The sequence below is a fragment of the Salmo salar genome, chromosome 29 (genome assembly GCF_965601325.2).
Source record: "Salmo salar chromosome 29, fSalSal1, whole genome shotgun sequence".
Taxonomy (NCBI): Eukaryota; Metazoa; Chordata; class Actinopteri; order Salmoniformes; family Salmonidae; genus Salmo; species Salmo salar.
The window spans coordinates 34,753,393-34,814,340 of NC_138319.1; the positions used below are offsets into that span (position 1 = coordinate 34,753,393).

The 60,948-nt window shown below is 43.6% G+C and overlaps 2 protein-coding genes across 5 annotated transcripts; one reads left to right on the plus strand and one right to left on the minus strand.

Moving 5' to 3' along the window:
• Positions 1–4,746: 4,746 nt before the first annotated feature.
• On the minus strand, positions 4,747–23,925 carry LOC106590626 (procollagen C-endopeptidase enhancer 2). The gene is made up of 9 exons (XM_014181755.3): positions 23,635–23,925; positions 23,123–23,231; positions 22,263–22,518; positions 20,547–20,671; positions 19,773–19,909; positions 18,243–18,406; positions 10,168–10,251; positions 8,705–8,872; positions 4,747–5,917 (listed from the first exon to the last, which is right to left on the minus strand). The coding sequence occupies exons 1-9, from the start codon at positions 23,772–23,774 to the stop codon at positions 5,787–5,789; spliced, it is 1,314 nt and encodes a 437-aa protein (XP_014037230.2). The 5' UTR covers positions 23,775–23,925; the 3' UTR covers positions 4,747–5,786.
• A 5,927-nt stretch (positions 23,926–29,852) lies between these two features.
• LOC106590627 (U2 snRNP-associated SURP motif-containing protein) lies at positions 29,853–60,735 on the plus strand. 4 transcript variants are annotated; one of them, XM_014181756.3, is made up of 25 exons: positions 29,853–29,949; positions 30,726–30,824; positions 31,143–31,254; positions 34,512–34,645; positions 34,764–34,834; positions 35,268–35,359; positions 38,025–38,060; positions 38,159–38,241; positions 38,430–38,595; positions 43,913–44,124; positions 44,603–44,646; positions 47,722–47,826; positions 47,937–48,003; positions 48,546–48,712; positions 49,916–50,078; positions 50,441–50,520; positions 50,682–50,769; positions 50,940–51,080; positions 51,309–51,555; positions 51,676–51,762; positions 53,729–53,928; positions 54,248–54,358; positions 56,266–56,399; positions 56,840–57,067; positions 57,284–60,735. In XM_014181756.3, exons 1-25 carry the CDS (start codon positions 29,905–29,907, stop codon positions 57,420–57,422), a joined length of 3,051 nt encoding a protein of 1,016 aa, XP_014037231.3. In that variant the 5' UTR covers positions 29,853–29,904; the 3' UTR covers positions 57,423–60,735. The 4 variants fall into 4 exon arrangements, with proteins under 4 accessions (XP_014037231.3, XP_082826928.1, XP_082826930.1 ...); XM_082970802.1 differs by lacking the exon at positions 38,025–38,060; XM_082970804.1 differs by lacking the exons at positions 29,853–29,949; positions 30,726–30,824; positions 31,143–31,254; ... (5 more) ...; positions 38,430–38,595; positions 44,603–44,646 and having other exon boundaries at positions 44,018–44,124.
• The last annotated feature ends 213 nt before the right edge of the window (positions 60,736–60,948 follow it).

The following is a 60,948-nucleotide window of genomic DNA, read 5'->3' on the forward strand; positions in this document are numbered from 1 at the left end:
CTCAACCAACCAGCTAAGACTGTTCCCAACCTCAACCAACCAGCTAAGACGGTTCCCAACCTCAACCAACTCGCTAAGACTGTTCCCAACCTCAACCAACCAGCTAAGACTGTTCCCAACCTCAACCAACTCGCTAAGACTGTTCCCAACCTCAACCAACCAGCTAAGACGGTTCCCAACCTCAACCAACTCGCTAAGACTGTTCCCAACCTCAACCAACCAGCTAAGACTGTTCCCAACCTCAACCAACCAGCTAAGACTGTTCCCAACCTCAACCAACCAGCTAAGACTGTTCCCAACCTCAACCAACCAACTAAGACGGTTCCCAACCTCAACCAACCAGCTAAGACTGTTCCCAACCTCAACCAACCAACTAAGACTGTTCTAAACCAACCAGCTAAGACTGTTCTAAACCAACCAGCTAAGACTGTTCTCAACCAACCAGCTAAGACTGTTCCCAACCTCAACCATCCCTCTCAGCTTCTTCACTCAGAGTGTCCTATCTCTGACCCTAGCAAGCTCAGAAACCACTTTGAGTCACAGAGGAGAGATATTTAAACCATGAGCTCATCTAGAAACATATACTGTATGTTCTACACCAAAGTCTCCAGATTCAGCCAGCCCCCTAATGTAATAATATTATTCTTAACAAAACAGAACTGATTGCTGTGACTTTTTTGCAGGGGTGTGGACTCGACTTGACATGGACTTGAGTCTGACTCCAGTCACAAATTTGATGACTTGAGACTTGATAGAAAATAAAATAATGGACCCTCAAGTCTCGGGACTCAACTTTGACTTGAGACTGGTGACTTGAAATTATCTGGCCAGGTTTTGTAACGTTTTGTCACGCATTTTGTGGCACGGTCTCTGTGGATTACTCTCCATGCAGCCAGAGACAGTATCGCATTTGTCTAGACTGGGCATTTGTCTAGACCGGGCCCTTGTCTAGACCAGGCCCTTGTATAGACCGTGCCCTTGTCTAGACCGGGCAATTGTCTAGAACGGGCCCTTGTCTAGACCGGGCCTTTGTCTAGACCGGGCACTTGTCTAGACCAGGCCCTTGTCTAGACCGGGCACGTGTGCATGTTGATTTTGTACACCCACACCAGAGGCGATCAGGACACGCAGGTTGAAATATCAAAATAAACTCTGAACCAACTATATTAATTTGGGGACAGGTCAAAAAGCATTAAACATTTATGGACATTTAGCTTGCTGTTGCTAGCTAATTTGTCCTGGGATATACAGTAGGGCGGCGCACAATTGGCACAGCGTTCTCCTGGTTAGGGGAGGGTCTGGCCCGGTGTAGGCCGTCATTGTAAAATAAGAATTTGTTCTTAACTGACTTGCCTAGTTAAATAAAGGTTAAATATATATATTTTTAAATAAACATTGGGTTGTTATTTTACCTGAAATGCACAAGGTCCTTTTTTCTGGATCTTTCAATCACACATGTGGGTATATGCTCCCAAAAACCAATGAGGAGATGGGAGAGGCGGGACTTGCAGCACCTCAAGCGTCAAAAATAGAACCAAGTTTTATTTTAGCGCCTGGCAACACAGACTCGCGCGAAACGCGGGCGGTGAGGTCAGCATATTGTAACGGTATAGTTAGAGAGGGGTAAAGATAAACATGTTGTTCATTAGTGACCAGAAAGCCCTTGTTTAATTTTCTCTGTTTTCTCCTGGCCAAAAACAGAGTAGCTTAGCTACATATAAAGTACCGTGTAAAGTACTGTTTAGCAATCGGCTACGATTTTTGCCATAACAATAGTCTAGCTGGTGATTTAATTGATCATTTTCATATTTCACATAGGCCTATTTGGGTGGGTTATAATTCTATTCCTCAGTGGTGATACTGGCTATATGTCTAGAGATAGCTGTAACATCACACTACCTTAAATACTTGGATGAAGATGTAACATTTTCTGGCCAATGAATGATGATATTTGTGAGGAAGAAAAAGGCTACAGATAGATCATGCTTTCCATCTGATCCTACAACCCCCGCTGCATACAGGTCACATGATCCTACAACCCCCGCTGCATACAGGTCACATGATCCTACAACCCCCACTGCATACAGGTCACATGATCCTACAACCCCCACTGCATACAGGTCACATGATCCTACAGGTCACATGATCCTACAACCCCCAGTGCATACAGGTCACATGATCCTACAACCCCCAGTGCATACAGGTCACATGATCCTACAACCCCCACTGCATACAGGTCACATGATCCTACAACCCCCAGTGCATACAGGTCACATGATCCTACAACCCCGCTGCATACAGGTCACATGATCCTACAACCCCCGCTGCATACAGGTCACATGATCCTACAACCCTCGCTTCATACAGGTCACATGATCCTACAACCCCCGCTGCATACAGGTCACATGATCCTACAACCCCCGCTGCATACGGGCAGGCAATATGATTCTGCTTGTTCTGGACTCCAGAGAAGTGACAATGTGACATAATATCCCTAGTTGATATTGACTGCTAACATGAATGACTTTCAGCTCAAAATGCAGGTGTAAATCACAGTTTATTTCTGTACCATGCTTTTTGAAAATGCGCCACTGTTTATGGCTGTTGTGACAGGCTACATTTCTGTAGCAATTGTGCTTGTGTCGCATAAGCTTTGAAAACCTACTTTTTGGGGGTTGCGTGTCAAAAAGTTTGAAAACTACTGAGCGATCAAACAGATTACTGATTTACTGTACAGCTATAGAAACAGGTGAGAGAGGATTGCCATAAAGGAATATGCAGTTTGGTCATCAAGAATATGAACTGTTTATTTTGCAAGCTCACCAGCGATGGGGAATCAAGCAACAATTACTAGCAAATGCCTACTGGTCTTTTGGTATGTACAAATTGCTTGAAATTGATCAATTACTTATGAAGCTTGCATTTGGAATTTGTTGTTACAATTATTATTAGGCTACATAATCAAAATGTGTTGTAGACAAAATAATGAAAGGCATGTCTGGTAGCCTCAATAAATATAACAAGATTTTTAGTTCATGATAGGGGCTGCACCAAATGATTGATGTATTATAATAATTGATTATGCTTATGTTGTATTAATAGAAGGGGAAGGGCTATAAGACCCCTCCCTCACTACATCTATAGGGTCCTGGACTACAGATTAGCTATATATATATATATATATATATATATATATATATATATATATATATATATATATATATATATATATATATATATATATATATATATATATATATATATATATATATATAATATATATATGCATTATAAGGTTTAATATTGTTCAACAATTATTTTCTAGTCTCTGCTTCTTATAAGAAACGGTCTGAGAGATGTGTGAGTTATTGCAGACAAAACAGGGTGTCTGTGAGAAACCGCCTCAAGGCTAAAAGAGATTAATAGACACAGAACCCTGCAGGGGAGTGAAAGAGATAAGAGACAAGTCAGACATACCACTATAAAGCAACTTGTGGAGTGGAAAATTACTGCTGAGCCCTTAGAAAACACTGGAACTATTGTCTCTCCTGCAAGTTTGTATAACTGTATATGCATGGGCTTGGTCTCATGGGTAGAAGGTTTTGACGTAGGCAGTTACATCACTAGGGGTTGACTGCAAGCATATTTAAGCAACTTGGACCTTTTTTATGTTGCAGAACGTACTCAGAAACATGCGTGCTATGTTCCCATTGTCAACTTCTGTCTACAATTGCATTAATAAAGGTTTTTGATTGATTTACATAAATATATTGTCTGAATGCTGATTTCACCAATAAGCAAATGATTGTCAAGGAACCTACCCCAACAGTTGAACAAGTCATTGCCTGTATAGATAAAACAAAACAAAAAATACTTGGCTTGAGACTGGACATGGAAGAAAACTTGTGACTCGACTAGAATGCACGACATGGACTTGACTCGAGACTCGACCCGTTCTACTTGGGACTCGACTTGAGACTTGGACCTTTTTACTTGAGACCTGCTTATGACTCGAATAATAGTGACTTGTCCCCGCCTCTGCTTTTTTTTCTTGGCAGTGAGAAACGATTAGAGACTAAATATTGAGTTGCATCCACGCTTGGGAAAATACTTGAAACAGAAGATTATTTTCTCACAGAGAGCTGGCTGCGAGGAGGAGACAGTTGGTTTTAATAGTGACATCTGAGAGTGTTTCTCACTGTTCAGCGACAGCATATCCCTGGTCACACAGAGCATTCAGCCCTACCAACAGCTGCCTCCACACCTGACCATTCCCAGTGCTCAATGGAGCATTCAGCCCTACCAACAGCTGCCTCCACACCTGCCCATTTTCAGTGCTCAATGGAGCATTCAGCCCTACCAACAGCTGCCTCCACACCTGCCCATTTTCAGTGCTCAATGGAGCATTCAGCCCTACCAACAGCTGCCTCCACACCTGACCATTCCCAGTGCTCAATGGAGCATTCAGCCCTACCAACAGCTGCCTCCACACCTGCCCATTTTCAGTGCTCAATGGAGCATTCAGCCCTACCAACAGCTGCCTCCACACCTGACCATTCCCAGTGCTCAATGGAGCATTCAGCCCTACCAACAGCTGCCTCCACACCTGGCCAAAGTCACCACTAACTCTATGTAGACCAGATATAATGGTTATTTATCTTCATATATACAATGTTAACATGACAAATGACAAGTTACTACTGGTCAATGAATTAATGATGACACTCCATGTGAAGAATCACCTCGTTATAATAAACTTCATTTTTATTTTTTATTTGGTCAGATGAAAATAATAAAATATAAATAACATTTACTAATTGTTTCATATGAAAATACTTTATATTGATTAAGGAAAACTCCACCCAAAAACTATATTTTAGCAAAATGCATTATACCGGCTGTATTTTGGTATTTTGAAAGTTATATTTCTTGAAAAAGTGATTAGTGACATGCAAAACATTTTGGGACTATATCAACAATGGACTAATGAAACAAATACTAAAAGATCGTTTTTGAGAGGAATTTTCCTTTAAGTTCACATCTCCACTTTTTATTACAAACATTACATTTGAATGTAAGGAGACAATACCAAGCTGACAGAATGAGATGGAGTGCTATGTTGTCTCCATTCATTGTAAAAGCTTTGGCTAATAAGTGACAGTACTAAACAGAACACCAGTATGACACCACATCATTCCATTAATAGTATATATTAAACTATTGCACTTTTCGACCCCACATAAAATACCTCCCATATCCAAAGTGAACATGGAGGATAAAGAGCAGTTAGTAAACACTGTCCTTAAAACTACAACACCCAGTCCTCAATAACGGACTTCCTGTAACTAAACCCCATGTGTGATCTAAGCCAACACTCATCGTGACATCTGGGTGTTTTCAGTGGCCTTGAAACGTGAGAAAACTTTGTTGTTTTTTATAAACAGAAAAAAAAGGAACTAACTTAGGTATTAGCATATTGCAAAACATTTTCTCCTGTTTCGTTCCAACTAGTACTCTCTATCTTCCTCTCCTCCTTCTTCAATTATTACACTCACATCTTCACATTGTGCCCGAAACAGGTCCAGCTCAGAGGAGAGAAAAACAGCATGGGAAAATAGAAAGAGAAACAAACAGCCAATCACAGCCTGAGCTCTGTAGACTAGTCCTGTGGTGACGGATGAAAGGTGATGAGGGGCCGAGCCAGGGCATGCTGGGCGAAGACTTACGACAACGGCCACACCCTTGTGGTGGTGGGGGGTGGAGACTCAGGCAGTGCGTAGCTGATCTCAGCATTGTTTGGTCTTCAGTACGTTGAGGCCCCTCTGGTTCTTGGCCTTGAAGGCTATAACGAAGTGATGTGGGGCGATCTTCCCCTTCCCATCCTCATCCGCTGAGCCCATGAAGATGTAGTTGAGGCCTAGTGAGATCACAAAGAAAGAGGCTGAATGCAGTGGAGACATTCAGGAAGGTAGCACATCAGTGCACATCTACTCAGGTAGCCTAGTGGTTAGAGTGTTGAGCCAGTAACCGAAAGGTTTCTGGATTGAATCCCTGAGCTGACAAGGTAAAAGTCTGTCATTCTGCACCTGAGAAAGGCAGTTTACCCACTGTTCCCCGGGCGCTGTGGATGTCGATTAATGCAGCCCCCTACACCTCTCTGATTCGGAGGGGTTGGGTTAAATACGGAAGACACATTTCAGTTGAAGGCATTCAGTTGTACCACTGACTAGGTAGCCCCCTTTCTCCTCAGGGTTCCATATACAGTGTGTTTATAAACATATACTATTTGTGGGTATATATTCACGTTATGGATCAACGGCTGAGGGAAGGTATAGATCTTTTCCGACAGTGAGTTTTTCTCAGACTTTGGTCAGACCTCAGACTTTGGTCAAACAACTTCAGATGAGCTTGAAGGTGGAATACAGCAATGGAGGCAAGCTCAGAGCCATACACAAGATAGTCTGTGGAAACACCTGCAACTGGGGTCTAGCGCTCCTATCACAGGAGGTTGGTGGCACTTTATTTGGGGAGGACGGGCTCGTGGTAATGGCTGGAGTGGAATCAGTGGAATGGTATCAGATACATCAAACACATGGTTTTTATATGGTTGATGCCATTCCATTTCCTCCACTCCATATATTATTAGGAGCTGTCCTCCCCTCAGCAGCCTCCACTGTTTCTTATGTACCTTGTATATTTGGGACACGCCTCTGTTACATGCATTTTTCACACTCAGTGCCACACTTCAAAGTCACGTGAAACTGTGTCAGTATTACTCAACTATAGAATTTGAACTGAAAGAAAACCACATTGTCTCGATGGTGCAATCATGAGAATAAAGAGAAAATAACATTAAAAAAAAACGTTATTTATTTACGCTATCTGACTTTAGTGTGTAATCCTAACCTTTAACCTTCAGGTCTTAACTGTACAGCAAATAACCTACACACCAATCACCAAAAGCTTTTGGGAACAGGCAGGAAACAAAGTTTACATGGATCCACAGAGGCAAAAAGGACAATGTCGGAGTTTAATTCAATAAGAGGAAAAGCTGTGAAATTGAGAAACGGGAAGATAGCAGAATTATTTGGTGAAGCGGTAAAAGATTATTATAGCAGTGCAGGCTATGTTATGTGTGATGATGTGAGGCGCTGTACAAATTCCACAGTCACAAGCCGGGAACTTCAAACAGCCCAATGGCACATCAAGGGAACTGTAGCCTACAGTTCAGATGGGTTATATTGACACTGAAATCTGGACGCTGACTGTTGGTCTATAACCTCTCACATAGCCTTCATATTAACTCCTACAGAATTAAGCAAATGATACACCAATTGCAGGCTAAATTTTGTCTCAGGAACAGGAGTGGAGAAATATGATTTCTTTCTTTCAGTATCTTGATAGAATGAGAATGCTCAGTTAGATACCGTCTGTAGAAGTGCTGTCTTTATCAGCATCATAACAGCTGATAGTATTTCAACCACAGTTAGATACCGTCTGTAAAGGTGCTGTCTTTATCAGCATCATAACAGCTGATAGTATTTCAACCACAGTTAGATACCGTCTGTAACGGTGCTGTCTTTATCAGCATCATAACAGCTGATAGTATTTCAACCACAGTTAGATACCGTCTGTAGAGGTGCTGTCTTTATCAGCATCATAACAGCTGATAGTATTTCAACCACATAAAAATATGCATCCAGGCTGAACTGAAATCTTATCAGGAACATGTTGGGTCGTTTCCACAGCTTTCTATTTCCTGACAACTGGTCAAACTGATGTAATTTCCCGTTTCTTTGTTGTTGTTGAGATATTGCATTTTCTCCCCGGTCCCTAAACGTCATTGCGAGAAAGAAGCAGAGATGACAGAAAAAAACTGTACCAATGTCAACTAGATTGAAGCATTCATTCAATCGACTTGTGACATTATTTTGGCGAGCAAGGATTATTTAGTTTGTAGGGCAACATGTAACGACAGAAAAGAGGCGCAATGTATCGAATTAGAAACAACTTGACTAATAAATACCAAAATGTCCGAAATTATAAGCAGAAACCTATGTTTATGAGGCAAAAAAATCATCTTCTTTGACTATAGCCTACAGAACATTTTCTATATTAGTTAGGGTAGGGGCGGGTGTGGGCCTCAGATTTGTCCCTTTATCTCATGTAGTCGGGTAGTTGCGGATAGGTTATTACCAATTGCGGGTCGGTGCGGGTGAACAAGTTGACCCGCACACCATAATGCATATCATGGTGAATGTCTGTTATGGACTATTACCTGGTGCTATCATTCATATCATGGTGAATGTCTGTTATGGACTATTACCTGGTGCTATCATTCATATCATGGTGAATGTCTATCATGGACTAATACCTGGTGCTATCATTCATATCATGGTGAATGTCTATCATGGACTATTACCTGGTGCTATCATTCATATCATGGTGAATGTCTGTCATGGACTATTACCTGGTGCTATCATTCATATCATGGTGAATGTCTGTTACTAAACCAAGCCAAACTGATGAATATATCCAGGGGAGAGTGAGCCCCAGAGTCCCCTAGTAGTGGTCCACATAGCTCTGGACCTGGGCTTTACGGGCAGCTCGAGCCTTCTTCAAGCCCATAGACCATATAAAACCGTTTGAGACGCACATAAAGCCCTGGACCAGAGCTGTGGCTCGTTGTTGTACTACTACTCACCTCGTCTGATGAACGGACACTTCTTGCAGAGGACGATGATCTTGGTGCTCATGGTTTTGCCGGCCTGCTGGATGGCCAGGTTGCTTTGTTTGTAGACGTTGATGATGGAGATGGTGGCGGACACGCTGCCCCCTCGCACCACCGCCGTGATGACGGTTCCTGTTATCACTGTCACAGAACCACAGGGAGTTTAGAGGGCTGGGATTGGTGTGCTGAACAGAACCACAGGGAGTTTAGAGGGCTGGGATTGGTGTGTTGAACAGAACCACAGGGAGTTTAGAGGGCTGGGATTGGTGTGTTGAACAGAACCACAGGGAGTTTAGAGGGCTGGGATTGGTGTGCTGAACAGAACCACAGGCGCTCAACAAAACCCGCTTTCGATTTTTATAGTCTGAAAACGGTTATCGTCATGAAAGGGTGGAGTATAACTCTCGACACTATTAAGTCGATCGGCTCTGTGTGTGCCTTGACACACGTGACGTAGGATCAAGATTGAATATCTTTCAATACAAATACTGTGATGCTGGGACGTTTAGAGCCATGGAGGCCTTCATCAAAATGTACTCGTTGAATAGGACATAATGAAGGACAAGACGTGTCAGTCGAGTTGTCTGTTAGGTCCTTTTGTGTCTAGCCTAGTCATTATAACGTGTGATGTAACGCTCTTGGCTTGATATGACTGCAGACTGTCTGCCAATGTATTATACAATAACATTTTCCACCAACACCACATTACTGGGCTTCACTGACAGCCAATGAGCCAGAACCTTTTCCCATGCAAATATCTGACCTAATCTCCCTGAGAAAAATGCATGAATAAAATACCTGCCTCATTCCATCAACATCTGTTCAGAGAAAAACAAAACGAATAGAGGTAGTCTAAAGGACAGGGCAGCAAACTGAGGTCATGGAGAATGTTGGCTGAATCAACACCTTCTGTTAGCAATAGTTTTCCTTCAGTCAGGCTCTGTTTACTCTGTGAGAAGAGAACTGTGTCTGTCCCACGCAAATTCACTGCCCTCTCAGAAAACACTCAAGGAAGCTTCTGTGACGCGCTGAAACAACCCAGAAGGCCAAGGGTAGTGTGTCATGATGGAGGGGACCATGACAACATGGGCTTGTTGTGGGAGGGATGGTTCATATGGACTGGGATTCATGTTGGGAGGATTTTCTGTCACCCCCATTGCTGCTACCCTCTGTTTATTATCTATGCAGTCACCTCACCCCTGCCTACATGTACAAACGACCTCGACTAACCTGTACCACCGCACATTGACTTGGTACCGGTACCACTTGTATATAGCCTCGTTATTGATATTTTATCGTGTTATTTGACTGACACACACACACACACACACACACACACACACACACACACACACACACACACACACACACACACACACACACACACACACACACACACACACACACACACACACCCAAGATAGTATTTCTCTTACCGAAGTCACTGGTACAGTAGTTGCTCTCAACGGTTCCACTTCTTTTGCATTTCTGCTGGCACAGACCTACAGAGTACTTCAGAGCTGGGGAGACATAGAGAAAAAAAAGAGAACACAGTCCCTTAATTCACATTCTTCCACATTCAGGTGATGCTAGTAAGTAGGATTTGGGTTGATATTATTTAACCTCGAGACAATTCAGGGAATGCATTGAAATCAAACATAGGCTAATTAATTAGTATAAACACGTTCCATTGAAAACTGTAGGTAACTTAAAATCCTACCAGTGGAGGCTCCTCAGAGGAGGAAAGGGAGGACCATCTTCCTCAGTGAATTACAGAAAAATTTAAATAGTGAAACATTTTGAGATAAAACTACAGTTAAATATATTCAAGTCACCAAATAATTGATTAAAATGCACTATTTTGCGATGAAGGTCTACAGTAGCCTTAACAGCAGTCTGTAAGGTAGCACCATGGTGTCGCCGGAGGACAGCTAGCTTGCGTCCTCCTCTGGGTACATTGATTTCAATACAAAATGTGTCAATGATGGTGGCTGTGTGTAGCGGTTAGCGGTCATGATATGAATGTTTGGCTTGGAAAGTATTTTTTGCCCTGTTCACAGACAGCTGATGTGTTGTGCACTGAAGTCCACAAGCGAAGGGAAAAGGTGAGAGGAGGAGAGCGCGTAGATAGATACGAGAAGGAATTATATATACAACCAGCTGTTTGTATGTGGCTGCTATGAAAGTGAACTGTGTTTGCATGTGATCAGGGGTGTATTCATTGCCCCGATTCTGTTGAAAAACGTTTCTTAAACGGAATGAAATGGGGATAAACATACCTGAATTTGTCCAATAGAAACTCTTGTTTGCAACTGTTGGACTAATGATTACACCCTATATCAGCTAGATAAAGGCAAGATTGTGAAAGGCGGTATTGAATGTGACACTGTCTGCCACCTTGATTACTAAAAATTATCTTGACCTGTGTGCACCTACGTTGTAAACGTTCATTCATAGGCTAGGTTGTAGCAACCTCATGATGGGTACAGGGAAAAATGTAGTATTATGAAGTAGACTAAACCTATTGCTGTTACATTGAGCTGGGTGAATGAAATATGAATGACAGTCATAAAAAAATTTTTAATCCTCCCTCATCAACCACCACTGAATCCTACATAACAGTTCACATTATTATTTTAACCTTTGTTAAGTTAAAAACAAATTCTTATTTACAATGACGGGCTACAGTGGGTTAATTGCCTTGTTCAGGGGCAGAAAGACATATTTTGACTTTGTCAGCTTGGGGATTCGATCCAGCAACCTTTCGGTTACTGGCCCAATGCTCTAACCACTATGCTACCTGGTGGCCCACGTAATAGCAATAATAATAATAATAATAATCATAATAATAATTCATTTAATTTCTAAAACACTTTTCTTACACCCAAGGCGCAAAAATATAAATAATAATATTAATAAAAACAATCAAATAATTATGTTTTTGTTGCCCTGTTCACAGACAGCTGATGTGTTGTGCACTGAAGTCCACAAGCGAAGGGCTTGCTCAAAGTATAGGTGTGCCGCCCCAGCAGCTAGCCAAGTGGTTAGAGATATTGGACTCGAAACCAAAAGTTTGCTCGATCAACTCCCTGAGCTGACAAGGTAAAAATCTGTTGTTCTGCCCCTGAACAAGGCCACTGTTCCTAGGCTATCATCATGAATAAGAATTCTTAACTGCCTTGCCTAGTTAAATAAAGATAAAACAAAAATGGGTTACTGCTGGCTACCATCTGTTTTTACAATCAAAGCACTATGGTTGTGGTATAGGGAAGACTAGAAAATGACTCTCCAACCACTGTCCAAATGTTATTTTTACTGGTGGAGAACAAAACGGCTGAAAGATAAGACAATCTGAGGCAGTCATCACAGGGCCCAGATGACATCATGGTGGGGGGCTGCCAAGGCAATCATCAGACTAGGGATTTGATATTGTGAGTACTGGCCTCAGTGAAGGAAAAAAACAATAAAGGGTTGTGTGTGTGCCCAAAAAAACATTCCTTACCTCAGGATACTTGAACTAGTAACTATCGTTCCTTACCCCAGAATATTTCAACTGGTGACTATCATTCCTTACCCCAGGATACTTCAACTGGTGACTATCATTCCTTACCCCAGGATACTTCAACTGGTGACTATCATTCCTTACCCCAGGATACTTCAACTGGTGACTATCATTCCTTACCCCAGGATACTTCAACTGGTGACTATCATTCCTTACCTCAGGATACTTCAACTGGTGACTATCATTCCTTACCCCAGGATACTTCAACTGGTGACTATCATTCCTTACCCCAGGATACTTCAACTGGTGACTATCATTCCTTACCCCAGGATACCTCAACTGGTGACAATCATTCCTTACCCCAGGATACTTCAACTGGTGACTATCATTCCTTACCTCAGGATACTTCAACTGGTGACTATCATTCCTTACCCCAGGATACTTCAACTGGTGACTATCATTCCTTACCCCAGGATACTTCAACTGGGATCTATTGTTCCTTACCCCAGGATACTTCAACTGGTGACTATCATTCCTTACTCCAGGATACTTCAACTAGTGACTATCATTCCTTACCCCAGGATACCTCAACTGGTGACTATCATTCCTTACCCCAGGATACTTCAACTGGTGACTATCATTCCTTACCCCAGGATACTTCAACTGGTGACTATCATTCCTTACCCCAGGATACATCAACTGGTGACTATCATTCCTTACCCCAGGATACTTCAACTGGTGACTATCATTCCTTACCTCAGGATACTTCAACTGGGATCTATCATTCCTTACCCCAGGATACTTCAACTGGTGACTATCATTCCTTACCCCAGGATACTTCAACTGGTGACTATCATTCCTTACCCAGGATACCTCAACTGGTGACTATCATTCCTTACACCAGGATACTTCAACTGGTGACTATCATTCCTTACCCCAGGATACTTCAACTGGTGACTACCATTCCTTACCCCAGGATAGTTCAACTGGTGACTATCATTCCTTACCCCAGGATACTTCAACTGGTGACTATCATCCCTTACCCCAGTATACTTCAACTGGTGACTATCATTCCTTACCCCAGGATACTTCAACTGGTGACAATCATTCCTTACCCCAGGATACTTCAACTGGTGACTATCATTCCTTACCCCAGGATACTTCAACTGGTGACTATCATTCCTTACCTCAGGATACTTCAACTGGTGACTATCATTCCTTACCCCAGGATACTTCAACTGGGATCTATTGTTCCTTACCCCAGGATACTTCAACTGGTGACTATCATTCCTTACCCCAGGATACTTCAACTGGTGACTATCATTCCTTACCCCAGGATACTTCAACTGGTGACTATCATTCCTTACCTCAGGATACTTCAACTGGTGACTATCATTCCTTACCCCAGGATACTTCAACTGGGATCTATTGTTCCTTACCCCAGGATACTTCAACTGGTGACTATCATTCCTTACCCCAGGATACTTCAACTGGTGACTATCATTCCCCAGGATACTTCAACTGGTGACTATCATTCCTTACCCCAGGATACCTCAGCTGGTGACTATCATTCCTTACCCCAGGATACTTCAACTGGTGACTATCATTCCTTACCCCAGGATACTTCAACTGGTGACTATCATTCCTTACCCCAGGATACTTCAACTGGTGACTATCATTCCTTACCCCAGGATACTTCAACTGGTGACTATCCAGGATAATAAAGAAAAAGGACCTCTCTGTTGCTGCATAAATCTGGAAGAAACAAACAATTGGCTTAAGTTCTGGGCTTCATCAGAACCTCGGGGGGGGGGGGGGGGGGGGGGGTGTGTGTGTGTGGTGTGTGTGTGTGTGTGTGTGTGTGTGTGTGTGTGTGTGTGTGTGTGTGTCTGTGTGTGTGGGTGGGAGAGAGTGGGTGTCCACAAACAACCATGAACATGTGCCTTTAGGAGGTTTGTTATGAACAGAGTCAACAGGATGTAGGAGGTTTGTTAGGTACAGAGTCAACAGGATGTAGGAAGTGTGTTATGTACAGAGTCAACAGGATGTAGGAGGTTTGTTATGAACAGAGTCAACAGGATGTAGGAGGTTTGTTGTGAACAGAGTCAACAGGATTTAGGAGGTTTGTTATGTACAGAGTCAACAGGATGTAGGAGGTTTGTTATGTACAGAGTCAACAGGATGTAGGAGGTTTGTTATGAACAGAGTCAACAGGATGTAGGACGTTTGTTATGTACAGAGTCAACAGGATGTAGGAGGTTTGTAATGAACAGAGTCAACAGGATGTAGGAGGTTTGTTATGTACAGAGTCAACAGGATTTAGGAGGTTTGTTATGTACAGAGTCAACAGGATGTAGGACGTTTGTTAGGTACAGAGTCAACAGGATGTAGGAGGTTTGTTATGTACAGAGTCAACAGGATGTAGGAGGTTTGTTATGTACAGAGTCAACAGGATGTAGGAGGTTTGTTAGGTACAGAGTCAACAGGATGTAGGACGTTTGTTATGTACAGAGTCAACAGGATTTAGGGCTCCAGGACATCTAGTTTGTCTGTCAGTAAGAATGAACAGGGTGTCTCTTTGGGGTGTTTACTTGCCCCCCTCCCCTTAGCTCTGTGCTAGTTGACAAATCACAGATGTAAAAAGACTAGAAGAAAGTGATAACGTGTAGTGGACTGATGTTATGACTGGCTTCCAATCTACAAGGAGATGAACTGCCATCCAGCCTTGGTGTGTGCTCCATTGCCTTTCATCCTGGGCAACAGCCACTACCACAGTGGATCTGATCTGGGACCAGGCTAAAAACACAGTAGATCTGATCTGGGACCAGGCTAAAAACACAGTAGATCTGATCTGGGACCAGGCTAATACCACAGTAGATCTGATCTGGGACCAGGCTAATACCACAGTAGATCTGATCTGGGACCAGGCTAATACCACAGTAGATCTGATCTGGGACCAGGATAATACCACAGTAGATCTGATCTGGGACCAGGCTAATACCACAGTAGATCTGATATCGGATCAGGCAATACCACAGTAGATCTGATCTGGGACCAGGTTAATACCACAGTAGATCTGATCTGGCACCAGGCTAATACCACAGTAGATCTGATCTGGGACCAGGCTAATACCACAGTAGATCTGATATCGGATCAGGCAATACCACAGTAGATCTGATCTGGGACCAGGTTAATACCACAGTAGATCTGATCTGGGACCAGGTTAATACCACAGTAGATCTGATCTGGGACCAGGGTAATACCACAGTAGATCTGATCTGGCACCAGGCTAATACCACAGTAGATCTGATCTGGGACCAGGTTAATACCACAGTAGATCTGATCTGGCACCAGGCTAATACCACAGTAGATCTGATCTGGGACCAGGTTAATACCACAGTAGATCTGATCTGGGACCAAGCTAATACCACAGTAGATCTGATATGGGATCAGGCAATACCACAGTAGATCTGATCTGGGACCAGGTTAATACCACAGTAGATCTGATCTGGGACCAGGCTAATACCACAGTAGATCTGATCTGGGACCAGGTTAATACCACAGTAGATCTGATCTGGGACCAGGCTAATAGCACAGTAGATCTGATCTGGGACCAGGCTAATACCACAGTAGATCTGATCTGGGACCAGGCTAATACCACAGTAGATCTGATCTGGGACCAGGTTAATACCACAGTAGATCTGATTTGAGACCAGGCTCATACCACAGTAGATCTGATCTGGGACCAGGTTAATACCACAGTAGATCTGATCTGGGACCAGGCAATACCACAGTAGATCTGATCTGGGACCAGGTTAATACCACAGTAGATCTGATCTGGGACCAGGCTAATACCACAGTAGATCTGATATGAGATCAGGCAATACCACAGTAGATCTGATCTGGGACCAGGCAATACCACAGTAGATCTGATATGGGATCAGGCTAATATCACATTAGATTTTTGGTAAAAGCAGCAGCTACTCTTCCTGGGGTCCACACAAAACATTTACATTTACATTTAAGTCATTTAGCAGACGCTCTTATCCAGAGCGACTTACAAATTGGTGCATTCACCTTATGATATCCAGTGGAACAACCACTTTACAATAGTACATCTATATCTTTGTGTGTGTGTGTGTGTGTGTGTGTGTGTGTGTGTGTGTGTGTGTGTGTGTGTGTGTGTGTGTGTGTGTGTGTGTGTGTGTGTGTGTGTGTGTGTGTGTGTGTGTGTGTGTGTGTGTGTGTGTGAGTGGGTGTCCACAAACAACCAGGAACATGTGCCTTTAGGAGGTTTGTTATGTACAGAGTCAACAGGATTTAGGAGGTTTGTTATGTACAGAGTCAACAGGATGTAGGAGGTTTGTTATGTACAGAGTCAACAGGATGTAGGAGGTTTGTTATGAACAGAGTCAACAGGATGTAGGAGGTTTGTTATGAACAGAGTCAACAGGATGTAGGAAGTGTGTTATGTACAGAGTCAATAGGATGTAGGAGGTTTGTTATGTACAGAGTCAACAGGATGTAGGAGGTTTGTTATGTACAGAGTCAACAGGATGTAGGAGGTTTGTTAGGTACAGAGTCAACAGGATGTAGGAGGTTTGTTAGGTACAGAGTCAACAGGATGTAGGAGGTTTGTTAGGTACAGAGTCAACAGGATGTAGGAGGTTTGTTATGTACAGAGTCAACAGGATGTAGGAGGTTTGTTAGGTACAGAGTCAACAGGATGTAGGAGGTTTGTTAGGTACAGAGTCAACAGGATGTAGGAGGTTTGTTAGGTACAGAGTCAACAGGATGTAGGAGGTTTGTTATGTACAGAGTCAACAGGATGTAGGAGGTTTGTTAGGTACAGAGTCAACAGGATGTAGGAGGTTTGTTAGGTACAGAGTCAACAGGATGTAGGAGGTTTGTTATGTACAGAGTCAACAGGATGTAGGAGGTTTGTTATGTACAGAGTCAACAGGATGTAGGAGGTTTGTTATGTACAGAGTCAACAGGATGTAGGAGGTTTGTTATAGTCTCATTATTGTTATTTTATTCTGTTACTGTTTCCTTTTTTATTTTTGGGGTAACACGGAACATGACATAATACAGAACATTAATAGACAAGAACAGTTCAAGGAGAGAACTACATAATTTTTCATAAAGGAACACGTAGCCTACATATCAATGCATACACACAAACTATCTAGGTCAAATAGGGGAGAGGCGTTGTGCCGTAAGGCGCTGTGCCGTAAGGCGTTGCTTTATCTGGTTTTTGAAACCAGGTTTGCTGTTTATTTGAGCAATATGAGATTGTTAAGGGTTTCAGTGACTTCATTAGCTGTGGTTGCTGATGCGTATATGGTTGAATCATCAGCATACATGAACACACACGCTTTGTTTAATGCCAGTGGCAGGTCATTGGTAAAAATAGAAAAGAGTAGAGGGCCTAGAGAGCTGCCCTGCGGTACACCACACTTTACATGTTTGACATTAGAGAAGCTCCCATTAAATAAAACCATTTGAGTTCTATTAGACAGATAGCTCTGAATCCACAATATGGCAGAGGTTGAAAAGCCATAACACACATTCTTTCAACAACAGGTTATGGTCAATAATATCAAAGGCTGCACTGAAATCTACCAGTACAGCTCCCACAATCTTCTTATTATCAATTTCTCTATAAGCATGCTGAAAGTCTGTTGTTAATTTGTTTACAGAGAAATAGCATTGTGTTTGGTCAAACACCATTTTTTCCAACAGTTTGCTAAGAGCTGGCAGCAAGCTTATAGGTCTGCTGTTAGAACCAGTAAATGCCGCTTTACCAGATCTGATCTGGGACCAGGCTAACGCCACAGTAGATCTTCAGGCCACACGTGTGGCCTTAAGATGATGAAGATGATGATTCTGAATTGGATTTATGTAGTGCTAAAAGCATTTTACATTGTAACAACAAGACTGTGACGTGATGGACAAGGGGAAATATATCTCCTGCTTGGATTAAACAGAGAAAAGAGAGCTACCTACGTATGGGTCTGGTGGTAGCTGCTGGGGTGGTGGTGGTCAGTGGTTCCGGGGTGGTGAGGAACTTCTTAGGTCTGAACTTGTAGTGGCCGATGAACCCGTCTGCAGTCAAACTGAGGTCTGAGAGGAACTGGATCAGGAGCTGGTTACCTTCAGAGAATACTGGACTGAAGGGGGGCAGAGAGAGAGAGAGAGTGAGATCACATAGGCTAATGAATACATTGTGTATAGGTTTATCAGTAAATCAGACGTTAGTAGGTTTATTATCTATCCTGTTTACTATCTATCCTGATTGCCTAGTCACTTTTACCCCTACCTACATGGGAATATTACCACAATTACCTCAATAACCTCATACCCCTGCACATTGACTCAGTACTGGTACTCCTTGTATATAGTCTCATTACTACCTGCTACCACTGCACATTGACTCAGTACTGGTACTCCTTGTATATAGTCTCATTACTACCTGGTACCACTGCACATTGACTCAGTACTGGTACTCCTTGTATATAGTCTCATTACTACCTGCTACCACTGCACATTGACTCAGTACTGGTACTCCTTGTATATAGTCTCATTACTACCTGGTACCACTGCACATTGACTCGGTACTGGTACTCCTTGTATATAGTCTCATTACTACCTGGTACCACTGCACATTGACTCGGTACTGGTACCCCTTGTATATAGTCTCATTACTACCTGGTACCACTGCACATTGACTTGGTACTGGTACTCCTTGTATATAGTCTCATTACTACCTGGTACCACTGCACATTGACTTGGTACTGGTACTCCTTGTATATAGTCTCAATACTACCTGGTACCACTGCACATTGACTCAGTACTGGTACTCCTTGTATATAGTCTCATTACTACCTGGGTACCAACTGCACATTGACTCTGGTACTGGTACTCCTTGTATATAGTCTCGATTACTACCTGGTACCACTGCACATTGACTTGGTACTGCGTACTCCTTGTATATAGTCTCATTACTACCTGGTACCACTGCACATTGACTTGGTACTGGTACTCCTTGTATATAGTCTCATTACTACCTGGTACCACTGCACATTGACTTGGTACTGGTACTCCTTGTATATAGTCTCATTACTACCTGGTACCACTGCACATTGACTCAGTACTGGTACTCCTTGTATATAGTCTCATTACTACCTGGTACCACTGCACATTGACTCAGTACTGGTACTCCTTGTATATAGTCTCATTACTACCTGGTACCACTGCACATTGACTTGGTACTGGTACTCCTTGTATATAGTCTCATTATTGTTATTTTATTCTGTTACTGTTTCCTTTTTTATTTTGGGGGTAATTATTTTCTTACTTTTTAACTCTGCATTGTTGGGAAAGTGCTCGTAAGCATTTCACGGTAAAGTCTACACCTGTTGTATTTGGTGCAAGTGACAAATCAAATGTGAATTGATCTGTTGATCAAGATCAACACAATAAGCAGTAGCTACATTAGCAAGATAAATGCATAGTAGAAACAGGTGTGTGACGCACGCTGGAGGGCTATCGCCACAGTACTTCCCGATCCTCTTTGCATCGTTGATCTCTGCCCCGTTGAAAATGGCCACGTAGTCGTAGCGACAGTAGTTGTCTCTTTCCACATCGAACTTCTCAAACTTCAACTCAATGATCTGTGTTAGTGGACAGGTTACATAGAACACAGGTTACATAGAACACAGGTTACATAGAACACAGGTTACATAGAACACAGGTTACATAGAACAGGTTACATAGAACAGGTTACATAGAACACAGGTTACATAGAACACAGGTTATATAGAACACAGGTTACATAGAACACAGGTTACATAGAACAGGTTACATAGAACACAGGTTACATAGAACACAGGTTACATAGAAAAGGTTACATCGAACACAGGTTACATAGAACACAGGTTATATAGAACACAGGTTACATAGAACACAGGTTACATAGAACACAGGTTACATAGAACAGGTTACATAGAACACAGGTTACATAGAACACAGGTTACATAGAACACAGGTTATATAGAACACAGGTTACATAGAACACAGGTTACATAGAACACGGGTTACAAATAACACATTACTTTCAGCCCACATTCTAAAGGTGTATTACACTGTGCAGCACTAAACAAGAGCAAACCACAAAGCAATGATGTGAAAATCTCAAACGATCTCAATCACTCTCAATGGTGTCATTCGTCAAGTTGAACTGTGAGTAGTATTAGTATTTGTTAGGATCCCCAATGAACTACTGCTGAGGCATCTGGTAGTAACGCTCACCTGGTTCTTAGGAGCCTCTATGTGCCATGAGCAGGTGACCCCAGCGGGGTAGTCCTTCTCAGGCCAGTTAGGGGTTTTAATTGATCCAAACGGTTTATCCAGACGACCTCCACAGTACTGGTCCCCTGGTGGGTGCAAAGTCAAACCACAACGTTTAGTTATCGTCCCTGGCAGATGGTACTGCTTCACATGCTATTACTTTAAAGCAGCACTGGACATCCTCCTGTGACTGTTCCTTTATGTGCAAAATATCTCTTCCTCTTTAATGTCAAAGGACGGAATGTTGTGCATGAAATAATTCTATAATGAGACCTTCTAGAATGTTCTAATCAGTAGGCTAACTCTCATCTCATGCTTCCTTTGTGATTATGAGTAACTAAAGAAGACAACTGTCTGTCTCTATGCCTTGGTCCCCTGCTGGAATGTGTTGTTGACAGGAAGTCCACACGCCAGGCAAGCCATCACACATCGGAGAAAGAACACGTCAGCCTACCACACAAGCTGCTTGGACTGGCAAGAGATCTGTGGATCTTTAAAAAGCACAGTTGTTTGTGACTAACAGTGACTAACAGTGTTTCCACTACAGCTGAGCTCCCATAGTCATGGCTGGCAGACGACGGCAAGTGCAATTTGTCTGAGTAACTAAAATAGACATTGAACCAATGGAAGAGGCCTGTGTGGTGCTTTTCAGTTTGAACCACTCCCAGGAACGGGGAGACAGACAGAGCAACCACAGTCTATCTGCTCCAACATCAGGTATGTGAAGAACACCAGTCAGACCCAGAGACATTCTAGCTGTCAGCTACTGTAGAGGTACGGAGACAGAGAGAAGGTAAACAACCAACCATTCAAATTCCACAAACTCCTTCAGGGAGACATCACCGGGTGAGAAGAGGACGGGACAGCGCTGACCTGTCTGCCTCTAGAGCACTCCGTCCAGGAAAAACAAGCCGTGACAAATTCCTCGTCATACTGTGAAATGTGTCGAGACGGTCCTGTTTTTCATTCACCTCGTCCTCGAGCAAGTTTTAAGTCAATAGGTCTCGTCTTAGCTACATAAGAAGTCTGAATTTTATCTTACCAAGTTCCACTGTTCCTTCCACTCATTTGCTGTTGTATGACCTGCTATCCGTTGGGAGTGATTTATCAAGCTACCTTTTCGTTCTCAGATGTAAATAATTCCCCTCTCAGATATCTCCATCTGGGTATTGTATCATTACTAGGGGCAGCTAGAGGAGGTTAAGAGGCCCGTTAATTAGCTTGTTAGAATGTGACCCTTGGCCCTAAACACACAAACACTCACTGACATCGGATGTCTTTAAGATGTGTCACGATGTGTCAGAGAAGAGTCACGGCTTGGACTCGGCCTCTAAGGCTCTGCTGAACATGCTTGGGTAGAGGCTGGATACAGATGACTACAGTGTTCCCTACACACTACACTTAGGGCTACAACAGATTAGAGATGGCACAGCCCCTCTTCAACCCACACAGTGGTTCCTGGCCCGGGACGTAGCCTAGACAACCGGTGACCCGCCTGCAAATGGCGGGTCACCGGTTAGAATCTCAAGTCCAATAGGAAAAAATAGGATCCTAAATAGGATCCTAAATAGGATCCTAGATCCGTCTCCTGCCACTGTGCGCTTGAGTAAGACACGTAAACCCTTAAAAATGACTATAGTATTATTCTATTCTTCGTCTATATTCTTTTCTGCTTACCTCTCTCGTGCGGCTCGGCAGCCGAGTACACCGCCAGGAAGCCACTCCCAGCCGTGTTGGCATCAGACACCATCTGAATCAGCATCTTGTTGCCGGTGGAGACCAAGGCGCCTGGCCTGAAGGTCCCACAGAAGCGGCCCAGCCTCTGGCCACTCACATGGCCGCTGTACACATCTATGTAGTCATAGCGACACAGGTTGTCACTCTCCAGGTCAATGAAGCGGAAGGACAGGACCACCACTTTACCCTCAGGGACCTGAAACAACATACAATCACATACAGTATACAGTACAATCTATACAATCACATAAGGGGCCTATCTGACAACTCAATATAATAGGAAACTGATCTTCCGCTGATATGCAATGAATGAACCTATATGAAACTCTTCCCCTTTTAAAAACACCAAACTGCAATCAACAGTCAAAGCATTCCAAGTCTAAATCTAGCAAGGATACACATGTTATTAACAAGTAATAAACATACAGTTTTTCTTTAATTACAGGACTTTGCTGTTGATGATTATTTTCCTTGATTTACCGTTTATTCCTTCCAGCCATGTGACCAGACTGCATGTTGAAAATACCAAGCAGGCAGCTCAAAGTGCCTGAGGGGTGCTGTGGCCACTAGCCAAATACCAGACTACCAATTACATAGTTAGGATTAGTGGATTAGTATACCATTGAAGTGTTTTACAGAATCATTGCATCATTTTTAGTTCACTGATATTGCTTCTCGTTCTGTCTGACATGGCGCTGGTAAAGTAATAGCCTTCAGTAGCTAATTAGGAACACACTAAGTTGATAACAGTTAAACATGGATCATGTATTTACAGTAGGCTACAAGTATGTTTGGCTCACCGTGATTCTCCAAACACATTTGGTATTTGAGGGATACACCCCTGGATACCCCGGGCTCCCAACGACCCCAGATTCCTCCGTTATATTGCCTCCGCATGTAAACGTCGGTCTGGAAACATGAGAAAAATATTTGTGACAACTTCTCATTCTAATACAAATGTCTATCAAGGAATCTTTGAAAGGAGAAAAACCCTAGGCGTAAAGGTATTGTTGGTGTTTATTATGGGATGTCTCGGTTAGGCACCCTGTGTGCGTCCTCATGCCCGCAGCGCACACTGCAGATTCCTCCAAAATAATAACTCCCGGGTGGTGATGATGATAAATGATGATGATGATGATTGATGCGGTTCCTTCATCATTGTGCTGTAGACTAACGTATCCTTGACAACTCATGATAAGGCGTTGTACAATAGGCTAGTGCTACACAGTTGTTTTTCCTGACCAATAGCCTAACACAGAGCCCAAAAAACTATAGATTGTTTGATTAAAGTGAAGGGAAAAAGGTAACCTACCTCCGTCGTGACCCCAGTAGAGACTGCGCGCAGACCTCTGTCAAGGACAGGACACCCCAAGCACAAAAAATACTGTATATTCTCCACATTGTCGGGTGAACGGACCAGGCACCAGTTCGCCTGTTTTCGCTCCGTGGCATGAATGACAGTCAGTGGCTGGAGCGGTGGGGAAAACTACCCAGGAAAGTTCCTGGAGGGAGTTTCGCAGGCTGCAAACTGGAACACAGACTGAATATAGCGTTTGTTCTGCGTGGTAGGAGGGAGCAATCGGCAGGCAGTTGCCTTTTTCCAAAACCTGGGATCAAAGACTCACTGGAAGTATTGGGGTGGGAGGAGTATGGGGGGAGTGGGGACTCTTGCTTTAGTTTAATACCACACCTGGCATAATAACTTACCTTCGATAGAATAATGTGAATATCCCCAGTGAAACATTTATCCAGGGAACAGAGTTCCACATGAACAAAATGTATGCACTTTGAATATAGACTGTTTCTTTGTGGTCTTCAGAATGACATGCATTTTTTTTTTTTTTAAGTGAATAATGAATACATCATTGCAAAATATGCCTAAACAACTAAAATATCCAATAAGTCTGTAATTTTTTTTAGATAAGACTATTACGGTAGGCATATACAGTGCATTCAGAAAGTATTCAGACCCTATCACTTTTTCCACATTTTGTTATGTTAGAGCCTTATTCAAAAGTGGATGAAATGTTTTTTCCCTCATCAATTTGACAAAGTAAAACATGTTTTTAGAAAATGTTGATAATTTATTAAAAAGAACAACTGGAATATCACATTTACCCAAGTATTCAGACCCTTAAGTCAGTACTTTGTTGAACACCTTTGGCAGCGATTACAGCCTCAAGTCTTCTTGGGTATGATGCTACAAGCTTGGCACACCTATATTTGGCGAGTTTCTCCTATTTTTCTCTGCAGATCCTCTCAAGATCAGGTTGGATGGGGAGTGTTGCTGCACAGCTATTTTCAGGTCGTTAATTCGGTGTCAAGTCCGGGCTCTGGCTGGGCAACTCAAGGACATTCAGAGACTTTTCCTGAAGCCACTCCTGCGTTGCTTGGCTGTGTGCTTAGGGCCGTTGTCCTGTTGGAAGGTGAACCTTCGCCCCAGTCCGTGGTGCTGAGCACTCTGGAGCAGGTTTTTACTTTGCTTCATTCATCTTTCCCTCGATCCTGACTAGCCTCCCAGTCCCTCCCCACAGCATGACGCTGCCACCATTATGCTTCCCGTAGGGATGGTGCCAGGTTTCCTCCAGAAGTGGCCCTTGACATTCAGGCCAAAGATTTCAATCTTGGTTTCATCAAACGACAGAATCTTGTTTCTCATGGCCTGAGATTCTTTAGGTGCCTTTTGGCAAACTCCAAGAGGGCTGTCATGTGCCTTTACTGAGGAGTGGCGTCCATAAAGGCCTGGTTGGTGGAGTGCTGCATAGATGGTTGTCCTTCTGGAACGTTCTCCCATCTCCACAGAGGTACTCTGGAGCACTGTCAGAGTGACCATTGGGTTCTTGGTCACCTCCCTGACAAAGGCCCTTCTCCCCTGATTGCTCAGTTTGGCAGGCGGCCAGCTCTAGGAAGAGTCTTGGTGGATCCAAACTTCTTCCATTTAAGAATGACGGAGGCCACTGTGCTCTTGGGGACCTTCAATGCTGCAGACATTGTTTGGTGCCCTTCCCCAGATCTGTGACTCGACACAATCCTGTCTCGGAGCTCTACGGACAATTCCTTTGACCTCATGGCTTGGTTTTTGCTTCCAGTCAATTGAATTTTCAACAGGTGGACACGAATCAAGTTGAAGAAACATCTCAAGGATGATCAATGGAAACAGGATGTACCTAAGATCCATTTCGAGTCTCATGCAAAGAGTGTGAATGCTTATGTAAATAAGGTATTTCTGTTTTTTGATTTTAATACAGTTGTAAAAAAAAATTTTAAACCTGTTTTTGAATTGTGATTATGGGGTGTTGTGTGTAGATTGATGAAGATAGTTTAAAAAAAAATCCATTTTAGAATAAGTCTAACGGAATAAAATGTGGAAAAAGTGGTCTGAATACTTTCTGAATGCACTATATGTTACAGTATTTACAGTACATATTCCAAAATGTGCCCTTATGCATCATATGTGCAGTACACCATATGTATCCTCTATACCAGAGGAAGGCCCTAAAAAAGCCTCTAAAAAATGAAGGCCCTAAAAATTGCCAGAATCCACCCTTCTTAGTCTGTTCTCTCTGCTACCGCATGGCAAGCGGTACCAGAGCATCTATTCTGGGACCAAAATGCTCCTGAACAGCTTCTATACCAAAGCCATAAAAAAGACTGCTGAATACCCTATTAATCAAATGGGTACCTGGACTTTCTGCTTTTCATCCCTACCTACATGTACATATTACCTCAATCAATCACCCTACTACACTACATGACCAGAAGTATGTTGACACCTGCTCGTCAAACATCTCATTCCAAATTCATGGGCATTAATGTGGAGTCGTTCCCCCCTTGGCTACTACAACTGCCTCTCTTCTGGAAAGGCTTTCCACTAGATGTTGGAACATTGCTGCAGGGACTTGCTACCATTCAGCCACAAGAGCCCTAGTGTGGTCGGGGACTGATATTGGGCGATTAGGCCTGGCTCGCAGTCGGTGTTCAAATTCATCCCAAAGGTGTTTGATGGGTTTGAGATCAGGGCTCTGTGCAGGCCAGTCAAGTTGTTCCACACCAATCTCGACAAACCATTTCTGTATGGACCTCGGGGGCATTGTCATGCTGAAACAGGAAAGGGCCTTACCCAAACTGTTGCCACAAAGTTGGAAGCACAGAATCGCCTAGAATGTCATTGTATGCCGTAGCGTTAAGATTTCCCTTCACTGGAACTAAGGGGCCCAGCCCCAGACCATTATTCCTCCCCCACCCAATTTTACAGTTGGCACTATGCATTGGGACAGGTAGCGTTCTCCTGGCATCCACCAAACCTACATTTGTCTGTTGGACTGCCAGAATGTGAAGCGTGATTCATTCCTCCAGAGAATGCGTTTCCAATGCTCCAGAGTCCAATGGCGGCGAGGTTTACGCCACACCAGCCGGCGCTTGTCATTGCGCATGGTGATCTTAGGCTTCTATGCGGCTGCTCGGCCATGGAAATCTATTTCATGAAGTTCCCAACAAACACAGTTGCTTCCAGAGGCAGTTTGGAACTCGGTAGTGGGTGTTGCAACCGAGGACAGCCAATTTTTACATGCTACGTTTTACAGCACTCGGCGGTCCCATTCTATGAGCTTGTGTGGCCTACCACTTCACAGCTGAGCCGTTGTTGCTCCTAGATGTTTCCACTTCACAATAATGGCATTTACAGTTGACCAGGGCAGCTCTAGCAGGGCAGAAAGCTGACGAACTGACGTGTTGGAAAGGTGGCATCCTATGAAAGTCACTGAGCTCTTCAGTAAGGCCTTTCTACTGCAGATGTTTGTCTATGGAGATTGCATGGCTGTGTGCTCGATTTATATACCTGTCAGCAACGGTTGTGGCTGAAATTGCCGAATCCACTCATTTCAAGGGGTGTCCACATACTTTTGTATATATAGTGTACCTCATATCCCGGACACTTCTAATATATGGACTGTATACCAGTGGTGTAAAGTACATAAGCTCAAATACTTTAAAGTACTTGTTAAGTTGTTTTTGGGGGTATCTGTACTTTACTTTACTATTTATATTTTTGCCAACTTTTACTTTTACTTCACTACATTCCTAAAGAAAATATTGGACTTTTTACTCCATACATTTTCCTTGACACCCAAAAGTACTCGTTACATTTGTGGTGTAATTCCCAGTACCTAGGAAATCATGGACACTCTTGCTGACAGTTATGGCTGCTTTGTGTGATGTATTGTTGTCTCTATCTTCTTGCCCTTTGTGCTGTTGTCTTTGCCCAATAATGTTTGTACCATGATTTGTGCTGCTACCATGTTGTGTTGCTGCCATGTTGTTGTTATGTTGTGTTGCTACCATGCTGTGTTGTCATGTGTTGCTGCCTTGCTATGTTGTTGTATTAGGTATCTCTTTATGTAGTGTTGTGTTGTCTCGCTTGTTGTGATGTGTCTTTTGTCCTATATTTATATTGTATTTTATTTAATCCCAGGCCCCCGTCCCCGCAGGAGGCCTTTTGCCTTTTGGTAGGCCGTCATAGTAAATAATAATTTGTTCTTAACTGACTTGCCTAGTTAAATAAAGGTTCAATAAAAATAAATAAAATAAACATTTTGACAGGAAAATGGTCCAATTCACACACTTATCAAGTGAACATCCCTGGTCATCCCTACTGCCTCTGATCTGTTGTTGTTTTTTTAAACCTTAACTTTAACCCTAAACCTAACCCAAACCCTAAACCTAACCTTAACCCTAACCCTAACCCTAAACCTAACCTTAACCATAACCCTAAACCTAAACCTAACCTTAGCTCCTAACCTTAAAACTAACCTCGACTTCGGCGATGACATCTATAAAATAGCCTCCAACACTCTACTCAACAAACTGGATGCAGTCTATCACAGTGCCATCCGTTTTGTCACCAAAGCCCCATACACTACCCACCATTGCGACCTGTACGCTCACGTTGGTTGGCCCTCGCTTCATACTCGTCGCCAAACCCACTGGCTACAGGTTATCTACAAGTCTCTGCTAGGTAAAACTCCGCCTTATCTCAGCTCACTGGTCACCATAGAAGCACCCACTCGTAGCACGCGCTCCAGCAGGTATAGCTCACTGGTCACCCCCAAAGCCAATTCTTCATTTGGTCGTCTTTCCTTCCAGTTCTCTGCTGCCAATGACTGGAACGAACTGCAAAAATCTCTGAAGCTGGAGACTCATATCTCCCTCACTAGCTTTAAGCACCAGCTGTTAGAGCAGCTCACAGATCACTGCACCTGTACATAGCCCATCTGTAAACAGCCCATCTATCTACCTACCTCATCCCCACACTGTATTTATTTATTTATCTTCCTCCTTCATCTTCTGCACATCTACCATTCCAGTGTTTAATTGCTATATTGTAATTACTTCGCCACCATGGCCTATTTATTGCCTTAACTTACCTCATTTGCACTCACTGTATATCGACTTTTTGTTTTCTTTTGTTCTACTGTATTATTGACTGTATGTTTTGTTTATTCCATGTGTAACTCTGTGTTGTTGTTTGTGTCGAATTGCTATGCTTTATCTTGGACAGGTCGCAGTTGCAAATGAGAACTTCTTCTCGACTAGCCTACCTGGTTAAATAAAGGTGAAATAAAAATAAAAATAAAATAACCCTAGCTCCTAACCCTAAAACTAACCCTAGCTCCTAACCCTAGCTCCTAACCCTAAAACTAACCCTAGCTCCTAACCCTAAAACTAACCCTAGCCCCTAACCCTAAAACTAACCCTAGTTCCTAACCCTAAAACGAACCCTAGCTCCTAACCCTAAAACTAACCCTAGCTCCTAACCCTAAAACGAACCCTAGCTCCTAACCCTAAAACTAACCCTAGCTCCTAACCCTAAAACTAACCCTAGCTCCTAACCCTAAAACTAACCCTAGTTCCTAACCCTAAAACTAATCCTAGCTCCTAACCATAAAACTAACCCTAGCTCCTAACCCTAAAACTAACCCTAGCTCCTAACCCTAAAACTAACCCTAGCTCCTAACCCTAAAACTAACCCTCGCTCCTAACCCTAAAACTAACCCTAGTTCCTAACCCTAATCTTTAATGTAATTCTAATTCTAACTCTAATTCTCACAGCACCAAACCCCCATAGGAATCGGGGGGATTAACACTAAACCCCAAGAAAAAGTTGGTCAAATTTTAGATTGTTTAACACGTACACCCCCCCCCCAAGTCACCCAGTAAAATACTACTTGAGTAAAAGTCTAAAAGTATTGGGTTTTAATTATACTTAAGTATCAAAAGTAATTGTAATTGCTAAAATATACTTAAGTACTTTATACCATTGAATTTAAATATGGAGTAGGCATCAACCCCACACAAATGAAATCACGACTGTGATTTACAGTTGGCTGATTAATTAATAGTTCTAGTTGTTGTTTTATCCACAAGCGTATTATAGCAAGGCCACCATTTAGGTAGGCAGTAGGCCATTCAAACCACTACTAAGCTATGCAAACAGCCATCGATATTTCTTTATTCGACTATTTTGGACTAGGTAAAAAAAAGCGTATCCCAAAATCGGTAATTGATTAGAGGCAGCACAACCAAGATGGCGGACCGAACGCCAGGTGGTTCGCAGAAATCTAGCGCAAAGGTGAATTTATTAATCGACATTTACTTGATGCATTGGCAATTAAACTTTATACGAACTGTTTATTGTAGTTTGTGTGGTTATAAACGTTGTGCAGCTGTTGCCATACGTGTTCCTAATTATAAGGAGCGTTTGTTTACGGAAAGACCACTTAGCTAATTAACGCTAGCTAGCTAGCTAGCTACTGTAAGGGCCTGATACACCGGTATTTTCCCTGTTTTCAAACATTGGACTGATTTCGCCATGTGTTTACCTAGTTAGCTGATTACTATTGTAGCATTTGGCTCCATTTAGCTAGGTGCTGTGAGTTGGTGCCTGTTTTTGGTTGTTGCACCAGCGTGGTGAATAAATAAATACTGGCTAGCTAACAATAGCCTCCACTGGTCCTTTGCCGTTGGGAAGCTGTAGTTGGTGTACAAAAAACATTGGACCCGCCGTAGGCCTCCTGACAGGCTGTGATAACTACCTTAGTTAGCTAAGCTACTGACAAACTCTCAACATTTCGATCATTCCAATTCAACACATCACAGTATTTATAAATAGCCAGTTGGCTATTAGCTAGGTAGCAGCTAGCTAGCAACAACCTGTCATTTCACCAGTTAGCATACTGTAAGCTGGCTGTCTCACAACTTTGTCTGCCAGGTCAGCGTGCTAACTAATGCATGGAAGAATATCAAGCAACCTCAAGGAAAATGCACAGTTATCTTAACTGTTATTGTAATGAGACATGTGAGTGTATTCAACTCTTTAGCTATCGAAGTTGTCTTTTACATTTGTAGGCGCTACTAGAGAGCAAGTTGAAGTCCTTCAGCATTGGCAAAACGGTCGTGCCCAAGAGGACCCTAAGCAAGAAGGAACAAGAGGAAATCAAAAAGAAGGTAAATATAAGTGTCAAATGTATTTCATGTTACAAGTTGTGGCCCACACAAGGGATCAAATTGAAATCTGACGTATTTGTTTTGGGCAACACCCTAATGCACCTTGCATTTTCTATAAACTTGAACATTCCAAAGTGGATTCATGTAGCATTAGCTGTTTGTGTTTAAATTGGATTGTTGAATCAGTGTCGTGTTCATTAGAGCAAACGGTAGCGAACGTTTTTGCAACAGAAAGTAAAATAAGTCTTTATTATTGGACAAGTGCTCTGGTATTGTGAGATGGCCTGTGAGAGATGTTGATGGTCTGGTCCTTGGCAGGAGGATGAGCGTGCAGCTGCAGAGATCTATGAAGAGTTCCTGGCTGCGTTCGAGGGAGGAGAGGGCAAGGTCAAGGCCTTTGTCCGGGGGGGCATTGCTAATGCAACTAAAGGTAAGAAGAACCAACTCAAACCGCACAAAACTATCAGGGATATTTTTAGCTAAATATTAAATGTGTAGATACAGTTGAAGTGGGAAGTTTACATACACCTTAGCCAAATACATTTAAACTCAGTTTTTCACAATTCCTGACATTTAATCCTAGTAAAAATTCACTGTCTTAGGTCAGTTAGGATCACCAATTTATTTTAAGAATGTGAAATGTCAGAAGAATAGTAGAGAGAATTATTTATTTCAGCTTTTATTTCTTTCATCACATTCCCAGTGGGTCAGAAGTTTACATACACTCAATTAGTATTTGGTAGCATTGCCTTTAAATAGTTTAACTTGGGTCAAATGTTATGGGTAGCCTTCCACAAGCTTCCCACAATAAGTTGGGTGAATTTTGGCCCATTCCTCATGACAGAGCTGGTGTAACTGAGTCAGGTTTGTAGGCCTCCTTGCTCGCACACACTTTTTCAGTTCTACCCACAAATGTTCTATGGGATTGAAGTCAGGGCTTTGTGATGGCCACTCCAATACCTTGGCTTTGTTGTCCTTAAGCCATTTTGCCCCAACCTTGGAAGTATGCTTGGGGTCATTGTCCATTTGGAAGACCCATTTGCGACCAAGCTTTAACTTCCTGACTGATGTCTTGAGATGTTGCTTCAATATATCCACATCATTTTCCTTCCTCATGATGCCATTTAATTTGTGAAGTGCACCAGTCCCTCCTGCAGCAAAGCACCCCCACAGCATGATGCTGCCACCCCCGTGCGTCACGGCTGGGATGGTGTTCTTCGGCTTGCAAGCCTCCCCTTTTTTCCTCCAAACATAACGATGGCCATTATGGCCAAACAGTTCCATTTTTGTTTCATCAGACCAGAGGACATTTCTCCAAAAAGTACGATATTTGTCCCCATGTGCAGTTGCAAACTGTAGTCTGGCTTTTTTATGGCGGTTTTGGAGCAGAGGCTTCTTCCTTGCTGAGCGGCCTTTCAGGTTATGTTGATATAGGACTTGTTTTACTGTGGATATAGATACCTTTGTACCTGTTTCCTCCAGAATCTTCACAAGGTCCTTTGCTGTTCAGGGATTGATTTGCACTTTTTGCGACAAAGTACGTTCATCTCTAGGAGACAGAACGCGTCTCCTTCCTGAGCGGTAGGACAGCTGCGTGGTCCCATGGTGATTATACTTGCGTATTATTGTTTGTACAGATGAATGTGGTACCTTAACCTCTTGGGGCTAGGTGGGACGCTAGCGTGCCACCTGTGGTGCACTCCATCAACAGCAGGTGCATTTCAAGAGCGGCAAATTTGAATCCAAATAAATGTCAAAATTCAAATTTTTCAAAAATACAACTATGTTACACCATTTGAAAGATAAACATCTCCTTAATCTAACCACGTTTTACGATTTCAAAAAGGTTTTACGGCGAAAGCATAAATTTAGAGTATGTTAGGACAGTACATTTACAAGAGTTGTGTGTAATGTTTTGTCAAGTCAAAGACAGGGTCACCAAAACCATAAAACCAGCTAAAATGATACACTAACCTTTTACAATCTCCATCAGATGACACTCCTAGGACATTATGTTAGACAATGCATGCATTTTTAGTTCTATCAAGTTCATATTTATATACAAAAACAGCGTTTTACTATGGCATTGATGTTGAGGAAATCGTTTCCCTCCAATAACCGGCAGTCAAGTCAGCGTCACAAATTAAATAATTAAAATTAGAAAACATTGGTAAAATATTATATTGTCATTTAAAGAATTATAGATTTACATCTTTTGAACGCAATCAACTTGCCAGATTTAAAAATAACCTTACTGGGAAATCACACTTTGCAATAATCTGAGCACTGTGCCCAGAAAAATACGCGTTGCGATACAGACTAGACGTCATGTTGGGGAGATCTAAAATCGAAAATACTATGTAAATAATCCATTACCTTTGATTCTCTTCATCAGATGTCACTTCCAGGTATCACAGGTCCATAACGAATGTAGTTTTGTTCAAAAAAGCTCATCATTTATGTCCAAAAATCTCCGTCTCGTTAGCACATGATGTAAGCCAGCCGGACTTCTCGTCATGAACGAGGGGAAAAAATATATTTCCGTTCGTTCAAACATGTCAAACGTTGTATAGCATAAATCATTAGGGCCTTTTTTAACCAGAACATGAATAATATTCAAGGTGGACGAATGCATAGCCTTTTATAACGTATTGGAACGAGGGTACCCAACATGAAGTAGCGCGCCAGGTGTCTAATGGGACATCACCGTTCCATGGCTCTTGTTCGGTCAGATCTCCCTCCAGAAGACTCAAAACACTTTGTAAAGGCTGGTGACATCTAGTGGAAGCAATAGGAAGTGCCAAAATATTCCTAAACCCCTGTGTTTTTCAATGGGAGAGGTTTAAAGTCAATACAACACATCAGGTATCCACTTCCTGTCAGAAAATGTCTCAGGGTTTTGCCTGCCAAATGAGTTCTGTTATACTCACAGACACCATTCAAACAGTTTTGGAAACTTTAGAGTGTTTTCTATCCATATATAATAAGTATATGCATATTCTAGTTACTGGGTAGGATTAGTAACCAGATTAAATCGGGTACATTTTTTTTATCCAGACGTGCAAATGCTGCCCCCTAGACCCAACAGGTTAATGCGTTTGGTAATTGCTCCCAAGGATGAACCAGACTTGTGGAGGACTACAATTGTTTTCTGAGGTCTTGGCTGATTTCTTTTGATTTTCCCATGATGTCAAGCAAAGAGGCACTGAGTTTGAAGGTAGGCCTTGAAATGCATCCACAGGTACACCTCCAATTGACTCAAATGATGTCAATTAGCCTATCAGAAGCTTCTAAAGCCATGACATCATTTTCTGGAATTTTCTAAGCTGTTTAAAGGCACAGTCAACTTAGTGTATGTAAACTTCTGATCCATTGGAATTGTGATACAGTGAATTATAAATGAAATAACCTGTCTGTAAACAATTGTTGGATAAATTACTTGTGTCATGCACAAAGTTGTCCTAACCGACTTGTCAAAACTATAGTGTGGAGTGGAGTGGCTGAAAAACGAGTTTTAATGACTCCAACCTAAGTGTGTGTAAACTTCAACTGTATGTTGGGGAGTCAAATGACCATTTTCCATTGTCTCTGTGTATTGGATAAATACAGTTGTGAACTATTGTATTGTACATTCTAGTAAAAAACCAAACTATCTCGTGTTGACATACTGTATGCTTTTTCCTACAGAGGAGGCTGCTTCCGATGACAAGAAGGGCAAGCTGTATAAACCCAAGTCTCGCTTCGAAACCGCAGCACCACCGAAAAGCAGCTTCCTGCCTTTGGAAACCCCTCCACAGTTTTTAACATTAGATAAAAAACATGTATGTATCATTGTAACAATCATTTATTTGACTGTTTTTAGACTAACCAAATAGGTAGTCCTTTTACTGGCTTCTTCAAAAAACGAAGAAGAAAAAACTTTTCTGTACTTACTTTCAGACACTGAAGAAAACAACTGAAAAGGGAAAGAAGAAAAGCAACTTAGAGCTCTTTAAGGAAGAACTGAAACAGTAAGCAATTTCACATCCCTCATCTATTGCTCCACGTTGTCACGAACCGGCTCGAAGTTCGTAACAAAAAGGGAGACAACGTGGAGATAAGGAATAACAAAATATTACTATTAACTAAAGTAAACTAAATACAATTAACAATGGTGTCAGTAATCAGTAGTGTGATAATGAGGAGTGTTGAAAGGTGCCAACGCAAACAAACAAAAGAGCCACAACCAAAATCTATCAGTGTGTGTGCATGGGGAAGAGGTTTATTTATCCTGGGACACACCCGAGCCCAGGTATGTCCCTGACGACCCTCCCGGCTCCGCCCACCGACATCCTATTAAGGAAAACAAGAGCAAAGAGAAAGAATTCGGCAGACAGACTGGGAAGGTCGTCACAATGTACTTGTTTATTGCAAAACATCATATTCTCTGTCTGTATCTCCCAGAATACAGGAAGAGAGGGATGAAAGACACAAGATAAAAGGCAGAGTCAGTCGATTCGAACCTCTCTCTGGGATGGAGGGAAAACGCTCCTCAGGTAAGTGTCTGCTGTATAACTACTGACAGGGTAAGGTTAGGCTGGAGTCCAAACTCATTTGCTCTGTTTCAATGGTCAAACAGAGCATCTCAGTTAAGATTTCAGGCTAGGAAACCGCTAGACTATCTAAAATACATAAAGACCTTTTGGCTGACTGGACCCCGCCTCTCAGACCCTTTGGCTGACTGGCCCCCGCCTCTCAGACCCTTTGGCTGACTGGCCCCCGCCTCTCAGACCCTTTGGCTGACTGGCCCCCGCCTCTCAGACCCTTTGGCTGACTGGCCCCCGCCTCTCAGACCCTTTGGCTGACTGGCCCCCGCCTCTCAGACCCTTTGGCTGACTGGCCCCCGCCTCTCAGACCCTTTGGCTGACTGGCCCCCGCCTCTCAGACCCTTTGGCTGACTGGCCCCCCACCTCTCAGACCCTTTGGCTGACTGGCCCCCCGCCTCTCAGACCCTTTGGCTGACTGGCCCCCGCCTCTCAGACCCTTTGGCTGACTGGCCCCCGCCTCTCAGACCCTTTGGCTGACTGGCCCCCGCCTCTCAGACCCTTTGGCTGACTGGCCCCCGCCTCTCAGACCCTTTGGCTGACTGGCCCCCGCCTCTCAGACCCTTTGGCTGACTGGCCCCCGCCTCTCAGACCCTTTGGCTGACTGCCTAGAACCCCCCCCCCCCCCTCACTGACTGCCTAGAACCCCCCCCCCCCCCCTCACTGACTGCCCAGAACCCCCCCCCCCTCACTGACTGCCTAGAACCCCCCCCCCCCCTCACTGACTGCCTAGAACCCCCCCCCCCTCACTGACTGCCTAGAACCCCCCCCCCCTCACTGACTGCCTAGAACCCCCCCTCACTGACTGCCTAGAACCCCCCCACGCTGACTGACTCGAACCCCTCCCTCACTGACTGCCTAGAACCCCCCCCACGCTGACTGACTCAAACCCCCCCACGCTGACTGCCTAGAACCCCTCCACGCTGACTGACTCGAACCCCCTCCACGCTGACTGACTCGAACCCCCTCCCCACGCTGACTGACTCGTACCCCCCCCACGCTGACTGACTCGTACCCCCCCCACGCTGACTGACTCGTACCCCCCCCACGCTGACTGACTCGTACCCCCCCCACGCTGACTGACTCGTACCCCCCCCACGCTGACTGACTCGAACCCCTCCACGCTGACTGACTCGAACCCCCCCCACGCTGACTGACTCGAACCCCCCCCACGCTGACTGACTCGAACCCCCCCACGCTGACTGACTCGAACCCCCCCACGCTGACTGACTCGAACCCCCCCACGCTGACTGACTCGAACCCCCCCCACGCTGACTGACTCGAACCCCCCCACGCTGACTGACTCAAACCCCCCCACGCTGACTGACTCGAACCCCCCCACGCTGACTGACTCGAACCCCCCCCACGCTGACTGACTCGAACCCCCCCCACGCTGACTGACTCGAACCCCCCCACGCTGACTGACTCGAACCCCCCCCACGCTGACTGACTCGAACCCCCCCCACGCTGACTGACTCGAACCCCCCCCACGCTGACTGACTCGAACCCCCCCACGCTGACTGACTCGAACCCCCCCACGCTGACTGACTCGAACCCCCCCACGCTGACTGACTCGAACCCCCCCCACGCTGACTGACTCGAACCCCCCCACGCTGACTGACTCGAACCCCCCCACGCTGACTGACTCGAACCCCCCCACGCTGACTGACTCGAACCCCCCCACGCTGACTGACTCGAACCCCCCCCACGCTGACTGACTCGAACCCCCCCCACGCTGACTGACTCGTACCCCCCCCACGCTGACTGACTCGAACCCCCCCCACGCTGACTGACTCGAACCCCCCCCACGCTGACTGACTCGAACCCCCCCCACGCTGACTGACTCGAACCCCCCCCACGCTGACTGACTCGAACCCCCCCACGCTGACTGACCCGAACCCCCCCACGCTGACTGACCCGAACCCCCCCACGCTGACTGACCCGAACCCCTCCACGCTGACTGACCCGAACCCCTCCACGCTGACTGACCCGAACCCCTCCACGCTGACTGACCCGAACCCCTCCACGCTGACTGACCCGAACCCCTCCACGCTGACTGACCCGAACCCCTCCACGCTGACTGACCCGAACCCCTCCACGCTGACTGACCCGAACCCCTCCACGCTGACTGACCCGAACCCCTCCACGCTGACTGACCCGAACCCCTCCACGCTGACTGACCCGAACCCCTCCACGCTGACTGACCCGAACCCCTCCACGCTGACTGACCCGAACCCCTCCACGCTGACTGACCCGAACCCCTCCACGCTGACTGACCCGAACCCCTCCACGCTGACTGACCCGAACCCCTCCACGCTGACTGACCCGAACCCCTCCACGCTGACTGACCCGAACCCCTCCACGCTGACTGACCCGAACCCCTCCACGCTGACTGTCTCGTACCCCCCCACGCTGACTCTCGAAAACCCCATACCGCCAACCTTACCCCACCCACTGACTGACCCCCCCCCCCCTCATACTGACTGACACCCCCCTCACCTCGTGCCGACTGCCCCCCCCCCCCCCCCCACCTCGTGCCGACTGCCTCCGTCCTCCACCCATCCCATTTCCACTTCGCTGGGAAACAACATTTATCCTGCTTTTCTGCTTTTTTTAGTGGATGGTTCTTCAAGAAGAAACCGTCCGTCCAGTGGTAATTTGATAACTTAATACAGTGGCTTGCTTTTAATATCTACGTCTCACTAAGTTTCTATATTATAGAAAGACTTCTCTGCTCTGCTCTCTCTGCAGTTCTGGACGACTCTGCACCTGGTTCCCATGACGTCGGAGACCCCTCTACGACTAACTTATATCTCGGGAACATCAACCCACAGGTAAACCTTTTTTGTGGTCTAGAAATTGGTTATGATTGTGTTGTATGAATGTATTATATTCCTAATTGCTTATATTAGTAACTGAAATGCTACTCATACATTGTATTACTGAGGATATTCCATGTAAAATGACACCAATAACAAAAAGTCCCTCCCTCCCTCTCGCTGTTCTTCTGGTTGCCGTGTAGATGAACGAGGAGATGCTGTGTCAGGAGTTTGGGCGTTACGGCCCTCTGGCCAGCGTGAAGATCATGTGGCCGCGGACGGACGAGGAGAGGGCCAGGGAGAGGAACTGTGGCTTTGTGGCCTTCATGAACCGGAGGGATGCGGAGAGAGCTCTGAAGAACCTCAACGGTATTAAAGCTTTATTTATCATCACACCACTCACCCACCCATCGCAATGCAACTTCACTAACATTACATCATATAACGGTTCTGCTTCCTGGGCTTTCCTTTTGCACTGTGGGACATGGGAGTTGTAGAGTAAACCAGCAGGTATCACATGTACTGCCTTTAGAAAGTATTCACACCCCTTGACTTTTTCCATATTTTGTTGTTTTACAGTCTGAATATAAAAGGGTATAAATGAAGGTTTTGTGTCACTACACTGGCCTACACACAATACCCCATAATGTCAATGTGGCATTATGTTTTTATACAAGTTATTTAAAAATGAATAGATGAAATATCTTGAGTCAATAAGTATTCAAAACCTAAATACGTTCGAGAGTAAAAATACACTTAACAAATCACATATTAAGTTGCATTGACTACCCCATCTCTGTAGCCCAAACATACAATTGTCTGTAAGGTCCTTCATTCGAGTAATGAATTTCAATCACGCTTCAACCACAAAGACTAGAGACGTTTTCCAATGCCTTGTAAAGAAGGGCACTGATTGGTAGACATGTAAAAAATTATATATATATATATATATATATATATATATATATATTAATAATGACACTGAATACCCCTTTGAGTATGGTGAAGTTATTTATTAGGGTTTGGATGGTGTATCAATACACCCAAGAATACAGGTGTCCTTCCTAACTCAGTTGCCGGAGATGAAGGAAACGGCTCAGGGATTTCACCATGAGGCCAATGGTGACTTTTTAAAACAGGTAGAGTTTAATGGTTATGATATGAGAGCTGATGATGATAATGGTTATGATATGAGAACTGATCGTGTTAATGGTTATGATATGAGAACTGATCGTGTTATGATATGAGAACTGATCGTGTTAATGGTTATGATATGAGAGCTGATCGTTTTAATGATTATGATATGAGAACTGATCATGTTATGATATGAGAACTGATCATGTTATGATATGAGAACTGATTATGATATGAGAACTGATCATGTTATGATATGAGAACTGATTATGATATGAGAACTGATCATGTTATGATATGAGAACTGATCATGTTATGATATGAGAACTGATCATGTTATGATATGAGAACTGATCATGTTATGATATGAGAACTGATCATGTTATGATATGAGAACTGATCATGTTATGATATGAGAACTGATCATGTTATGATATGAGAACTGATCATGTTATGATATGAGAACTGATCATGTTATGATATGAGAACTGATCATGTTATGATATGAGAACTGATCATGTTATGATATGAGAACTGATCATGTTATGATATGAGAACTGATCATGTTATGATATGAGAACTGATCATGTTATGATATGAGAACTGATCATGTTATGATATGAGAACTGATCATGTTATGATATGAGAACTGATCATGTTATGATATGAGAACTGATCATGTTATGATATGAGAACTGATCATGTTATGATATGAGAACTGATCATGTTATGATATGAGAACTGATCATGTTATGATATGAGAACTGATCATGTTATGATATGAGAACTGATCATGTTATGATATGAGAACTGATCATGTTATGATATGAGAACTGATCATGTTATGATATGAGAACTGATCATGTTATGATATGAGAACTGATCATGTTATGATATGAGAACTGATCATGTTATGATATGAGAACTGATCATGTTATGATATGAGAACTGATCATGTTATGATATGAGAACTGATCATGTTATGATATGAGAACTGATCATGTTATGATATGAGAACTGATCGTGTTATGATATGAGAACTGATCATGTTATGATATGAGAACTGATCATGTTATGATATGAGAACTGATCATGTTATGATATGAGAACTGATCATGTTAATGGTTATGATATGAGAACTGATCGTGTTGATGGTTATGATATGAGAACTGATCATGTTATGATATGAGAACTGATCGTGTTAATGGTTATGATATGAGAACTGATCGTGTTGATGGTTATGATATGAGAACTGATCGTGTTAATGGTTATGATATGAGAACTGATCGTGTTAATGGTTATGATATGAGAACTGATCATGTTATGATATGAGAACTGATCATGTTATGATATGAGAACTGATCATGTTATGATATGAGAACTGATCATGTTATGATATGAGAACTGATCATGTTATGATATGAGAACTGATCATGTTGATGGTTATGATATGAGAACTGATCATGTTATGATATGAGAACTGATCGTGTTGATGGTTATGATATGAGAACTGATCGTGTTAATGGTTATGATATGAGAACTGATCGTGTTAATGGTTATGATATGAGAACTGATCATGTTATGATATGAGAACTGATCATGTTATGATATGAGAACTGATCATGTTATGATATGAGAACTGATCATGTTATGATATGAGAACTGATCATGTTATGATATGAGAACTGATCATGTTGATGGTTATGATATGAGAACTGATCGTGTTGATGGTTATGATATGAGAACTGATCGTGTTAATGGTTATGATATGAGAACTGATCGTGTTATGATATGAGAACTGATCGTGTTAATGGTTATGATATGAGAACTGATCATGTTGATGGTTATGATATGAGAACTGATCGTGTTGATGGTTATGATATGAGAACTGATCGTGTTAATGGTTATGATATGAGAACTGATCGTGTTAATGGTTATGATATGAGAACTGATCATGTTATGATATGAGAACTGATCATGTTATGATATGAGAACTGATCGTGTTAATGGTTATGATATGAGAACTGATCATGTTATGATATGAGAACTGATCATGTTATGATATGAGAACTGATTATGATATGAGAACTGATCATGTTATGATATGAGAACTGATCATGTTAATGTTATGATATGAGACTGATCATGTTATGATATGAGAACTGATCATGTTAATGTTATGATATGAGAACTGATCATGTTATATATGAGAACTGATCATGTTATGATATGAGAACTGATCATGTTATGATATGAGAACTGATCATGTTGATGGTTATGATATGAGAACTGATCATGGATGAAAAACATTGTCAGGGTTCAACATTAACTCTTGCCCGGGGGCAAGTAAAAACATTTGTTGGACAAGCAGATTATAGATTTAAATTTGTCCGGTTGGACAAGTAAAACAAATCATGCAAAAATCACAATATCAAATAATTAGGCTACTCCGATCATAATTGGATCAAAGTGTCCTCCTGATGCAACGTTTTGCTCACTGTCCTCCCAATCGCTGCGGAATGCATCACAGTAGAACGATTGTAGGCCTGCATTGACAGGCACGAGCTGCCTTTTCAATCATGCAGTCGCAAGATGCGTTTTTGAGATCAAAGCGCATTTGTTGATAATAATTGCTAGCGAGTTATTTGCCCAGTCATAGCAGGTTTTTGGTCAGCAATGAAAAATCCTTGAAAAGTCATGGTGTGTGCATGACCTGCGTTTGGGCCCGTAGCTGGAATAGAAAGAGGCATGACCTGCGTTTGGGCCCGTAGCTAGAATAGAGAGAGGCATGACCTGCGTTTGGGCCCGTAGCTAGAATAGAGAGAGGCATTGACCTGCGTTTGGGCCTGTAGCTGGAATAGAGAGAGGCATTGACCTGCGTTTGGGCCCGTAGCTGGAATAGAGAGAGGCATTGACCTGCGTTTGGGCCCGTAGCTAGAATAGAGAGAGGCATTGACCTGCGTTTGGGCCCGTAGCTAGAATAGAGAGAGGCATTGACCTGCGTTTGGGCCCGTAGCTAGAATAGAGAGAGGCATTGACCTGCGTTTGGGCCCGTAGCTAGAATAGAGAGAGGCATTGCACAGCAGATCATATTTTTCTTTATAATGATGATACACAACAGACCAAACTACACACTATATTTAGAATTGTCTATCTGGCTAGTTAACTATTTAGCTATTAGCATGCATTTACATTTACGTCATTTAGCAGACGCTCTTATCCAGAGCGACTTACAAATTGGTGCATTCACCTTATGATATCCAGTGGAACAACCACTTTACATCTATATTATTTTTTTTGGGGGGGGGGGGGGGGGGTTAGAAGGATTACTATATCCTATCCCAGGTATTCCTTAAAGAGGTGGGGTTTCAGGTGTCTCCGGAAGGTGGTGATTGACTCCGCTGTCCTGGCGTCGTGAGGGAGCTTGTTCCACCATTGGGGTGCCAGAGCAGCGAACAGTTTTGACTGGGCTGAGCGGGAACTGTGCTTCCTCAGAGGTAGGGAGGCCAGCAGGCCAGAGGTGGATGAACGCAGTGCCCTTGTTTGGGTGTAGGGCCTGATCAGAGCCTGAAGGTACGGAGGTGCCGTTCCCCTCACGGCTCCGTAGGCAAGCACCATGGTCTTGTAGCAGATGCGAGCTTCAACTGGAAGCCAGTGGAGTGTGCGGAGGAGCGGGGTGACGTGAGAGAACTTGGGAAGGTTGAACACCAGACGGGCTGCGGCGTTCTGGATGAGTTGTAGGGGTTTAATGGCACAGGCAGGGAGCCCCGCCAACAGGGAGTTGTAGTAATCCAGACGGGAGATGACAAGTGCCTGGATTAGGACCTGCGCCGCTTCCTGTGTAAGGCAGGGTCGTACTCTGCGAATGTTGTATAGCATGAACCTACAGGATCGGGTCACCGCCTTGGACTCCCCAGCTCTCCTGGAGAGTCCAGGAGAGCTACTGGGCGTGCAGGGTTAGCCAACCCTCCTCCTGGAGAGTCCAGGAGAGCTGCTGAGCGTGCAGGGTTAGCCAACCCTCCTCCTGGAGAGTCCAGGAGAGCTACTGGGCGTGCAGGGTTTTACTCCAGCCCTGCTCGAACACACCACATTGTAAAAAAAAGAATATATATCAGCTGCTCAACAGGACCTTGATAAGCTGACTCTGTGTTTGAGCAGGGTTGGATCAAAAGCCTGCACACCCAGTAGCTCTCCAGATGGAGGGTTGATGGATCAGATGTATCAGTGCTCATCAGTGCGGTGTTTTACTTTGAGGGGGGGGGTTAAGTGCCTTGCTCAAGGCCAGAACAGTAAGACATATGATGCATGGGATCAGCAGCCTTCTATTGTCAATTCCACGAATAATAAGGGTTATTTTGTGAAGTGGTTCCTTGCATTAAACGTGATGGGACTATAAGGCTACGTAATGCCAATGTCCATGACACATTGGCATTCCTAGCATATTGGAAACAGCAGCTGATTCAGTATAATTGCTAGTAAGATCAGATGTGATGGAAGGTAAATAGGCTACTAGTGTTATTACTTTTAAGAGAATATTTTCCGCTGCTTCCAGGGAAGATGATGATGAACTTTGAGATGAAGCTGGGCTGGGGTAAAGGTGTACCTATCCCACCTCACCCAATCTACATCCCCCCCTCCATGGTGGAGAAAACCCTCCCCCCGCCCCCCTCCGGCCTGCCCTTCAACGCACAGACCCGCGAGAGGCTGAAGAACCCCAACGCCGCCTTGCTCCCTCCGCCCAAGAACAAGGAGGAATTCGACAAGGTAATTCACCATGTCTGGGATGTTGCTCTATTAGGCCTGTTGTACCAGTGGTTTTTAACTATTTTGGTAGACATAGGCCTACTTAGACCATTGGGCAGCCAGTGATGTTTTGGGGCATATCGTCTACTAGTCATAGGTTTGTTCCATTTAAAGATTTCTACTTTTATTGAGGTGAGATTTTGAATTTCTGTTTTCCTAGCTGGGCTAGAAGGAAAGTCATTTAAGATGACAGTACAGGAACAATGGCTGTATAGAGAGGTGTGTGTGTGTTTAGTCTAAATAAAAAAGCTGTGGTAAGTTGTGTGGGAATTTAAGAACTGTATACATTTGACCTTTAGTAAAATTGACAGCAGTAAAGGAAAGTTGTTTTTCATATGATGCAGTTTATAATGCATTTTATATTTATATTTTTCACCTGTTGCCTTTTAATAATACTCACATATTCTATGTTTATTATCTGATGTGACTTCATATACAGACTCTGTCCCAAGCCATAGTCAAAGTGGTTATCCCAACAGAAAGGTACATGTTTTTATTTTTTTAATTGGTGTAAAACGTATAAAAACAACCCATAATGAATAAACCCACATTTTAAAGTTTGATCTCTGCATGCTACGGGGGTCGTTCAGTATGGGTGAGCAATGGTTGAGGCAAGCACAAGTAGGCTTATGACCCCATCAGGTTTAATGCTAGCAGACGTAGCCTTATAGTCCCATCAGGTTTAATGCTAGCAGACGTAGCCTTATAGTCCCATCAGGTTTAATGCTAGCAGACGTAGCCTTATAGTCCCATCAGGTTTAATGCTAGCAGACGTAGCCTTATAGTCCCATCAGGTTTAATGCTAGCAGACGTAGCCTTATAGTCCCATCAGGTTTAATGCTAGCAGACGTAGCCTTATAGTCCCATCAGGTTTAATGCTAGCAGACGTAGTCTTATAGTCCCATCAGGTTTAATGCTAGCAGACGTAGCCTTATAGTCCCATCAGGTTTAATGCTAGCAGACGTAGCCTTATAGTCCCATCAGGTTTAATGCTAGCAGACGTAGCCTTATTGTCCCATCAGGTTTAATGCTAGCAGACGTAGCCTTATAGTCCCATCAGGTTTAATGCTAGCAGACGTAGCCTTATAGTCCCATCAGGTTTAATGCTAGCAGACATAGTCTTATTGTCCCATCAGGTTTAATGCTAGCAGACGTAGCCTTATAGTCCCATCAGGTTTAATGCTAGCAGACGTAGCCTTATTGTCCCATCAGGTTTAATGCTAGCAGACGTAGCCTTATAGTCCCATCAGGTTTAATGCTAGCAGACGTAGCCTTATAGTCCCATCAGGTTTAATGCTAGCAGACGTAGCCTTATAGTCCCATCAGGTTTAATGCTAGCAGACGTAGCCTTATAGTCCCATCAGGTTTAATGCTAGCAGACGTAGCCTTATAGTCCCATCAGGTTTAATGCTAGCAGACATAGTCTTATTGTCCCATCAGGTTTAATGCTAGCAGACGTAGCCTTATAGTCCCATCAGGTTTAATGCTAGCAGACGTAGCCTTATAGTCCCATCAGGTTTAATGCTAGCAGACGTAGCCTTATAGTCCCATCAGGTTTAATGGTAGCAGACGTAGCCTTATTGTCCCATCAGGTTTAATGCTAGCAGACGTAGCCTTATAGTCCCATCAGGTTTAATGCTAGCAGACGTAGCCTTATAGTCCCATCAGGTTTAATGCTAGCAGACGTAGCCTTATAGTCCCATCAGGTTTAATGCTAGCAGACGTAGCCTTATAGTCCCATCAGGTTTAATGCTAGCACATGTAGCCAAACAGCCTCATCAGGTTTAATGCTAGCAGACGTAGCCTTATAGTCCCATCAGGTTTAATGCTAGCAGACGTAGCCTTATAGTCCCATCAGGTTTAATGCTAGCAGACGTAGCCTTATAGTCCCATCAGGTTTAATGCTAGCAGACGTAGCCTTATTGTCCCATCAGGTTTAATGCTAGCAGACGTAGCCTTATAGTCCCATCAGGTTTAATGCTAGCAGACGTAGCCTTATAGTCCCATCAGGTTTAATGCTAGCAGACGTAGCCTTATAGTCCCATCAGGTTTAATGCTAGCAGACTGCAAGATGCTCATTCCTACAGCACACCATTGGCTTCCTGCCACCACAGTGTCCATATGCTCTTCTCTTAACACATTTATCCAACTCTCCCTGCAAACATCAATACAGTCTGTGAACCACCATGCCATTACTTGTTTGATGGTATAGAGGACATCAAAAGCATTTTCACTACACCATATCACCACTCGCATGCATAGGCTAATAATATCTGTGTTATGACGCTAGCTACATATTACACTCTCACATGACGTACATACCATACCATTCTGGTAGTTGTGTTCTTTAGAGTGACCGGTCCTGCCCTCTGACTATTGCTCACTCCCACCGACACGCCCCCTTGGCCTCTGTCATCCAATCACGGGCTCAGCAACACCTGACCCCAGCTCAGACATCCAATCCAAACCTCCCATTAGTCTCAGTGACCTTTGACATTGGCCTTGGTGAGCAGAACAAGTTGAACTGTCTGCGGCAGCGAGGGACCTGAAAGCATCATGGGATGGATTGGGAAAGTATACAGAATTTTACCCACCATGCATTGGTAGGATCAGCTCCAATACTATCTCGTCAATGTGATTTGTGTTGTCTACAAATAAATGAAAGACATCCTGTGTTGTTTTTTGTTGGCCACTAATTTGTCCAACATGCAGCAATATTAGATCACTCTGAGGCCTAATTCTCACCCATTTACACGTTGGTATTTATTCATACATCATTAACTAGTGATTCATATGACCAATAGAGGGTCTTTTTGTTACGTAGCCTATTTAGGCCAACAATCCTGTACTGCTTTGGTTCTTCCAGTCAGCCAGCCAGCCAGCCAGTCAGTTAGGAGTTCAGGGTGGATTTGACAGGCACTGTATTGGCTGATACGTCACTCAATAAAGAGTCACTCAAACCTCTCTATCACACTTGTATTATTATCCAGCTTCACTGTCCTCCCTTCCTTCTAGTCTTTACTGTGGGGAGATGGTAGTTAGCATTGCCTGTTATGTTGATTCATAAAGACCCATGCATGCTTATGTTTTAGACCCTTAATGGTTCTTAAAATTGATTTTAAGGTATTTTTATAATATCAGAAATGCTAAGGTCAAACATTTAGGAAGATGTTTCTTACACATTAGATTAGTTAATGTAGTCAAACAATACAATGTAAGAAATAGTTCAAGTTTAATTGTCTAGTACAGCGTTTCCCAAACTCAGTCCTGCCGACCCCCAAGGTTTGCACGTTTTGGTTTTTGTCCTAGCACTACACAGCTGATTCAAGTAATGAACTCAAGCTTTAATTATTTGAATCAGCTGGAGCAAAAACCAAAACCCCCTTGGGGTCTCCAGGACCGAGTTTGGGAAACCCTGATCTAGTACATCTGGATGTGTTGTGATAGTGTGTAGCCCAGAGGCTGTTCTAGGTCTCACTGCAGCAGACAGACTGGGCTTCAGGAGAAGAAGGGTCGACTGCTCTGAATCCGTTTGTTTTAACTGTGTTTTTCTTCTAGGAATTTGCTCTCTCTCATCCACCGAATGATCGAGTTTGTGGTGCGTGAGGGCCCCATGTTCGAAGCCATGATCATGAATCGAGAGCTTAGCAATCCCATGTACCGGTATGTTTGTGTGTCTCCTATGATGGCCGTTTTGGTTATGTCATGTACCATAGTGTATTTTGTTCATCAACAAGCTGACTGTTAGTCATTGTGTTGCCTCTGTTGGCCAGGTTTCTGTTTGAGAACCAGAGCCCAGCACATGTCTACTACCGCTGGAAACTCTACTCCATACTACAGGTCAGTATGGACCAGCCAATCATGTGGCATCTTCTTCTGCATCACATCCTCCCCTTTTTACCTTCTTCTTTAGCACCTCTGATGTCTGTCTGTCTTATGATTGGTTAGGTCAAACATGTCTGTCCTCTCATGAATGGTTAGGTCAAACATGTCTGTATTCTTATGATTGGTTAGGTCAAACATGTCTGTCTTCTTATGATTGGTTAGGTCAAACATGTCTGTTCTCTCATGACTGGTTCGGTGGAAAGCAGTATAGGTCAAACATGTCTGTTCTCTCATCACTGGTTCGGTGGAAAGCAGTATAGGTCAAACATGTCTGTCCTCTCATCACTGGTTCGGTGGAAAGCAGTATAGGTCAAACATGTCTGTCCTCTCATCACTGGTTCGGTGGAAAGCAGTATAGGTCAAACATGTCTGTTCTCTTAATATTGTCACATTGAAAAGGAGGAAGAAGAGGCATTGTTCAACTTGCTACTGTTTGATACCCTGAACAATGTCCTCGTTGTCTAATCTAATGTGAATGATGTCCTAACCCCCCACAGGGAGAAGCGCCAACAAAATGGCGGACGGACGAATTCCGCATGTTCAAGAACGGCTCGTTGTGGCGCCCTCCTCCCCTTAACCCCTACTTACACGGCAACTTTGAAGAGGGGGAGGAGCCAGAGGACGAAGAGGAGGAACCTGGGAAGAAAGGATGTTTAAAAGACGTGTACGTTGTTTGTAATGTCATGAACATATTGGTATTCTCTAATGTTTACTGTCACCCTGATCTCGTTCCCAGACACTTCACAAGAATCTGGTCAAGCAACGAGTCGACCTTGGCCTTCGTTAGCCAACACAGAAAGACCTGGAGAAACTCCCGGCACATAGGCATTGGTTTAATCAGCTTATTCTACCAACCAATCATCTCCCACAACACCTTCCCCCTTCCCTTTAGGCAAGCACACCACAAGCGTAGAGCCATGCTTTGCAGTCATGTGATTCGCAAAAATTGAATTATGACAAATGCTTTACTCAGTAGGTCAGTCTCATAGAGTTCTATGGTCACTAAGGCCAACTTTGAATTTCTTGATGTACCAGGCTTATATGTGCACAATAACACGTGGACGAAGTTACTCTCACCTTAACACTAAAGACCCTGAGATAGACTAGTGTCCTGTCCAGGGGATGTACTGGTACATCACGCTGCCTCACACTACACAAACAGGAGATAGACTAGTGTCCTGTCTAGGGGGTGTACTGGTACATCACGCTGCGTCATGCTACAGAAACAGGAGATAGACTAGTGTCCTGTCCAGGGGATGTACTGGTACATCACGCTGCCTCACACTACACAAACAGGAGATAGACTAGTGTCCTGTCCAGGGGATGTACTGGTACATCACGCTGCGTCATGCTACAGAAACAGGAGATAGACTAGTGTCCTGTCCAGGGGATGTACTGGTACATCACGCTGCGTCATGCTACAGAAACAGGAGATAGACTAGTGTCCTGTCCAGGGGATGTACTGGTACATCACGCTGCGTCATGCTACAGAAACAGGAGATAGACTAGTGTCCTGTCCAGGGGATGTACTGGTACATCACGCTGCGTCATGCTACAGAAACAGGACATAGACTAGTGTCCTGTCCAGGGGATGTACTGGTACATCACGCTGCGTCATGCTACAGAAACAGGAGATAGTCTAGTGTCCTGTCCAGGGGGTGTACTGGTACATCACGCTGCCTCACACTACACAAACAGGAGATAGACTAGTGTCCTGTCCAGGGGGTGTACTGGTACATCACGCTGCCTCACACTACACAAACAGGAGATAGACTCCTCTATGTGCCATTCGGGGTCAGACAAGGCTACTAACTTTAAACATAAAAAATGATGTTAAATTACTTATCTCTCCCCCCCCCCCCTCCAGAGAACGTGATCAACTAGAAGAGCTGTTGAGAGGTCTGACTCCTAGGAAGGGTGACATAGCAGAGGCCATGTTGTTCTGTCTGAGTCATGCCGAGGCTGCAGAGGAGATCGTGGAGTGTGTCACAGAGTCTCTCTCCATCCTCAAGACACCACTTCCCAAGAAGGTAAACAGGATGAAAACCAAGTGTCTGTTAGGTGACATACTATGTTAGATAGGCATCTTTCTTCCTTTTTCTATTGCATGTATATACTATTGTTTTGCATGCTTACCTCAACAAAATGAATTTCCATGTAAATGGGCAAATAAAGATACTTTATCGAGTCGTAGGCACAACTTTGTTTCGCGTTCACCCATGTTTGTTGCTTTGTTTTTCTTCATTTTTGCCTTGTGTTTGTTTTTTTGAAAGAGCTTTGAGTGGCTTGTGTAAAATGAATACTTTTTATCGTAGTTATTCCATTCTATCAGGGAGGACTGGCCAGTTTGTCTGAATGTTTTTTTAAAAATAATTCCTTCCTTGTTTTTCAGATTGCACGGTTATATCTTGTGTCTGATGTGCTGTACAACTCATCTGCTAAAGTAGCCAACGCGTCCTACTACAGAAAATAGTAAGTCGAAGAGTTTGGGTTTAGTGGTTGTGATGTTTGGTTGTGACTGTGGGTGTCAAGGACCTTGCTTGCTTTTGGTTTGTATAATTTTGTAGTGTATATATTGGCATTGAAGATGTTTTCCTACACAAGTTAATATGTTGAACTTGTCCCTCACACAGCTTTGAGGCTAAGCTCTGCCAGGTCTTCTCAGACCTCAATGCAACATACAAGACCATACAGGGTCACCTTCAATCAGAGAACTTCAAGGTATATTCAATTGTATACATTTTCCAATCAGTTTAATCCTCACCTATCTTTCAGAACTACACAGGGCCTAGGCTAGGGTGTAGGACCTGGGTTTTAGGGGCTAGGGTTTGCTTCTGGACAGGGTTTTACCGTTTCAACTTTCTAAAGTAGTATTTTCTCTTGGCCAACAGCAACGAGTGATGTCATGTTTCCGTGCGTGGGAGGACTGGGCCGTGTACCCAGATCCCTTCCTCATCAAGCTACAGAACGTCTTCCTGGGTCTAGTCAACCTGTCAACTGAGGAGGCGTCTTCCACTCCCATCACAGTAGAGGTCAGCTAGCCTCTTGTCCTCTTTCTCATGGTTATGCTAATGAATGCTTGCTAACCATATTATTAGCTACGATTTGAAAATGTTGTCATGGTTTGACAATATTGTGTGACTTTTGGAAATCTTACGATTTGATGATGTGTGATCTCGTCCACCCAGCCCTAATAACTTCTGGAAGCTTCTTTTTGTTTTGAATGTATTCCTAAACCACTCCACTTCTCCTCACTACAGAAACCACCGTTTGAACACCTAGCCCCTAGTCTGTTGGCCCAGCCTGAGCCAGTGGAGGACATCGACGGGGCCCCCATTGGGGAGGACATGGATGGGGCCCCACTGGAGGACGTGGATGGGGTTCCTATAGGACTGGACGGGGGTGCCGTGGTGGCCGGCGCCCCTCTAGACGGAGCTTCCCTGGGGCTGGATGATCTGGATGGAGTGCCCATCAAAGCCCCGGAGGAGGACATAGACGGACTGCCCTGTGAGTGACCATTTGACCTTTACACATCCACATACGGACACGTTGATTATTAAAGGGATACTTCATATTTACGAACGTCAACAGGACAGTTTTCTAATCAACCTCCTTCTTGTCTTTTAGTGGATCGTGCTGCGGCCAAAGCTGCATCCTTTAAAGTAGCACCTTCAAAATGGGAAGCAGTGGACGAGTCTGAGCTGGAGGCACAGGGTGAGACCACGACTACAGGCTACTTTCTACCAAGCTAGGATTCCATTTGAGTAGGCTACTTTCTACCAAGCTAGGATTCCATTTGAGTAGGCTACTTTCTACCAAGCTAGGATTCCACTTGATTAGGCTACTTTCTACCAAGCTAGGATTCCACTTGAGTAGGCTACTTTCTACCAAGCTAGGATTCCACTTGAGTAGGCTACTTTCTACCAAGCTAGGATTCCATTTGAATAGGCTACTTTCTACCAAGCTAGGATTCCATTTGATTAGGCTACTTTGTACCAAGCTAGGATTCCACTTGAGTAGGCTACTTTCTACCAAGCTAGGATTCCATTTGAGTAGGCTACTTTCTACCAAGCTAGGATTCCATTTGATTAGGCTACTTTCTACCAAGCTAGGATTCCACTTGAGTAGGCTACTTTCTACCAAGCTAGGATTCCATTTGAGTAGGCTACTTTCTACCAAGCTAGGATTCCACTTGAGTAGGCTACTTTCTACAAGCTAGGATTCCATTTGAGTAGGCTACTTTCTACCAAGCTAGGATTCCACTTGAGTAGGCTACTTTCTACCAAGCTAGGATTCCACTTGAGTAGGCTACTTTCTACCAAGCTAGGATTCCACTTGAGTAGGCTACTTTCTACCAAGCTAGGATTCCATTTGAGTAGGCTACTTTCTACCAAGCTAGGATTCCATTTGAGTAGGCTACTTTCTACCAAGCTAGGATTCCATTTGAGTAGGCTACTTTCTACCAAGCTAGGATTCCATTTGAGTAGGCTACTTTCTACCAAGCTAGGATTCCATTTGAGTAGGCTACTTTCTACCAAGCTAGGATTCCATTTGAGTAGGCTACTTTCTACCAAGCTAGGATTCCATTTGAGTAGGCTACTTTCTACCAAGCTAGGATTCCATTTGAGTAGGCTACTTTCTACCAAGCTAGGATTCCATTTGAGTAGGCTACTTTCTACCAAGCTAGGATTCCATTTGATTAGGCTACTTTCTACCAAGCTAGGATTCCACTTGAGTAGGCTACTTTCTACCAAGCTAGGATTCCATTTGAGTAGGCTACTTTCTACCAAGCTAGGATTCCATTTGATTAGGCTACTTTCTACCAAGCTAGGATTCCACTTGAGTAGGCTACTTTCTACCAAGCTAGGATTCCATTTGAGTAGGCTACTTTCTACCAAGCTAGGATTCCACTTGAGTAGGCTACTTTCTACCAAGCTAGGATTCCATTTGAGTAGGCTACTTTCTACCAAGCTAGGATTCCACTTGAGTAGGCTACTTTCTACCAAGCTAGGATTCCACTTGAGTAGACTACTTTCTACCAAGCTAGGATTCCACTTGAGTAGGCTACTTTCTACCAAGCTAGGATTCCATTTGAGTAGGCTACTTTCTACCAAGCTAGGATTCCATTTGAGTAGGCTACTTTCTACCAAGCTAGGATTCCATTTGAGTAGGCTACTTTCTACCAAGCTAGGATTCCATTTGAGTAGGCTACTTTCTACCAAGCTAGGATTCCATTTGAGTAGGCTACTTTCTACCAAGCTAGGATTCCACTTGAGTAGGCTACTTTCTACCAAGCTAGGATTCCATTTGAGTAGGCTACTTTCTACCAAGCTAGGATTCCATTTGAGTAGGCTACTTTCTACCAAGCTAGGATTCCATTTGAGTAGGCTACTTTCTACCAAGCTAGGATTCCATTTGAGTAGGCTACTTTCTACCAAGCTAGGATTCCATTTGAGTAGGCTACTTTCTACCAAGCTAGGATTCCATTTGAGTAGGCTACTTTCTACCAAGCTAGGATTCCATTTGAGTAGGCTACTTTCTACCAAGCTAGGATTCCATTTGAGTAGGCTACTTTCTACCAAGCTAGGATTCCACTTGAAATGATCCTGAACCTGTTTTTTTGTGGCAATTTCTATCAAGCTATGATTTTGTCTTAATTGTGTATCTGTCTCCTCCTCAGCCGTGACCACCTCAAAGTGGGAGATCTTTGAGCAGCCAGAGGAGGAGAAGAAGGACGAGGACGACAGTGATGATGACACCAAGAGTTCTCGTTCAGAGGAGCCTCCCAGTTACTCCAACCCCATCAGAGACGACTTGGACTCCAAGACCAAGCACTCTGAGATGAATGAGGACAGACGCACCAAGCTACGGGAGATAGAGGTAAACATGGCAGCATTTGACTGGAGCTCAGTTGTTAGAGCACTAGGATAGTGTGTTCGATTCCTGGGACCACCCATATATACAAAAAACAAATAAAATTGACGCTTGACTGTCTGCTAAATGGCATATAATATTATTATTAGATAGCAGGAAATTAACAGACAAACAAGTACAACTCACATGAGGCTCGGAGTTGTTAATTTAATAGTAAAATAATAAGGATACCAAGACGTTTGGTTTCCTCCACTTGTTCAACGGCCACACCATGTAAGTTAACGCTGTCGTATTTTTCTAAATGTTAAAATAATGTTTTCTTCAGGTCAAAGTGATGAAGTTCCAGGACGAGCTGGAGTCTGGGAAAAGGCCCAAGAAGTCTGGCCAGAGTCTCCAAGAACAGGTGGAACACTACAGAGACAAACTGTTACACAAGGTATTACTAATTAACCAAATCCTCTTGGTTCCTGAAGGAACATGCAGTACATTCTGGAAAGTATTCAGACCCCTTGACTTTTTCCACATTTTGCTACGTTACAGCCTTATTCTAAAATTGATTACGTTGGTTTTTTCCTCATAAATCTTCACACAATACCCCATAACAACTAAGCAAAAACAGGTTTGTATTTTTTTTCCTACATTTTATTAAAAAAATTAAAAAACACACATTTACATAAGTATTCAGACCCTTTACTCAGTACTTTGTTGAAGCACCTTTGGCAGCGATTACAGCCTCGATTCTTCTTGGGTATGATGCTACAAGCTTGGCACACCTGTATTTGGGGAGTTTCTCCCATTCTTCTCTGCAGATCCACTCAAGCTCTGTCAGGTTGGATGGGGAGCGTTGCTGCACAGCTATTTCCAGGTCTCTCCAGAGATGTTCGATTGGGTTCAAGTCTTGGCTCTGGCTGGGTCCACTCAGTGAAATTCAGAGACTTGTCCTGAAGCCACTCCTGCGTTCTCTTGGCTGTGTGCTTAGGGTCGTTTCCTGTTGGAAAGTGAACCTTTGCCCCAGTCTGAGGTCCTAAGCACTCTGGAGCAGGTTTTCATCAAGGATCTCTCTGTCCGCTCATCTTTCCCTCCATCCTGACTAGCCTCCTAGTCCCTGCCGCTGAAAAACATCCCCACAGCATAATGCTGCCACCACCATGCTTCACCGTAGGGATGGTGCCTGGTTTCCTCCAGACGTGATGCTTGGCATTCAGGCCAAGAGTTCAATCTTGGTTTCATCAGACCAGAGAAGCTTGTTTCTCATGGTCTGAGAGTCTTAAGGTGCCTTTTGGCAAACTCCAAGTGGGCTGTCATGTGCCTTTTACTGAGGAATGGCTTCCGTCTGGCCACTCTACCATAAAGGCCTGATTGGTGGAGTGCTGCAGAGATGGTTGTCCTTCTGGAAGGTTCTCACATCTCCACAGAAGAACTCTGGAGCTCTGTCAGAGTGACCATCGGGTTCTCGGTCACCTCCCTGACAAAGGCCCTTCTCCCCCGATTGCTCAGTTTGGCTGGGCAGCCAGCTCTAGGAAGAGTCTTGGTGGTTCCAAACTTCTTCCATTTAAGAATGATGGAGGCCCTGTTTTCTTGGTGACCTTCAATGCTGCAGAAATGTTTTGGTGCCTTTCCCCAGATCTGTGCCTAGACACAATCCTGTCTCGGAGCGCGACGGACAATTCCATCAACCTCATGGCTAGTTTTTTTTCTCTGACATGCACTGTCAACTGTGGGACCTTATATAGACAGGTGTGTGCCTTTCCAAATCATGTCCAATCAATTGAATTTACCACAGGTGGACTCCAATCAAGTTGTAGAAACAGCTCAAGGATGATCAATGGAAACAGAATGCACCTGAGCTCAATTTCTAATCCCATACAAAGGGTCTGAATACTTATGTAAATAAGGTATTTCTGGTTTTTATTTTTCATATTTGCACAAATTTCTAAAAACCTGTTTGCACTTTGTCATAATGGGATATTGTGTGTAGATTGTTGAGGATTTTTTATTTATTTAATCCATTTTAGAATGACTGTAACGTAACAAAAATTGGAAAAAGAGAAATGGTCTGAATACTTCACGAATGCACTGTAGGAGCTGAACTATTGTTTGCCAATGTTATGGGACCCTTTATTACATGAATTACAGTCATTGCTATTTACCTCAATATTACCTGAAGTTTAAATCTGAAGGACATATCCAAGAGGATACTTCAGATATTGACGTATTTAACAGCCCAGGACTCCCTGGAGAACAGTTCCAATTGTTACTGGGTGTACTATCATAGCTGAATAAAGGAAATGATGGATAATGTTGCTTTCCATTCAGTAATATAACTTAACGCCTATTTTTCAGGAAAAAGAAAAGGAGAAACTGGAACGAGAGAAAGAGAGGGAGAAAGAGAGGGAGAAAGAGAGGGAGAAAAGCGAAGCTCGTTTAAAAGACGCCAAGAAGGAGAAGGAGGAGTCTACTCCGACCAGGAGAGACAGGTTAGTCCCTCATAGTTTTCCTGATGCATTCATTAGACTTAATGACATTAGTGGCTCTATCAATCAATCAAGATTTATTTATAGACCACATTTCTTCCAACAAATGCCTTTCAAAGTGCTTAAGAAATAAAATAATACAAGGTGAGAAAGATGAAACAAAACTTTTCTATGCAAATCTAAAATGAAGATTGACATAAATAATGGTTGGACAGCAAGAGAAAACTTAGTGATAGAGCTATGTGATGGGTTCCTATCAGATCCTAGGAAAGCACTTCCTATTAGGGTTAAATACCATTCATATGCACCCTTGAAAAGAGGGGCAGTTCAGGGCTTCCTTGACAGAGATTCATATCTCACTAGGATTCAAATTAAAAACCGATAGCCAGTCGTTGTATGACAAAAAAAAACTATTATTCTGCTAATTTCATCATCTCTGCCAGGCGTGGTCTGTCTCCTGTGGTTGCTAAGAAACGGCGTCACAGCGGCTCGCCCGGCAGCCCCCCGAGGAGCAGCAGCAGACGGGCTCGCTCCCCTTCTCCCCGCTCGGAGAGGTCAGAACGTTCCGAACGCTCGGACCGCTCCTACTCCAAGGACGTAGTGTCGTCACGATCCCGCTCCTCCCACAAAGACTCCCCTCGCGTCACCAGCAGCAAGAAGTTGTCCAAAAGGTCAGGAAACGTTTAGATGTCTTGAAAACATTCTTCTACAACTATGTTGTTATACTTTTCCTTTTACCTTTTGAGAGGAAGAACAGCTGTTTGTCCATAAAATATCTGATCCTTCTATCTTTGTGGTGGGATAACTTTCAGAAACGTCCTTAAAGGCCATTACAGCTTGGGTCTCCAGTTCTCCTTAACTCTCCTGTGTGTGCGCTTTCTCCCCAGGTCTCCCTCTTTACCCCGCACGCCCAAACGTTCCAGGAGATCACGCTCCAGAACACCCAAGAAATCCGCTAAGAAGTCACGGTCAAAATCACGGTCTCCGCATCGGTCCCACAAGAAATCAAAGAAGAGCAAACACTGACAAATCATATCCCTGTTCACTCTCCTCTATACACCCCCCCCCCCCCCCCCCCCCAACCTCCACCATACACACCCCCTCTCCAGTGATGGATAAATAATATAATAAACTGGAGTGGCTGCTCCATTCCCTGCCTGAATGTTCCTGTGAAGAAGAGGATGATGAAGAGGAAGGAGTAATGGGTATGCCATGTTGGGTCTCGATGTATCCAGCCTGGTTGCCAGGTGTGGTGTCTCTTGATCTAGCCGTGTTGCCATGTTGGGACTAAATGGATCCAGCAGGGTTGCCATGTTGGGACTAAACACATTTTGCCAGAATGGATCTAACCCGAATAATAAGAAATTATGATCTGGATATGTGTCCTGCCCACTCTTCCACCGCCCAATAGGGCTAATCCTTGTAGTAGACCACACCCCCAGTGTGATGTAGTCTTTTTTTTCCCATGATATCCTTTTCTTTTTTTCATAAATTAATAAAAAGGATTCATAATAAAAAATAAATTTGTCCTTTAACTTTTTGGAACGCAAATCGTTTCAGACAAGTCCTAGAAGTCTTCTCCCCCCTGCTGGTTCAGTCCGTTTCCTCTATTTTGACACAAACCAAATAAGCAGTATTTCTCTACAGACGACACCAGAATGAATTTGAGGTCAGTTAGAAGATAGAACTGTTAGAAGTTCAACAGGTAATAGATCAGTCAGTCTTTTCTGACAGACAGGAATCCTAATGTACCTGTTCAGCGCTGGTATTAAACATATGGCTGTTCTGTGCCTGAGGACACCCCAAACAGACAAAGATTCTTGCTCAGTCTGTAATGGCAGAGGTGGAAACGGGAGGAAGTTTGGAACTGTACTTGACAACACTGAAAATATACAAGCCCAACTGCTTCCTTTTGTAGAAATAAACATATCAGATGATGTGTAACTTAGACTACGCATATCTTTAAAAGCAAAAACAACGATTTAAATGTTTTTCGAGGTCGAGGGCCATGCGTCCTCCGAAACACAACCCAACCCAACCACAACCCAACTGCTTGTTGACACAATGCCCATCCAACCCAGAAGCCAGCCGCACCAATGTGTCAGAGGAAACACCGTACACCTGGCGACCTGGTCAGCGTGCACTGCGCCCGCCACAGGAGTCGCTAGTGCGCACTGAGACAAATCTCTGCTGGCCAAACCCTCCCCTAACCCGGACGACACTGGGCCAATTGTGCGCCGCCACATGGGCCTCCGGGTCGCGACAGAGCCTGGACTCGAACCCAGAATCTCTGGTGGCACAGCTAGCACTGCGCCTTAGACCACTGCGCCACCCGGGAGGCCCTAATGTTTTTCAAGGTTAAACAAAGTTGGTTGAGTTCATTCCTTGCTGGGTGTATAGGTCTAAGGCACTGTATCGCAGTGCTAGCTGTGCCACCAGAGATTCTGGGTTTGAGTCCAGGCTCTGTCTCAGTGGTCTAAGGCTGTGCCACCAGAGATTCTGGGTTCGACTCCAGGCTCTGTCTCAGTGGTCTAAGGCTGTGCCACCAGAGATTCTGGGTTCGAGTCCAGGCTCTGTCTCAGCCGGCCGCGACCGGGTGGACACTACATCAGATGGTGAACTCTGCTACTCCGTTGTCATGGTCTACATAAGTACATTTTAATAAACATCTACTCTGGTTACACTTGAGCGAACAGGGATATATCCACGAGGGATGGTATAGAAGTTGATATCCAGAAAGCTCTGCCACACAGATTGTTTTTATTAAACTACATATCCACTAGGTGACAGTATGATGCTGCTTTAAAGGTTCACAATTCTAGAGACTTCTAACAATCCTGTATTGTGTTATTCATTTGTTTTTAATGTTGTTGACCTTTTTAAAAGTTGCCTACACATCAACATCTCAAGCACAGAAGTTTTGCCATCAGTTCTCAGTCCCACTCGGTCGTGTTTCTGGGAAAGAACAGATGGATGTACTGAAAAATGTGTGCTTACACACATACACACTCTCTTTCTTACTTTCTCTCTCTCTCTCTGGGGCTACCTAACACTGTAATGTGTCTTACATATCGCTCACTATGTGCTACGAGCCTCGGTGAGAAAGAACCGTTGTCTTTGCCAGGATAGGATTTGGGGTGTTTGCTGTGTAACTGTTCCATGGGAAAGCCCTGTGCTGAAGGAATGATGTGCTGTCAGATTAGAGAAACTATCTGTTTATCTGTCTATCTGGAATAGAGTCCTTGCTTGTTTAGAGCCCTGCATCTGTCCTCACAGATCCCCAGTGGAGTTTAGCCAAAGATACAATGGTAAACTGTCTCCATGATGCCGGATGTGTTGAGTCCCATCCATGTGTACAATACTGGGAGAAAGTCTGTCTTGCTGAGACACTGCATGGCCATTAAGGCTGGCTTGGACCACTCCTCTGGAAGTAAAAACCTAAAGCACAGATGTGATCTATAGAGGATGGCCTCACAGTTAAAGACATGGGAACACTGCGCGTGTGTGGCCCCTTGGATAAAGACATGGGGACAGAGACTGATTCAGTTTGGAAGTGTCGGTAGTAAGGGATAAACGATACCTTTTCAAGCCTCTGATGTCTTGACGTTTATGGAAGTACTGTCTAGAAAGACCCCTTGTGACACATTGTATTGATGTGTTAATCCTCACGATATAACATGGCTGAAATTGTATGATCTATAATAATAATTCATTTAATTTGTAAAGTGCTTTTCTCACACCAAAGGTGCTTAAAAATTATTAAAAACAATCCAAAATAACAACATAGAACACACACAGAATTATCAGAATTCCTTTTCTGACCAGCAAGGTCTTGATAATGTATATAGACTGTAAACTAGACCATAAAGCATCTGCTATAAAACACATTGATGGATTTATCTATTGTTATAGAAGTCATAGGCTACTTTGGAAAAGTCACCTAAATAATTACCCTGGCATCCATCTACCCCCTCTAGGCGCTCAATGTAGATTCCGGGAAACAATTGAATGCAGAAACCAAACAGAGCCAAAAACTAATTTACGCAACAGTGTCTTTATTTGCGCACATTAAGCATGGGTGATAATGTGTTTTTCTACCGGAATATTTCGGTTCATAAAGTAAACTCGAGTTTGGAGTACTACAAGAGCGCCTCTCTGTCTCGCGATTAAAGTGCAGTCGGCTCTGCTTCCAGTTAGTAAAGGCGTCTACAGGGGTACTTGGGGGTAATTCATCCCCCCTTAAGAACAATGTCTAATTCCTGACACAAAAAAGCAATGTTTGGAGAAACATTTTTTTATGTAGATGGTCATGCTTAGGTGAATAAACTATTAAGGGTAATAGATGGCTACAGTTTATTTTAAAAAAAAATGGTATTTCATGAAATGTATTTTTTTTTGGTATTTCATTTAATGTATATAATTTTTTTTTTAAGTACCAGAGGTAACTGTGGCTGTAACTCACCAGCATTACGACCAGGAATACGACTTTCCCGAATTTGATCCTTTGTTTTTACCCCCCAGGGCAATTTTACTTATCCCAGAGGCTGCTCCA

Excerpts from the sequence above, each read along its gene's own strand:
- LOC106590626 (XM_014181755.3), bottom strand. The coding sequence starts at position 23,774 with ATGCCACGGAGCGAAAACAGGCGAACTGGTGCCTGGTCCGTTCACCCG. Across the intron at positions 23,232-23,634 it reads CTACTGGGGTCACGACGGAG|ACCGACGTTTACATGCGGAG; the intron begins GTAGGTTACCTT and ends TCATGTTTCCAG. Across the intron at positions 8,873-10,167 it reads CTACTGTACCAGTGACTTCG|TGATAACAGGAACCGTCATC; the intron begins GTAAGAGAAATA and ends GTTCTGTGACAG.
- LOC106590627 (XM_014181756.3), top strand. The coding sequence starts at position 29,905 with ATGGCGGACCGAACGCCAGGTGGTTCGCAGAAATCTAGCGCAAAG. Across the intron at positions 34,646-34,763 it reads TAACATTAGATAAAAAACAT|ACACTGAAGAAAACAACTGA; the intron begins GTATGTATCATT and ends ACTTACTTTCAG. Across the intron at positions 34,835-35,267 it reads TTTAAGGAAGAACTGAAACA|AATACAGGAAGAGAGGGATG; the intron begins GTAAGCAATTTC and ends TGTATCTCCCAG.